At 47.5% G+C, this 72,089-nt stretch overlaps 1 protein-coding gene across 2 annotated transcripts; it reads left to right on the forward strand.

Annotated features, from left to right (window-relative positions):
- Positions 1-1,233: 1,233 nt before the first annotated feature.
- TSEN2 (tRNA splicing endonuclease subunit 2) lies at positions 1,234-57,829 on the forward strand. Of its 2 annotated transcripts, none has more exons than XM_063940779.1 (11): positions 1,234-1,506; positions 6,747-6,942; positions 8,238-8,319; positions 9,912-9,948; positions 41,786-42,263; positions 46,263-46,340; positions 46,462-46,512; positions 46,866-47,004; positions 47,190-47,226; positions 47,921-48,032; positions 56,352-57,829. In XM_063940779.1, the coding sequence occupies exons 2-11, from the start codon at positions 6,757-6,759 to the stop codon at positions 56,466-56,468; spliced, it is 1,317 nt and encodes a 438-aa protein (XP_063796849.1). In that variant the 5' UTR covers positions 1,234-1,506; positions 6,747-6,756; the 3' UTR covers positions 56,469-57,829. The 2 variants fall into 2 exon arrangements, with proteins under 2 accessions (XP_063796849.1, XP_063796848.1); XM_063940778.1 differs by having other exon boundaries at positions 1,237-1,506; positions 6,744-6,942.
- The last annotated feature ends 14,260 nt before the right edge of the window (positions 57,830-72,089 follow it).

Below are 72,089 nucleotides of genomic sequence, written 5' to 3' on the forward strand. Positions count from 1 at the left end.
ACACCCAGTCATTCATCTGTATTACACTGCACACTCCAGTCATACATCTGTATTACACTGCACACCCCTGTCATACATCTGTATTACACCGCACACCCCTGTCATACATCTGTATTACACCAAACTTAACTCTCATACATCTGTATTAAACCGCACACATCCCATTCACGCATCTGTATTACATTGCACACCCTACTCAAGCATCTGTATTATACCGCACACACCCCAGTCATACATCTTTATTACACCGCACACCTCAGTCACATCTGTATTTCACGGCACACCTCGCTTATACATGTTACACCTCACATCCCAGGCACACATCTGTATTATACCGCACACCTCAGACACACATCTGTATTACACCAAACACACAGTCACGCATCTGTATTACACCTCACACACCGCAGTCACACATCTGTATTACAGCACACATATACATCTGTATTACATCGCACACCCCACACATACATCTGTATTACATCGCACACCCCACACATACATCTGTATTACACCGCACACACCCCAGTCATACAACTGTATTACACTGCACAACCCAGTCATACATGGTATCCGGTCTTCAGGTCGACACGGACACTATGTCGACATGACAAAAGGTCAACAGGAGTTTTTCACAATTTTTTAAAAACTTTTTCATACTTTACGATCCACATGGACTACAGTTGGGAACGGTAACCTGTGCCGAGCGCAGCGGTAGCGGAGTGAGGCACCTTGCTCGAAGCATGGCAAGCGAAGCGAGCCATGCGAGGGGACACGGCGCACTAATTGGGGTTCCTGGTCACTCTACGGAGAAAACGACACAAGAAAAACTTAAAAAAAACCTCATGTAGACCTTTTGTCATGTTGACCTAATGCTTGTGTCGTCCCTTTTTTGGGTGTCGACCTAGTCACTGTCGACCGAAGTGTGGTCAATGCTATGAACCACACCCCTCATACATCTGTATTACACCACACACCCCAGCAAGGGAAGGGAAAGGGATGTCTAAGCTTTGCCTTCATGTTAGAAAGGAAAGCATTAACCCTATGGCACAAGTTCTGTGTTCTTAAATTGAAAACAATCTGCAGAAGTCACACACAGGAATTTGTGGCCCAAGACTCGTTAACTCTTGCAAAACTAAATTTTCGTAATAAGAATCTGGAGCTCGAATAAGAAGTGAATAAGAAGCTGGCCGAATAAGAAGCGAACTTCAGCATCGTCACACAGGAAACCTTATAGAAGCAGATAGCAAGGTAGTGTGTTCCTTTTAGAAAAGCCCTCCTCCTTCCCCTCTGGAAAGACTGGCAACACGATCTACCAATCAGAAAGGAGGAAATAGAAAGCACCAGCAAGGGGGAATTGTGGGAGTCAGGAAGTTTCTCATCTACCAAAGACTGTGGTGTGAGAAGAATACACAGCTAGATTCACTGGAGGGGTGATCAGCCGCTTTGTGTGCCCAGCTACAGCTGTCATTGCTGCCCAGGACTGGAAGAGATACAGAGCTGCTGGTAAGGACTTTTCTGAACTCTGAGTGACTTTATTAGTATAATCCTAATTGCTGTTCACTGGATTTCTGGGTCTCTCTGTATTACATCTGTATTACACCGCAGTCCCCAGTCACACATCTGTATTACACGGCTAACCCCACTTAAACACCTGTATGACACCTCACACAACACTCATAAATCTGTATTACACCGCACACCCCAGTTATACATCTGTATTTAATAGCACGCCCCAGTAATACATCTGTATTAAATTAGCACACTCCAGTTATATATCTGTATTACACCGCACACACCCCAGTCACACACCTGTATTACACCGCACACACCCCAGCCACACACCTGTATTACACCGCACACACCCCTAGTCACACATCGGTATTACACTGCACACCCCAGTCATACATCTGTATTACACCGCACATCCCTGTCATACATCTGTATTACACCGCACAGTCACACCCCTGTCATACATCTGTATTACACCGCACACCCCTAGTCACACATCAGTATTACACTGCACACCCCTGTCATACATCTGTATTACACTGTACACCCCTGTCATACATCTGTATTACACCGCACAGTCACACCCCTGTCATACATCTGTATTACACCGCACACCCCAGTCATACATCTGTATTACACCGCACACCCCTGTCACACATCTGTATTACACCGCACACCCCTGTCACACATCTGTATTACACCGCACACCCCTGTCACACATCTGTATTACACAGCACACCCCAGTCATACATCTATATTACACTGCACACCCCAATCAAACATCTATTTTGCATTGCATATCTCACTTATTTCTAAATGATGCCACATATGCACTTGAACATAAAATTGCATAGTACTAGCCCAATAACTTGTTGAAAAATTACTTTACAAGGTAGTGGATGAGTGGAATAGCCTTCCATCAGAGGGGGTAGAAGCAATGACAGTAGAGCAATTTAAACATGCTTGGGAGGGACATAAGAATATCCATACAAAGAAATAAGGATCAAATAGGGCTACCAAAAGGTAAAAAGGGGCAGACTAGATGGTTGAGTGGTTCTTATTTGCCATCAAATTCTATGGGGTAAATTTACTAAGGTCCCGATTTTGACCGAGATGCCGTTTTTTCATCAAAGTGTCATCTCGGTAATTTACTAAACTCAAATCACGGCAGTGATGAGGGCATTCGTAATATTTGGAAGTCCTAGGAAAAAAATCACGAATGAATACACCATCGGTCAAAATGCGGCTGTTTAAGTATGAATCTCGGTCATTTACTAAGAAGTGCAAAGAAAAAAAAACAAAACACTGCCGTGAAAAATTACAACTCGTAAAAAAGTGCTTAAAAAAAACAGACCTGCTTTTTTTATTCGTGATTGGATAGGCATGCACGGATCCATGAGATCCGTGCATGTATATCAGTGGGAAGGGGTGGGAAAGTGATTATTTTCTCAAAAAAAATTGCGTGGGGTCCCCCCTCCTAAGCATAACCAGCCTCGGGCTCTTTGAGCCGATCCTGGTTGCAGAAATATGGGAAAAAAATTGACAGGGGTTCCCCCATATTTAAGCAACCAGCATCGGGCTCTGCGCCTGGTCCTGGTTCCAAAAATACGGGGGACAAAAAGAGTAGGGGTCCCCCGTATTTTTAAAACCAGCACCGGGCTCCACTAGCTGGACAGATAATGCCACAGCCGGGGGTCACTTTTATATAGTGCCCTGCGGCCGTGGCATCAAAAATCCAACTAGTCACCCCTGGCCGGGGTACCCTGGGGGAGTGGGGACCCCTTCAATCAAGGTGTGTCCCCCCCCCCCCCCAGCCACCCAAGGGCCAGGGGTGAAGCCCGAGGCTGTCCCCCCCCCATCCAATGGGCTGCGGATGGGGGGGCTGATAGCCTTTTGTGATAATGAAAAGATATTGTTTTTAGTAGCAGTTCTACAAGGCCCAGCAAGCCTCCCCCGCATGCTGGTACTTGGAGAACCACAAGTACCAGCATGCGGCGGAAAAACGGGCCCGCTGGTACCTGTAGTACTATTACTAAAAAAATACCCAAAAAAAGACAAGACACACACACCGTGAAAGTAAAGATTTATTACATACATGCACACAAACATACATACATACTTACCTTATGTTCACACGCAGGTCGGTCCTCTTCTCCAGTAGAATCCAAGGGGTACCTGTTGAATAAATTCTACTCACCAGATCCAGGGTCCCAGGGTCCTCGGGGCAACCATTTGTAATCCAGGTACTTGAAAAAAATAACAAAACGGATACCCGAGCCACGAACTGAAAGGGGCCCCATGTTTTCACATGGGACTCCTTTCCCCGAATGCCAGAAACCCACTCTGACTTCTGTCTAAGTGGGTTTCTTCAGCCAATCAGGGAGCGCCACGTTGTAGCACTCTCCTGATCGGCTGTGTGCTCCTGTACTGAGTGACAGGCGGCACACGGCAGTGTTACATTGTAGCGCCTATGCGCTCCATTGTAACCAATGGTGGGAACTTTCTGCTCAGCGGTGACGTCACTTTAGGTCAACCGCAGGGCAGAAAGTTCCCACCATTGGTTACAATGGAGCGCATAGGCGCTACATTGTAACACTGCCGTGTGCCGCCTGTCACTCAGTACAGGAGCACACAGCCGATCAGGAGAGTGCTACAACGTGGCGCTCCCTGATTGGCTGAAGAAACCCACTTAGACAGAAGTCAGAGTGGGTTTCTGGCATTCGGGGAAAGGAGTCCCATGTGAAAACATGGGGCCCCTTTCAGTTCGTGGCTCGGGTATCCGTTTTGTTATTTTTTTCAAGTACCTGGATTACAAATGGTTGCCCCGAGGACCCTGGGACCCTGGATCTGGTGAGTAGAATTTATTCAACAGGTACCCCTTGGATTCTACTGGAGAAGAGGACCGACCTGCGTGTGAACATAAGGTAAGTATGTATGTATGTTTGTGTGCATGTATGTAATAAATCTTTACTTTCACTGTGTGTGTGTCTTGTCTTTTTTTGGGTATTTTTTTAGTAATAGTACTACAGGTACCAGCGGGCCCGTTTTTCCGCCGCATGCTTGTACTTGTGGTTCTCCAAGTACCAGCATGCGGGGGAGGCTTGCTGGGCCTTGTAGTACTGCTACTAAAAACAATATCTTTTCATTATCACAAAAGGCTATCAGCCCCCCCATCCGCAGCCCATTGGATGGGGGGGGACAGCCTCGGGCTTCACCCCTGGCCCTTGGGTGGCTGGGGGGGGGGGGACACCTTGATTGAAGGGGTCCCCACTCCCCCAGGGTACCCCGGCCAGGGGTGACTAGTTGGATTTTTGATGCCACGGCCGCAGGGCACTATATAAAAGTGACCCCCGGCTGTGGCATTATCTGTCCAGCTAGTGGAGCCCGGTGCTGGTTTTAAAAATACGGGGGACCCCTACTCTTTTTGTCCCCCGTATTTTTGGAACCAGGACCAGGCGCAGAGCCCGATGCTGGTTGCTTAAATATGGGGGAACCCCTGTCATTTTTCCCCCCATATTTCTGCAACCAGGATCGGCTCAAAGAGCCCGAGGCTGGTTATGCTTAGGAGGGGGGACCCCACGCAATTTTTTTTTTTTATTTTACACTGTTTAATTAAAAAAAAAAAAAAAAAAATTAACCCCAGCACGGATCACACAGATCCGGCCGAGATTCATTTTTAAAAAGTCGGCAGTGTTTTGCTAATCACTGCCGTTAAAAAAAAAAAAAAAAAAACACGAATGACATCGTCATCGGAACAAAAGAAAAACCCGAATACGACAGCTTAGTAAATTAGGCGTAATAAATTCAAAAAGTTGTAGTTTTACACTTTCGATGTCATTCGTGATTGAACTTTGACCTGAAACGGGAAAATACGAATGTTAGTAAATTTACCCCTATGTTTCTATGTAACTAATATAAGGAATTAGGCTCTGTTATGGCAGAATGTGTTGTGTTTGAGCTCCTTAGTACTGTTTTCCTGTTTTACTGTATTGTGTTTGAGCTTTAGTTCCTCATAGACGCAGAGCAGGTGAGACCCTTCTAGTGTTCACTCTAGGCTGTTTTAGCAGGGCGCCGCGCCCTGCCCGTTTTTTAACAGGCAAAACCCGCTCTGCCCCTTTTGCGGCGCCCTGCTAGAACAGCTGCCCGCTCCCTGCCCTCCCGGCGTGTATAGATGCCGTGCGCATGCGCGCGGCATCCATTCACGCAATGGGAGAGGGCTGGGGGAAGCCCAGCACCGACGGAGGTGCTGGGCACGCCCCCAACAGTGACGTCGCCGGCCACAGACGCTCTCTATAGTAGCGTCTGTGGGCCGCACCGCCCCCTAAAATGACGGCGGCATGGCCACGCCCCCTAATTTGCGTGGCCGCGCCCCCATTTCGGACGCGTGCCCCCAGAGTCCGGCGCCCTGCCTCTTTTCACTCCTAAAGTGAACACTACCTTCCATCAACTCCCACAGAATACAGCCTACTGCCTCCGTTGCTGATTTTTAGTCTACAGGTAAGCCATCTGGAGAATGCGTCTGCCTGACATAGCACCACATCTATTGGGAATGGGATGCATTACTCTGTATAATTCCTAGTTCAGTAACATGGCTAGATTAAGTAATTGATGCTAACCCCTCTCCTTAAGTATTAGTAACTAAAGTCAATCCTGGTGAAATCCTGAGAATAGCTACAGCAGGAGAATGTGGGAGACAGTGGGTCAATTTGACAAGTGTGATTGGTACTAATTTGATGAGACAGTGACAGGGGACCTCCCTGCTTGTCCAGCCTAGGCTCACCCCTTTGTGAATACTCCGACAGTTACATCTGTCTCATAGGACAGGCCTCTACTGTACGTTCTATGGGCCTTGAGGGCAAGGGTAACTGTATTGCAAAGTAACTCTGTTATCTAGTTGCTGAGTGCAAGATATTTTTAAATGGGTCTTTGCAGTGATCTATAGTAATAGGAAAAGAAAATCGTCTTGTAGAGGAAGAAATCTCAAATATTTTTCTTGCTGTTAACTTCTTGTAATTTGTTCAAGAGTCCCCCTTACTAATACAGTAGATAAGCTGCTAGTAGTTTTGTTTAAGGCGTGGCAGGAATAAATGAGAGCCCCACTTACAGTAACCCAACGTGGAAATGAGATGACGTGATTGATCATCAACCTATAATGTGTAGTAATTACTGATTTACCTCTGTATATTTTATAATGTATAAACCTAATTCTAAACCAGTTTTTCTCATCTCAGCAGTAAGAAGACCATGTCGCAGGCCACGTTCCACGCCCCGAGGAGGAAAAGAAAGGTCTACGAGACCTATGAATCGCCCTTTCCCATCCCCTTGTCTCATGATTGTCACATGAAGGATTTCAGGATCTGCCAGGCAGAGATTATTAATAATTATGTCATTGTGAGACGTCTGGAGGATATAGAGCTTCTCTATGGAAAGGTGATACACTTAGAGCTTTGATATATGTATGTTTCCACAAAGACATTAGCTGCTTACGCTACAGTAAATTCAACAGAGGCTTTTTTCTGTCCATATAAAGCTGATCATAACATAAAAGAACATTGGGCCTGATTTAGATATGTAAGCTATTGCACAGCTGCTGCATCTTTGTAAATAGCACCTTCTGCCAGCTTCTATGACCCTAGCACCTTCTGCCAGCTTCTATGACCCTCTGCTGCGTCTGAAGACGCAGCATCGGATCATCTGCGAGAACATCCATCATCAGGACTGCTGGTGCTTTCATGCTGCTGTGGCCAGTGAACTTGCATCCAAGGACGTAACCACTGGACTTGGCACGCCCAGAAAAGGGTCCGGACATTGGTTTTGCGTTCATCTATGGATTAGGCCCTTTGTTTAGAAATGGTAGAATTACTAGAAAGTGAGGCTGTATTACACTGAATTATTTTCCCGTAATACCAGAATTGTGGGTTCTACTGCAACCAGCACAGTTAGCTTTTGTCTGTCCACTTAGTAAATTAAAGCGTCTGGTTGCATGTAGTTAAAATTTTGCAATTTAGTAAATTACTAAATAATTTCTATTATGTGAGAAAAACCATACAGGAATTACCTGGTGTATTTTAAAGGATTAGTCATTGATATCTGAAGCATGAAGCCACAACTTATCCAACATTTGTCTTTTGGCTTATTCCTTTAAGCAATCATTACCATTTAGACCAGTTATGAGACGCATATCTGTCAGAGAAGAACACCATCCAAAATGGAGTTACTCCATTAGACTGTTCCTCCAGATAGAGGTATAGTCCCCAATTGTTGTTATCCAGTGTCGGACTGGGAAATGAAGGGCACACCGGGGGAATTCAATGGTAGGAGCCAATGCTTAGGGGTGTGGCCAGCCAACACAGAGGCTTGGCTACCCATTTGAGAGTGTATGGTCTTGGCCCCTTTATAAATATATTCCTTCCATGATAATTTACCAGATTAATGCACTGTAGAAAATACACCATAGTCCTGTGCAGGGTAATGCAACATATGTACAAGTCAAGTGCACACTCTTGAACCTGATCCCTAGAGGAGGAGGTGGGGCCCACTGAGGGGTTTACGCTGTACCCCTGTGGGCCAGTCCGAACCTGCTGTTGTCATCTGAGCCCCATGACAGTGTAGAGTTGAAGCCACCTAATAAATCAGACATATGCCATTTGACGCTATGAAAGTGGCACCAGAGTGGATAAATAAGTGATAGCCTCAGAGTTTGAACTTCCTTCCATTGTCTTTAGGGATATTTTGGGAAAGGAATTTTGTCAAGAAGCAGACCAGAGTATAGCATTGCACAGAATGAACTGAGGGTCCGGTGGAAAGGTAAGGTGGCTCTGTTCAAGATTATTAGTGAATATAATCGGCAACATGATAATGCATTAGTTTGGCACAAGTGCATCCAGAAGGTCTCTGAAACTTACTTCATGGTGTCCGCTTTCTCCCAGGACATGTCCTGGAGACTGGTAGGACAGGGTGCACTATGCAAATGTCACAACACAGTCTAGCCTCCAACCACTTTAGAGACATCACCTTTCATTAGAGTCAATGTTTCTGGTTTTTCATCAAATACTGTCTGTTTTAATTAAGTTCTGTTTATCATTTAGCAGCATCTGGACAGTATTTATTGGTTGGGCTCTTTTATGAGTTTTGAGCCTTGTATTTCACTGGGGAATGGGAGGGAAAGCCACCGATTACCCTACAGTAGTGTATGTACAGTGCAGGATACAATGGGGGAATTGTATCATGGTTTTAACAAATGGGCACCCTATGGCGCAATTCCATTGTTGCTCCGATCAGGTGCCCAAATTTGTGCTCGCACTCTCCTGAGGTGGCGAGCAGAAATATAGGCAAAGTCCATGGTTTGAGTGCTAAAACCAGTGGGAAAATGTAATAATGTAAAGTTTGCGGAGGTCCGGGATTTCAGCTGAGATTTCCCATATTTTTAAAGCAGCAATCATTTATATGGCAAAGCAAAGTTGGTTTTGCCTGGTAAATGATTGCCACTTTAAATATGCGGGCAATCTTGCCTGAAAATACTGGACCTCCGCAAACTCGGACCCTATAAAACTTCCCCACAGGACTTTAGATGCCCCTCTTCTTCTTCTTTTTTTTTTTTTCTTTTTTTTTCTTTCTCGTCCCAATTCCAAACTCCAAGCATGGCTCCTTATCCTATATAATAAAAGTCTAATGCTGCTTCTCTCCTCTATGAGGGCAATTCAAGTGTTTGTGCATCGGTGGCCACTAGATGGCGCGGGTGTGCTCAAGCATTGATATCACAAAAACCTGGACTGTTAGTGTGCCTTGAGGACTGAGGTAGGGCAGCACTGTAGTATGCAGTTCTTTCCAGCTGCGGCTCCTACCTTTTTTTAGATAGGGGTGCTGCCGCTATGCCGGGTGAGGACAGTCCGACTCCTGGGTCCTGCGCAATAGAGCTGAAAGGCGCCAGGACCTGGTGCATGCGCAAACCCCGGCTACTATGGACTGCATCAGCTGCAGTCCATAGAGGCCGGCTAGGCAGGGAGTGGCAGCCGGCTCCCTGCCAATCGCAGCCCGGTTTGGCAGTCCCGCAGGGAGGAAGCACCTCCCAGTGGGACTGCCTGTCCTGTGGGTTACTGGCAGGTAGGACTTCCAATAGGAAGTCACTTCCAGTCACAGTGAAGCCAGTGCAATCACGAAATGCAACTGGCTCACTTAGCTGAGGTGGCGGATTTTACTGGGGGCGCTGCAGTCGTACAGCCCATACGTAGAATCCACCAATGGTTCTTTCTGACATTAATTGCAGCGCTACTTTTGTTAGGAATCTCCATACAATGTTTTTCACAAATGATGTCCCCCATTTCCACAGTGGATGTTTTGGTGTTAGATATTAAAGGACTAAACAAACATATTTTTATTGATTTGTTTATTTTTTTCAGGTTGTAAAATGAATTTACCAATAATTTCATCCAAAAAGTAAGTATTCTGTCAGCTACGTGTTTTATTTATTTTATTCTAAAATATCTTAAGGACAAACAGATTCTTAAAAAAAAAAATGATGGCTCCTTTCATCTGTTTCTAAATATGTTCTTTATGTAGGAGATAGCATGTAAATACAATATAATAACATTTTGAATTGGTGACTGCATGTTACACTAATGTTTTAGAAGTCATTGAAGAGGCGAGCGGATGAAAGTGCTATGTAACAATTAAAAAAAAAAAAAAAAAATTTTATGGATGAAGATATGACCTAGGGATCATAGTAACTATGTTATTTTAAATGTTGGTAGTCTAGTCTATTATCTGATATATTTTGTGGATAAAAGTAGTATGTCCAATTCTTAAGTTCTAATCATCTATCTTTAACTCTAAATATCTCAGTTTCTTCTAAACGTAACATAACAACCTGCATCCACTCACCTCTTCAATTATACAGAAACAAAAAGTGTTATTTATACAATGTACTAATTTTACTTGTAGTACTGTTTAGTAAATACCCTTAGATATGAGAATTCTGACAGTGCAGATAGTGATCCCTGTGACTCCGCTAACAATATAATAATGTTGGGGTCTATTCAGACCTGGATGGAGCCGCACGTTTGCACGAAGCGAATGCATCTAGGCGGTATGCGCACGCGCAACATCTATAGTGGGTGTGTGCAACCCTTCACTATGCGGCCACATCTCGGAAGGATGCGGCTGCAAGGTGATTGACAGCGGCAGCTGTTGGGGGCCGACGATGCAGTGTTTAGTGGCCGGGATCCGGACAGCGCAGGTGTGTCCGGCCCGTTTTTTTGTGGCGGCACACGCAGCCGCTCGGAGAGAAAAATGACACTGGACCATCTGCCAGCGCAGGCAGGGGTCAACCTGTAATCGATGCGTTAGCAATTAAATTACAACCGCATTGCGGTGTGGCACCACACACATGCTGGGCGGCCTAGTCCTGTGCTGGGCGGCCCCCAGCATGTGAGTAGATGGATGCAGATCTTGCTGCGGGAAACAAGATCTGCATCCAATAATAACCCCCATACTCTGAACCTAGACTGTGTTCTTGTCATTGTACACATTTCTAAATACCTGTTATATTGACTTATCCGCCTGTCTATGCTTATGTAATCAATAAAAGCGATGGTAATGTGTTCTGTAAATGCAGTGCATAATTTTAAATGAGATTATCATCTCATAAATCCAACTATGGGCTGATTCAGAGATGGACGCTATTGCAAAGCTGCTGTGACTTTGTACGCAGCAGCTGTGCAATATTATGCGTGAACATAGGCAATCTTAGTAACTCAGAATTGTTGGGGTTTTCATGCCGCTGGTGCCAGTGCAGGGCCCTTTGGCACACCCAGAAAACCAGGCCGACACCCCCCCAATTTCTGAAACGCTGGCTGATGACACCCCCAAAGGCTTGCAGCATGTCAGTCATGCTGCGGCTTAGGGGGTACTGCGCCCATTGTCGCAGAAACAGATCAGTGGTGTACGTAATCCATCGGGTTTGCCTACATCTCTGAAATAGTCTCTGTGTTGGCATTACCACATTCACGGGCCAGCTCAATATAATTATCTTTTTCTTTCTTTGTGTGCTGATAATGGTTTCATAACTGAAAAGAAATGGTGCTCATCCACAGTCAGCAGACACAGGCACTTATATGCAGTGCTTTGTGTTGGTACTCAGAGTTACGCAGTACTGCCACCATTTTTAGCCTAATTTTTCATACTTAGCCCTAGTTCCAGAAACAGGGAGAAATCGGGGAAATAAGTGAATTTACAAAAAAAAGGATCTGCAGACTTATCTAGAGTGTGGATAAGTTACTATAAATCTTATATAAACCTGTAGCTTATTGAGTCCTGGCACCTTTTCACATAGAAATGGGCTCCTGGGACGTTTGTGATTAGGATACAGATTGTACTCCTTGCTGGGTAGGGACACAACGCAGAGGTTAATTATAGACCATTTTTTCTCTGACGTCCTAGTGGATGCTGGGGACTCCGAAAGCACAAAAAGCTTTAAGACTACCTGGTGTGCACTGGCTCCTCCCCCTATGACCCTCCTCCAAGCCTCAGTTAGATTTTTGTGCCCGAACGAGAAGGGTGCAGTCTAGGTGGCTCTCCTGAGCTGCTTAGAAAAAAGTTTAGTTTTAGGTTTTTTATTTTCAGTGAGACCTGCTGGCAACAGGCTCACTGCATCGAGGGACTAAGGGGAGAAGAAGCGAACTCACCTGCGTGCAGAGTGGATTGGGCTTCTTAGGCTACTGGACATTAGCTCCAGAGGGACGATCACAGGCCCAGCCATGGATGGGTCCCAGAGCCGCGCCGCCGTCCCCCTTACAGAGCCAGAAGAGCAGAAGAGGTCCGGAAAAATCGGCGGCAGAAGACGTCCTGTCTTCAATAAGGTAGCGCACAGCACCGCAGCTGTGCGCCATTGCTCTCAGCACACTTCACACTCCGGTCACTGAGGGTGCAGGGCGCTGGGTGGGGGCGCCCTGAGACGCAATATAAACACCTTAGGGGGCAAAAAATGCATCACATATAGCTCCTGGGCTATATGGATGCATTTAACTCATGCCTGTTTTTCCATAAAAAAGCGGGAGAACGGCCGCCGAGAAGGGGCGGAGCCTATCTCCTCAGCACACTGGCGCCATTTTTCCTCACAGCTCCGTTGGAGGGAAGCTCCCTGACTCTCCCCTGCAGTCCTGCACTACAGAAACAGGGTAAAACAAGAGAGGGGGGGCACTAAATTGGCAGATAAATCTATACAGCAGCTATATAAGGGAAAAACACTTATATAAGGTTATCCCTGTATATATATGGCGCTCTGGTGTGTGCTGGCAAACTCTCCCTCTGTCTCCCCAAAGGGCTAGTGGGGTCCTGTCCTCTATCAGAGCATTCCCTGTGTGTGTGCTGTGTGTCGGTACGTTGTGTCGACATGTATGAGGAGGAAAATGGTATGGAGGCGGAGCAATTGCCTGTATTAGTGATGTCACCCCCTAGGGAGTCGACACCTGACTGGATGGTCTTATGGAAGGAATTACGTGATAGTGTCAGCACTTTACAAAAGACTGTTGACGACATGAGACAGCCGGCAAATCAGTTAATACCTGTACAGGCGTCTCAAACACCGTCAGGGGCTCTAAAGCGCCCGTTACCTCAGGTGGTCGACACAGACCCAGACACGGACACTGACTCCAGTGTCGACGGTGAGGAAACAAACGTATTTTCCAGTAGGGCCACACGTTACATGATCACGGCAATGAAGGAGGTTTTGAACATTTCTGATACTACAAGTACCACAAAAAAGGGTATTATGTGGGGTGTGAAAAAACTACCCGTAGTTTTTCCTGAATCAGATGAATTAAATGAGGTGTGTGATGAAGCGTGGGTTTCCCCCGATAAAAAACTGCTAATTTCTAAAAAATTATTGGCATTATACCCTTTCCCGCCAGAGGTTAGGGCGCGTTGGGAAACACCCCCTAGGGTGGATAAGGCGCTCACACGCTTATTAAAACAAGTGGCGTTACCGTCTCCTGATACGGCCGCCCTCAAGGAACCAGCTGATAGGAAGCTGGAAAATATCCTAAAAAGTATATACACACATACTGGTATTATACTGCGACCAGCAATCGCCTCAGCCTGGATGTGCAGTGCTGGGGTGGCTTGGTCGGATTCCCTGACTGAAAATATTGATACCCTGGACAGGGACAATATATTATTGACTATAGAGCATTTAAAGGATGCATTTCTATATATGAGAGATGCACAGAGGGATATTTGCACTCTGGCATCAAGAGTAAGTGCGCTGTCCATTTCTGCCAGAAGAGGGTTATGGACGCGACAGTGGTCAGGTGATGCGGATTCCAAACGGCATATGGAAGTATTGCCGTATAAAGGGGAGGAGTTATTTGGGGTCGGTCTATCGGACCTGGTGGCCACGGCAACGGCTGGGAAATCCACCTTTTTACCCCAGGTCACCTCTCAGCAGAAAAAGACACCGTCTTTTCAGGCTCAGTCCTTTCGTCCCCATAAGGGCAAGCGGGCAAAAGGCCACTCGTATCTGCCCCGGGGCAGAGGAAGGGGAAAAAGACTGCAGCAGACAGCCTCTTCCCAGGAACAGAAGCCCTCCCCCGCTTCTGCCAAGTCCTCAGCATGACGCTGGGGCCTTACAAGTGGACTCAGGCACGGTGGGGGCCCGTCTCAAGAATTTCAGCGCGCAGTGGGCTCACTCGCAAGTGGACCCCTGGATCCTGCAGGTAGTATCTCAGGGGTACAAATTGGAATTCGAGACGTCTCCCCCCGACAGGGAGGCGGTATTGGAAGCCATTCACAAGCTGTATTCCCAGCAGGTGATAATCAAGGTACCCCTCCTACAACAGGGAAAGGGGTATTATTCCACGCTGTTTGTGGTACCGAAGCCGGACGGCTCGGTGAGACCTATTTTAAATCTGAAACCCTTGAACACTTACATACAAAGGTTCAAATTCAAGATGGAATCACTCAGAGCAGTGATAGCGAACCTGGAAGAAGGGGACTATATGGTGTCTCTGGACATCAAGGATGCTTACCTCCATGTCCCAATTTGCCCTTCTCACCAAGGGTACCTCAGGTTTGTGGTACAGAACTGTCACTATCAGTTTCAGACGCTGCCGTTTGGATTGTCCACGGCACCCCGGGTCTTTACCAAGGTAATGGCCGAAATGATGATTCTTCTTCGAAGAAAAGGCGTCTTAATTATCCCTTACTTGGACGATCTCCTGATAAGGGCAAGGTCCAGAGAACAGTTAGAGGTCGGAGTAGCACTATCTCAAGTAGTACTACGACAGCACGGATGGATTCTAAATATTCCAAAATCGCAGCTGATTCCGACGACACGTCTGCTGTTCCTAGGGATGATTCTGGACACAGTACAGAAAAAGGTGTTTCTCCCGGAGGAGAAAGCCAAGGAGTTATCCGACCTAGTCAGGAACCTCCTAAAACCAGGCCAAGTGTCAGTGCATCAATGCACAAGGGTCCTGGGAAAAATGGTGGCTTCTTACGAAGCGATTCCATTCGGCAGATTCCACGCAAGAACTTTTCAGTGGGATCTGCTGGACAAATGGTCCGGATCGCATCTTCAAATGCATCAGCGAATAACCCTGTCTCCAAGGACAAGGGTGTCTCTCCTGTGGTGGTTGCAGAGTGCTCATCTTCTAGAGGGCCGCAGATTCGGCATTCAGGACTGGGTCCTGGTGACCACGGATGCCAGCCTGAGAGGCTGGGGAGCAGTCACACAGGGAAGAAATTTCCAGGGCTTGTGGTCAAGCATGGAAACGTCGCTTCACATAAATATCCTGGAACTGAGGGCCATTTACAATGCCCTAAGTCAGGCAAGGCCTCTGCTTCAGGGTCAGCCGGTGCTGATCCAGTCGGACAACATCACGGCAGTCGCCCACGTAAACAGACAGGGCGGCACAAGAAGCAGGAGGGCAATGACGGAAGTGGCAAGGATTCTTCGCTGGGCGGAAAATCATGTGATAGCACTGTCAGCAGTGTTCATTCCGGGAGTGGACAACTGGGAAGCAGACTTCCTCAGCAGACACGATCTCCACCCGGGGGAGTGGGGACTTCACCCAGAAGTCTTCCACATGATTGTGAACCGTTGGGAAAAACCAAAGGTGGACATGATGGCGTCCCACCTCAACAAAAAACTGGACAGATATTGCGCCAGGTCAAGGGACCCTCAGGCAATAGCTGTGGACGCTCTGGTAACACCGTGGGTGTACCAGTCAGTGTATGTGTTCCCTCCTCTGCCTCTCATACCCAAGGTACTGAGAATCATAAGAAGGAGAGGAGTAAGGACTATACTCGTGGCTCCGGATGGCCAAGAAGGACTTGGTACCCGGAACTTCAAGAGATGCTCACGGAAGACCCGTGGCCTCTACCTCTAAGAAAGGACCTGCTCCAGCAGGGACCATGTCTGTTCCAAGACTTACCGCGGCTGCGTTTGACGGCATGGCGGTTGAACGCCGGATCCTGAAGGAAAAAGGCATTCCGGATGAAGTCATCCCTACCCTGATCAAAGCCAGGAAGGATGTAACTGTGCAACATTATCACCGTATTTGGCGTAAATATGTTGCGTGGTGTGAGGCCAGGAAGGCCCCTACAGAGGAATTTCAACTGGGTCGTTTCCTGCATTTCCTGCAAACAGGACTGTCTATGGGCCTAAAATTAGGGTCCATTAAGGTTCAAATTTCGGCCCCGTCAATATTTTTCCAAAAAGAACTAGCTTCAGTTCCTGAAGTCCAGACGTTTGTCAAGGGGGTACTGCATATACAGCCTCCTTTTGTGCCTCCAGTGGCACCTTGGGATCTCAATGTAGTTTTGGGGTTCCTAAAATCACATTGGTTTGAACCACTGTGGACTTAAAATATCTCACATGGAAAGTGGTAATGCTGTTAGCCCTGGCCTCAGCCAGGCGTGTCTCAGAATTGGCGGCTTTATCCTGTAAAAGCCCTTACCTAATTTTTCATACGGACAAGGCAGAATTGAGGACTCGTCCTCAATTTCTCCCTAAGGTGGTTTCAGCATTTCACTTAAACCAGCCTATTGTGGTGCCTGCGGCTACTAGGGACTTGGAGGATTCCAAGTTGCTGGACGTAGTCAGGGCCCTGAAAATATATGTTTCCAGGACGGCTGGAGTCAGAAAATCTGACTCGCTGTTTATCCTGTATGCACCCAACAAGCTGGGTGCTCCTGCTTCTAAGCAGACTATTGCTCGTTGGATTTGTAGTACAATTCAGCTTGCACATTCTGTGGCAGGCCTGCCACAGCCAAAATCTGTAAAAGCCCATTCCACACGGAAAGTGGGCTCATCTTGGGCGGCTGCCCGAGGGGTCTCGGCTTTACAACTTTGCCGAGCAGCTACTTGGTCAGGGGCAAACACGTTTGCTAAATTCTACAAATTTGATACCCTGGCTGAGGAGGACCTGGAGTTCTCTCATTCGGTGCTGCAGAGTCATCCGCACTCTCCCGCCCGTTTGGGAGCTTTGGTATTATCCCCATGGTCCTTTCGGAGTCCCCAGCATCCACTAGGACGTCAGAGAAAATAAGAATTTACTTACCGATAATTCTATTTCTCATAGTCCGTAGTGGATGCTGGGCGCCCATCCCAAGTGCGGATTGTCTGCAATACTTGTACATAGTTATTGTTACAAAAAATCGGGTTATTATTGTTGTGAGCCATCTTTTCAGAGGCTCCTCTGTTATCATGCTGTTAACTGGGTTCAGATCACAAGTTGTACGGTGTGATTGGTGTGGCTGGTATGAGTCTTACCCGGGATTCAAAATCCTTCCTTATTGTGTACGCTCGTCCGGGCACAGTATCCTAACTGAGGCTTGGAGGAGGGTCATAGGGGGAGGAGCCAGTGCACACCAGGTAGTCTTAAAGCTTTTACTTTTGTGCCCAGTCTCCTGCGGAGCCGCTATTCCCCATGGTCCTTTCGGAGTCCCCAGCATCCACTACGGACTATGAGAAATAGAATTATCGGTAAGTAAATTCTTATTATTTACTGTATTATTCAGCAATTTTATATTTCTCCTGCAGGGTCCACAGGTTATCAACACTGGGATATGAGGTAGTGTCAGCGGATTGGCACCAACGATCAAAGCTTTCGGCCTCACAGAATGCAACGGGCCAGTCCCTATATCCCCGCCTCCTGGCTCAGGCAATTCAGTTTTTTTGTTGGTGCGGCAGGAGCCGAACCACGATTTCTCCTACGTCTTAGAGGATGCTGGGGACTCCGTAAGGACCATGGGGTATAGACGGGATCCGCAGGAGACATGGGCACACTATAAGACTTTGAATGGGTGTGAACTGGCTCCTCCCTCTATGCCCCTCCTCCAGACCTCAGTTAGACTCTGTGCCCAGGAGTGACTGGACACACACTAGGGGAGCTCTACAGAGTTTCTCTAAAGACTTTATTGTTAGGTTTTTTATTTTCAGAGAGACCTGCTGGCTACAGGCTTCCTGCATCGTGGGACTGAGGGGAGAGAAGTCAGACCTACTTCTTCTTAGTTCAAGGGCTCTGCTTCTTAGGCTACTGGACACCATTAGCTCCAGAGGGTTCGATCACTTGGTGCGCCTAGCTGCTTGTTCCCGGAGCCGCGCCGTCACCCCCCTCACAGAAGCCAGAAGAAAGAAGCCGGGTGAGTATGAGGAGAACGGAAGGCTTCAGACGGCAAAAGACTTCAGTAACGGAGGGCGCTGGGGGGCAGCGCTCTGGGCAGCAGTTACTGAGGGTCGATTTTACACTGGCAAGAACGCATACTCGGGCCCCGGGCACCGTGTACGATACCCCCGCCAGTATACAGCAGCGGTCGCGCTGCGGGCCATTGCTCCCACACACCAATGGGTTTACATGGGTGCAGGGCGCAGGGGATGTGCCCTGGACAGCAATATAGTCTCCTTCCTGCATATAAAAACTATATTATAATGGGGCTGAAGCTCGCCGAAAAGGGGCAGGGCTTAGCCCCCACAACAGTGTTCAGCGCCATTTTCTCTCTGTCCCTGCCAATAATGTGTACAGTGCAAACGAGGGGGGACACAGTGTTTTAAGTGTTATATTGAGGGAAATATAGCACTATTTTTAGATAATGGGCATGTAATCATTGTTGTGCATATTCATCTGTGTGTTCCCTGTCAGATATACCCACTATAGTCCACATGTGTCGTCATGTGTGAGTGCTCTGTCACAAACAGCTATGGGAATCACTGTCTGCATCGCCGATGCCTGTTGGTACTTGGTACAGTAGATGCAGATTCAACAGGTCGGTAGTTGTATGCTTGTCAAAAGTAAACACTGTAGGGGAGACACAGTAGTATGTGGGTGACCCTGTCGGCACCAACTGTTATTACTGGGTGTAATTTAACATGCTATAACTGCCTAATACCTGTATATATATTTATATGTATATTACGGTTCCATGGGCGTGTAGCTCGAGCACAGACATGGTAGTATGTGTGGGGGAGTGTTATTAAAATTATTTATGTATACTTCCCTCGGACCCCTCGGGTCGCAAGACTGTTATTTTGCCTGGTTACTACTCCCTGCTGTCGACGTATACTAGATTTTCTGTCGACCATAAGGTTTCCTGTTAGATCCACAACTGGGGCATTCAGTACATGGTCATACACATTCAGAACACATTAATGTCACTAGGGACCCGACGGTTCCGGGACAATCCGCTTATATGTATGAGATATATATATATATATATATATTGTGTATTACGTTATGTATATTCATATTATAATTTATAATGAATGCTGAAGTAATAGTATTCCTTCTCATGTGCTGGTCGCTCTGTTGATAAAGCTCTAGGTCGGCCGTGACGAGTTGGTCTCAGATCCTCACATGGAGTCAAAATGTTTATTCTTTTCCCGACGTGGATAGAATACTGTGAAAGTCAATTCCTGGTCGACACAGGGCCCTGTCACAAAGGATCGTACACAGGAAGCTAAGTGATCTTTTATTTCTATGCTTTGTAGTTTTCTCTGACGTCCTAAGTGGATGCTGGGACTCCGTAAGGACCATGGGGAATAGCGGCTCCGCAGGAGACTGGGCACAACTAAAGAAAGCTTTAGGACTACCTGGTGTGCACTGGCTCCTCCCTCTATGACCCTCCTCCAGACCTCAGTTAGAATCTTGTGCCCGGCTGAGCTGGATGCACACTAGGGGCTCTCCTGAGCTCCTAGAAAAACAAAGTTTATTTTAGGTTTTTTTATTTTCAGTGAGATCTGCTGGCAACAGACTCACTGCTACGAGGGACTAAGGGGAGAAGAAGCGAACCTACCTGCTTGCAGCTAGCTTGGGCTACTTAGGCTACTGGACACCATTAGCTCCAGAGGGATCGAACACAGGGCCCGACCTCGATCGTCCGGTCCCGGAGCTGCGCCGCCATCCCCCTTACAGAGCCAGAAGCAAGAAGATGGTCCTGAAAATCGGCAGCAGAAGACTTCGGTCTTCAACAAGGTAGCGCACAGCACTGCAGCTGTGTGCCATTGCTCCTCATGCACACCTCACACTCCGGTCACTGATGGGTGCAGGGCGCTGGGGGGGGGCGCCCTGAGCAGCAATATTAACACCTTGTCTGGCAAAATAATCACAATATATAGTCCTAGAGGCTATATATGTGTAAAATACCCCTGCCAGGATCCATAAAAAAGCAGGAGAAAGTCCGCCGAAAAAGGGGCGGGGCTATCTCCCTCAGCACACTGACGCCATTTTCTCTTCACAGTGCAGCTGGAAGACAGCTCCCCAGGCTCTCCCCTGTAGTTTTCAGGCTCAAAGGGTTAAAAAGAGAGGGGGGGCACTAAATTTAGGCGCAGATCTGTGTATTATAGCAGCTATAAGGGAAAAATCACTTTGGGTAGTGTGAATCCCTGCATTATATAGCGCTCTGGTGTGTGCTGGCATACTCTCTCTCTGTCTCCCCAAAGGACTTTGTGGGGTCCTGTCCTCAGTCAGAGCATTCCCTGTGTGTGCGGTGTGTCAGTACGGCTGTGTCGACATGGTTGATGAGGAGGCTTATGTGGAGGCGGAGCAGATGCCGATAAATGTGGTGTCGCCCCCTGTGGGGCCGACACCAGAGTGGATGGATAGGTGGAAGGTATTAACCGACAGTGTCAACTCCTTACATAAAAGGCTGGATGACGTAACAGCTGTGGGACAGCTGGCTTCTCAGCCCAGGCGTCTCAAAGGCCATCAGGGGCTCAAAAACGCCCGCTACCTCAGATGGCAGACACAGATGTCGACACGGAGTCTGACTCCAGTGTCGACGAGGTTGAGACATATACACAATCCACTAGGAACATCCGTTGCATGATCTCGGCAATGAAAAATGTGTTACACATTTCTGACATTAACCCAGGTACCACATAAAAAGGGGTTTTATGTTTGGGGAGAAAAAGCAGACAGTGTTTTGTTCCCCCATCAGATGAGTGAATGAAGTGTGTGAAGAAGCGTGGGTTCCCCCGATAAGAAACTGGTAATTTCTAAAAAGTTACTGATGGCGTACCCTTTCCCGCCAGAGGATAGGTCACGTTGGGAGATATCCCCTAGTGTGGATAAGGCGCTCACACGTTTGTCAAAAAGGTGGCACTGCCGTCTTAGAATACGGCCACTTTGAAGGAGCCTGCTGATAAAAAGCAGGAGGCTATCCTGAAGTCTGTATATACACACTCAGGTACTATACTGAGACCTGCAATTGCCTTCAGCATGGATAGTGCTGCTGCAGCGTGGTCTATTACCCTGTCAGGACAGGGATACTATTTGCTAACCATAGAGCATATTAAAGACGTCGTCTTATATATGAGGGATGCACAGAGGGATATTTGCCGGCTGGCATCCAGAATTAATGCAATGTCCATTCTGCCAGGAGGGTATTAGGGACCCGGCAGTGGACAGGCGATGCTGACTTTAGAAGGCACATGAAGATTCTGCCTTATAAGGGTGAGGAATTGTTTGGGAATGGTCTCTGGGACCTCGTATCCCCAGCAACAGCTGGGAAGGAAAATATTTACCCCAAGTTTCCTCACAGCCTGAGAAAGCACCGTATTATAAGGTACAGTCCTTTCGGCTTCAGAAAAGCAAGCGGGTCAAAGGCGCTTCCTTTCTGCACAGAGACAAGGGAAGAGGGAAAAAGCTGCACCAGACAGCCAGTTCCCAGGATCAAAAATCTTCCCCCGCTTCCTCTGAGTCCACCGCATGACGCTGGGGCTCCACAGGTGGAGCCAGGTGCGGTGGGGGCGCGTCTCAGGATCTTCAGCGACCAGTGGGCTCGCTCACAGGTGTATCCCTGGGTTCTGCAAGTAGTATCACAGGGATACAAGCCTGAGTTCGAGGCGACTCCCCCTCGCCGTTACCTCAAATCAGCCTTGCCTGCTGCCCTCGAGGAGAGGTAGTACTGGCGGCAATTCACAAGCTGTACTTCCAGCAGGTGATAATCAAGGTACCCCTCCTTCAACAAGGACGGGGTTACTATTCCACAATGTTTGTGGTACCGAAACCAGACGGTTCGGTGAGACCCATTCTAAAATTGAAATCCTTGAACACTTATATACGAAGGTTCAAGTTCAAAATGGAATCGCTCAGGGCGGTTATTGCAAGCCTGGACGAAGGGGATTACATGGTATCACTGGACATCAAGGATGCTTACCTGCATGTCCCCATTTACCCTCCTCACCAGGAGTACCTCAAAATTGTGGTACAGGACTGTCATTACCAATTCCAGACGTTGCCGTTGGTCTGTCCCCGGCACCGAGGGTATTTACCAAGGTAATGGCCGAAATGATGATACTCCTTCGAAAAAAAGGGAGTTATAATTATCCCGTACTTGGACGATCTCCTTATAAAGGCGAGGTCCAGGGAGCAGTTGTTCGTCGGAGTAGCACTATCTCGGGAAGTGCTACAACAGCACGGCTGGATTCTGAATAGTCCAAAGTCGCAGCTGGTTCCTACGACGCGTCTACTGTTCCTGGGTATGGTTCTGGACACAGAACAGGAAATAGGGTTCTCCTGGAGGAGAAGGCCAAGGAGTTGTCATCTCTAGTCAGAGACCTCCTAATACAAATACAGGTGTCGGTGCATCAATGCACGCGAGTCCTGGGAAAGATGGTAGCTTCTTACGAAGAAATTCCATTCGGCAGGTTCCATGCAAGGATCTTCCAGTGGGATCTGTTGGACAAGTGGTCCGGGTCGCATCTTCAGATGCATCGGCTGATAACCCTGTCTCAAAGGGCCAGGGTGTCGCTGTTGTGGTGGCTGCAGAGTGCTCATCTTCTAGAGGGCCGCAGATTCGGCATACAGGACTGGGCCCTGGTGACCACGGATGCCAGCCTTCGAGGCTGGGGGGCAGTCACACAGGGAAGAAACTTCCAAGGACTATGGTCAAGTCAGGAGACTTCCCTTCACATAAATATTCTGGGACTAAGGGCCATTCACAATGCCCTAAGTCAGGCTAGACCCCTGCTTCAACACCAGCCGGTGCTGATCCAGTCAGACAACATCACGGCGGTCGCCCATGTAAACCAGCAGGGTGGCACAAGAAGCAGGATGGAGATGGCAGAAGCCACAAGGATTTTCCGATGGGCGGAAAATCATGTGCTAGCACTGTCAGCAGTGTTCATTCCCGGAGTGGACAACTGGGAAGCAGACTTTCTCAGCAGGCACGACCTCCACCCGGGAGAGTGGGGACTTCATCCAGAAGTCTTCAAATTGATTGTACACCATTGGGAAAGGCCACAGGTGGACCTGATGGCGTCCCGCCTCAACAAAAAGCTAAAAAGATATTGCGCCAGGTCAAGGGACCCTCAGGCGATAGCTGTGGACGCTCTGGTAACACCGTGGGTGTACCAGTCGGTGTATGTGTTCCTTCCTTTGCCTCTCATACCCAAGGTACTGAGAATACTAAGAAGGAGAGGAGTAAGAACTATACTCGTGGTTCCGGATTGGCCAAGAAGAGCTTGGTACCCAGAACTTCAAGAAATGATCTCAGAGAAATGACCTGCTGCAGAAGGGGCCCTGCCTGTTCCAAGACTTACCACGGCTGTGTTTGACGGCATGGCGGTTGAACACCGGATCCTAAAGGAAAAAGGCATTCCGGAGGAAGTCATTCCTACGCTGATTAAGGCTAGGAAAGATGTGATCGCAAAATATTATCACCGCATATGGCAAAAATATGTTGCTTGGTGTGAGGCCAGGAAGGCCCCAACGGAGGAATTTAAACTGGGTCGATTTCTGCACTTCCTACAGTCAGGAGTGACTACGGGCCTAAAATTGGGTTCCATTAAGGTCCAGATTTCGGCTCTGTACATTTTCTTCCAAAAAGAACTGGCTTCACTGCCTGAAGTTCAGACTTTTGTTAAGGGAGTGCTGCATATTCAGCCCCGTTTGTGCCTCTAGTGGCACCGTGGGATCTCAACGTGGTGTTGGATTTCCTGAAGTCGCATTGGTTTGAGCCACTAAAAACCGTGGATTTGAATTATCTCACGTGGAAAGTGGTCATGCTGTTGGCCTTGGCTTCGGCCAGGCGTGTGTCAGAATTGGCGGCTTTGTCATATAAAAGCCTTATCTGATTTTCCATATGGATAGGGCAGAATTGAGGACTCGTCCCCAGTTTCTCCCTAAGGTGGTATCAGCTTTTCATTTGAACCAACCTATGTAGTGCCTGCGGCTACTAAGGACTTGGAGGATTCCAAGTTGTTGGACGTAGTCAGGGCCCTGAAAATTTATGTTTCCAGGACAGCTAGTGTCAAGAAAACTGACTCGCTATTTATCCTGTATGCACCCAACAAGCTGGGTGCTCCTGCTTCAAAGCAGACTATTGCTCGCTGGTTTTGTAGTACGATTCAGCTTGCACATTCTGCGGCTGGACTGCCGCATTCTAGATCAGTGAAAGCCCATTCCACGAGGAAGGTGGGCTCTTCTTGGGCGGCTGCCCGAGGGGTCTCGGCTTTACAACTTTGCCGAGCAGCTACTTGGTCGGGGTCAAACACATTGCTATATTTTACAAGTTTGATACCCTGGCTGAGGAGGACCTAGAGTTTGCTCATTCGGTGCTGCAGAGTCATCCGCACTCTCCCGCCCGTTTGGGAGCTTTGGTATAATCCCCATGGTCCTTACGGAGTCCCAGCATCCACTTAGGACGTCAGAGAAAATAAGATTTTACTCACCGGTAAATCTATTTCTCGTAGTCCGTAGTGGATGCTGGGCGCCCATCCCAAGTGCGGATTGTCTGCAATACTTGTATATAGTTATTGTTAACTAAAGGGTTATTGTTGAGCCATCCGTTGAGAGGCTCAGTTATATTTCATACTGTTAACTGGGTATAGTATCACGAGTTATACGGTGTGATTGGTGTGGCTGGTATGAGTCTTACCCGGGATTCAAAATCCTTCCTTATTGTGTCAGCTCTTCCGGGCACAGTATCCTAACTGAGGTCTGGAGGAGGGTCATAGAGGGAGGAGCCAGTGCACACCAGGTAGTCCTAAAGCTTTCTTTAGTTGTGCCCAGTCTCCTGCGGAGCCGCTATTCCCCATGGTCCTTACGGAGTCCCAGCATCCACTACGGACTACGAGAAATAGATTTACCGGTGAGTAAAATCTTATTATTTGCATTACATGCACATGGGGGAGTGTTTATATTCGGAAAGGCATCCGATAGTATTACCCTAAAAAGAGAGGGGATGTTTCTTATGTTGATTCTTCTCTATAACATTGCGGCAGGCTACCGTGCGAACGCAGGAGATGTGGCCGGGGGAATGCTGAGGCTGACTCCGAGAGATATGCCTCAGTTCAGTCAGTCTCGGCTGATACTACTGGTAAATCTAACTTCGTGAGTTAGACTCCTTTACAACGGTTGGTGACACATTCTGTTGTGGGCTACAATCATTTTAACCGGTTCGATACCGTTCTTTTTTTTTTTCCCTTTCGGTGCAGATAGTGGAAGGTGAAAAGGTAAGAGTTCTGCAGCCTTGTTAGGTTCGCAGAAGTGGATGTCGTTTTCTGTTTCTACCACATCCACCGCATGTCGCTGGGTCTATCTGGCTGGAGCCTACTCCGGTGGGAGCTCGTCTACTACTTTTCAGTCAGTCCGGGAATGGACTAGGACCTGTGAGTTAAGTATAGAATACAAAGGGGGACATTCTGGCGTTTACGGATGTTTCCCCTCACTGATTTTTCAAATAGATCTTGCCGTTTCCCCTCTGGAAGGCGAGGTAGTACGCGACGCCATACCAGAGTTGCGTCAGGTTCAGGGCGTTGTCCTGCTGTCCCTGTGTAAAAAAATAAATAAAAATAAATAAAGATTTCCCTTTACGTGGTTGACCTACAGGATGGATTCAGACCAGAGAGCTCCAGCACGTAAAGGTAGAAAAGGGGTTAAATGCGTGTTTCTCCGCATTCGGCCTACCTGGGTTGATATCCAGGATTGTCTTTGCCATTTCACCGGAGTGATGGCAGTCTGATGGGTTCTTTCAATAATAAGAGCTATTGTCATTCTGTACTGAGACGCTCTCCTGATTAAGGCGAGGTCAAGAAACAAGTGGTGCAAATCGTTGTTTCTCTCTGACTGTTCTTCAATACAGGGAATGGCTGTTGTTCCCAACGACGCAGATGTCAGAGGTGGGTATCAGAGTAGTTACTGAACAGTTGAAGTTCTGGGTTTTCCTGTGGAAAGAGGTCTGAGGATCCAGAGTTGGATCAGATTTGCAGTGACAATCCATCACTATGTTCTATTGATGAAGAAGATGGTGCAGCCTAAGAGGCTTTTCAGTGAGCAGGTCAAATGCCAGAGTGGTTTTCACGGGACCAGTTGGAAATGTGGTACGGGTTTCACCTGCACATGCGCCGGAATATAATCCTAAGGGCCAGGATATCGCCCCTGTGGTGTCTGCTCAGTTCTCACCTCCTAGAGGGAAGTAGGTTCGAATCCAGGATGTGATCCTGGTGTCCGTGCATGCAGATCTCCGAGACTGGGTAGCAGTCCTTGCAAGGGAAGTATTTCCAGAGGAAAAGGTCAAGCTGGGAAGCTTGTCTGCAATATGCTTTCTTGAATTAAGAGCTATTTTCAATGAACATATGCTTTGTGATCTGCCGTGTTAATTCTGTCGGACGACTTGACAGCTGTGGTGTAAGTAAGCCGCTAGGGCGTAACATTTAATTTTCTTTCAAGAAAGAATTAGCGACCTTTCCGGAAGTTCGCACATTCGTGGAAGGAGTACTGCACATCCAACCTCCATTTGTGCCCCCATTGGCACCGTGGGACCTTGACGTGGTGTTGAGTTTTCTTGTGTCACAATGATTGGAACCTTTCTGAAAGGTGGTGTTAAATTTTCTCTCTTGGAGAGTGGTCATGCTTTTGGCTTTGGCGTCCGCAAGGCGGGTGTCGGATGTGGCGGCTGGGTCTCGCAGGAGCCCCTGTTTGATCTTCCAGGTGGATAGAGCGAAATTGAGAACTCGGATAATAGCTCTGCCAACAGTGGTTTCGCAGAAACCAGCCTATTTGATGCCTGTGGTTACTTGAGCCGATTCAAGGTCTCTCGATGTAGTCAGAGCTTTGAATTTTTATGTCGCCAATTTGGCTCAGATTGCGGAAACAGAGGCTCTGTTCATAAATGAACGAGAACTCGTTCATATCTTTCAGTGTGGAGGCTCCAGCGATGAACGATGCGCGGCCCCGCGCTCGTTCATCGCTGGTCCCCCGTCGGCTGTGCATGCAGGCCAATATGGACGATCTCGTCCATATTTGCCTGCACGTCTATGGAGCCGGGTGACGGGGGGAGTGAAGAAACTTCACTCCCCCCGTCACTGCCCCCCCCCCCCCCCCCCGCCGCCGGGTCGCCCGTCGGCCGTATCGGCCGTCGGGCACCTCGGCGGCACATCGCCATATGTGTAGAGCCCTTTAGTCCGTAGAGGATGCTGGGCGCCCGTCCCTGTGCGTACTGTGTCTGCAGTAATTGGTTATGGTTACACTCTTGTGGTGGTTCTTTTCTGTCAGGCTGTTGCTGATGTTGTGCATGCCATGGTAGGCGGTGTCTTTTTATTGGTTGGGTTGACACACTGGCTGTGTTACATATTATCTCAGCATGTGGCTGTGTATTTTTCATGCCGTTGGCTGGTATTCTTTTGAATGCCACGTTCTGCGGTATATTGTGGTGTGAGCTGGTATAACACTCACCGTGTTTAAACAATAAATTCTTTCCTCGAAATGTCCGTCTCCCTATGCACAGTTTTCTAACTGAGGTCTGGAGGAGGGGCATAGAGGGAGGAGCCAGTTCACACCCATTCAAAGTCTTATAGTGTGCCCATGTCTCCTGCGGATCCCGTCTATACCCCATGGTCCTTATGGAGTCCCCAGCATCCTCTACGGACTAAGAGAAAAGGATTTACCGGTAGGTATTAAAATCCTATTTTTTGGCAGCCATAAGCTTATTTTCTCTTACGTCCTAGAGGATGCTGGGGACTCCGTAAGGACCATGGGATAGACGGCTCCGCAGCAGACATGGGCACTGTAAAGCTTTAGAATGGGTGTGCACTGGCTCCTCCCTCTATGCCCCTCCTCCAGACCTCAGTTAATTCCTGTGCCCAGTGGAGACTGGATGCACTGCAGGGGAGCTCTCCTGAGTTTCTCTGAAAAAGCTTTTGTTAGGTTTATTATTTTCAGGGAACACTGCTGGCAACAGGCTCCCTGCTTCGTGGGACTGAGGGGAGAGAAGCAGACCTACTTAAATGATAGGCTCTGCTTCTTAGGCTACTGGACACCATTAGCTCCAGAGGGAGTCGGAACACAGGTCTCACCCTGTAGTTCGTCCCAGAGCCGCGCCGCCGTCCTCCTCACAGAGCCGGAAGATAGAAGCCGGGTGAGTATAAGAAGAAAGAAGACTTCAAAGGCGGCAGAAGACTTCAGATCTTCATGAGGTAACGCGCAGTGGTAACGCTGCGCGCCATTGCTCCCAGCTTACACACACAGGCACCACAGTAAGGGTGCAGGGCGCAGGGGGAGCGCCCTGGGCAGCATAAATATACCTCAGATAACACTGGCAAAGTACTTATATATACTGTAGAGGCTATATAAATCCAAATCCCCCTCCAGTATAAAGATTTAGAGCGGGACCGAAGCCCGCCGTCGGGGGGCGGAGCTTGATCCTCCAGCACTAACCAGCACCATTTTCTCCTCAGCATGCTGCAGAGAAGCGGCCCCGGACTCTCCCCTGCTGTTACCTAGTACAGAGGGTCAAAATGAGGGGGGCACGTTATTTGGCGCAAAAATTTGTGAAAAAGAGTGTTTTACACATGTATATAAAAAGCGCTGACAGACTGGGATTTTTGTCTCCGTGTACAGCGGCGCTGGGTGTGTGCTGGCATACTCTCTCTCTGTCTCTCCTAAGGGCCTTATTGTGGGTCAGTCCCCATAATATTAGGTATCCCAGTGTGTGTGGGGGTGTCAGTACATGTGTGTCGACATGTCTGAGGTGGAAAACTCATCTAGGGAGAAGGCAGAGCAGGTGATTGTGGTGTCTAGGTCGGCGCCGCCGACACCTGATTGGATGGATATGTGGAATGTTTTAAACACAAAAGATTGGACAAAGCTGAGTCCAAGGAAAAAGCAGGGAGTCAATCCATAGCTTTGACTGTGTCACAGGGCCCTTCGGGGTCTCAGAAACGTCCCCTTTCACAGGTAGTAGACACTGATACCGACACGGATTCCGACTCCAGTGTCGACGATGATGATGCTAAGTTGCACCCAAGGGTGGCCAAGAGTATTCAATATATGTTTGCTGCAATAAAATATGTTTTGCGTATCACTAAGGACTCCTCTGTCCCTGACATACGGGTCTGCATGTTTAAGGAAATAAAACCTGAGGTAAATTTTCCCCCATCTCACGAGCTGAACGCCCAGTTTGAAAAGTTTGGGAAACTCCAGATAAGAAACTGCAGATTCCCAAGAAAATTATTATGGCGTAACCTTTCCACTCCCAGGACAGGTTACGGTAGGATTCCCCACCCACGGTAAACAAGGCTTTAACGCGCTTGTCAAAAGATACGGCAACCCTCAAGGATCCTGCTCATCGCAGACAGGAAACTACCTTAAAATCGATTTATACACATACGGGTGCCCTACTAAGGCCGGCAGTAGCGTCGGCATGGGTGGGTAGCGCAGCTGCAGCGTGGGCAGATACCTTGTCATCTGACATTGACATCCTAGATAAAGATACCTTTTTGTTGATCTTGGGTCACATTAAAGACGCAGCATTATATATGAGAAAAGCTGCGAGAGATATTGGGCTGTTGGGTGCAAGAGCCAATACCATGGCAATTTCTGTTGGACGGTCCCTGTGGACCCGCCAATGGTCAGGTGATGCAGATAAAAAAAAAAAAAAAAACATTTGGAGGCTTTGCCTTACAAAGGTGAAGTTTTATTTGGGGAGGGCCTCGCGGATCTGGTTACCACAGCTACCGCGGGTAAATCTTCTTTTTTGCCTTATGTTACCCCACAGCAAAGGAAAACACCTCAATATCAGAGGCAGTCCTTTAGGTCGGGACTCTTCCTTCCTCGCCAGAGGTGAAGGTAGAGGGAAAACAGCGCCTCCTACGGCTAGTTCCCAGGGACAAAAAGCCTCCCGTCCTCTGGAAAATCCACTGCATGACGCTGGGGCTCCGCGCCGGTGGGGGCACGTCTTCGACTCTTCAGCCGAGTCTGGGTTCAGTCGGACTTGGATCCTTGGGTGGTAGAAATTGTATCCCAGGGATGCAAACTAGAATTCGAAGATGTGTCTCCTCACCGATTTTTCAAATCGGTCTTGCCAATTTCCTTCCCAGAGAGGAAAACAGTGGCAGCTGCCATACAGAAACTGTATCATCAGTAAGTGATTATCAAGGTTCCCCTGATAACAACGGGGGAAGGGGTTTTATTCAAGCTTTTTGTGGTCCCAAAACCGGATAGCTCGGTCAGGCCCATTCTGAATCTAAAAATCCCTGAACCTATATCTGAAAGGGTTCAAATTCAAGATGGAATCTCTCCGGGCAGTGATCTCCAGCCTGGAAGGGGGAGTTTTTATGGTGTCACTAGACATAAAGGATGCATACCTTCATGTCCCCATATATCCTCCTCATCAGGCGTACCTGAGATTCGCTGTACAGGATTGTTCTTACCAATTTCAGGCGTTGCCATTTGGGCGTTCCACGGCCCCGACGAGGTAATGGCGGAATTGATGGTGCTCCTGCGCAAGCAAGGCGTCGCAATTATCCCGTACTTGGACGATCTCCTAATAAAGGCGAGTTCAAGGGAAAAATTGTTACAAAGCGTATCTCTCTCCCTGAGAATACTACAACAACACGGCTGGATCCTAAATCTACCAAAGTCGCAGTTGGTTCCAACAACTCGACTGTCGTTTCTGGGCATGATTCTGGACACAGAAAAACAAAAGGTCTTTCTCCCAGAGAAAAAAGCCCAAGTACTCCAGAACATGGTCAGAGACCTGTTAAAGCCAAAAAGAGTGTCAGTTCATCAATGCACTCATGTATTAGGAAAGATGGTGGCGGCCTACGAGGCCATTCCACATGGACTTTTCAGTGGGACCTTCTGGACAAGTGGTCAGGGTCCCACCTGCGCATGCATTGGAAGATTGCCCTGTCCCCCCGGGCCAGGGTCTCTCTCTCTCTCCTGTGGTGGCTCCAGTGTACTCACCTTCTAGAGGGTCGCAGGTTCGGCACTAGGATTGGGTTCATGTGACCACGGACACGAGCCTTCGAGGATGGGGAGCAGTCACACAGGGAATTTTTTTTTAGGGAATACGGTCAAGCCAAGAGGCTTGCCTACACATCAATGTGCTGGAATTAAGGGCCATTTACAACGGCCTCAAACAAGCGGAGAATTTTCTTCGCAACCTACCTGTTCTGATCCAATCAGACAACGTCACGGCAGTGGCGCATGTGAACCGCCAGGGCGGGACAAAAAGCAGAGCAGTAATGGCAGAAGCCAACAGGATTTTTCGCTGAGAGGAAAATCATGTAAGCAAACTGTCAGCGGTCTTCATTCCAGACAACTGGGAAGCAGACTTCCACAGCAGACACGATCTCCATCCAGGAGAGTGGAAACTTCATCAGGAAGGCTTTACAGAAGTGACAAGTCGTTGGGGACTTCCTCAAATAGACATGATGGCATCACGCCTCAACAGGAAGATTCGGATGTATTGTCGAGGGACCCTCAGGCAGCGGCGGTGGACGCCCTGGTGACACCGTGGGTGTTTCAGTCGGTCTAGGTGTTCCCTCCACTTCCTCTCATCTCAAAAATATTGAGAATTTTAAGACGAACAAGAGTGCAGACGATACTCATTGTTCCAGATTGGCCTCGAAGGGCCTGGTATGCAGATCTTCAGGGGCACCTTCCTCTCAGGGTGGACCTGCTACTACAGAGGCCGTGCGTGTTCCAAGACTTACCGTGGTTACGTTGGACGGCATGGCGGTTGAACACCAAATCCTAGCTAAAAGGGTATTCCAGATCATTCCTACTCTTATTAAAGCTAGAAAAGATGTTACGGCGAATCACTATCACCGTTTCGGGAGAAAATACGTGTCTTGGTGTGAAGCCAAGAATGCTCCTACTGAGGATGTCCAACTAGGACGTTTTATCCATTTTCTACAGACAGGAGTGGATATGGGCCGAAAGTTAGGCTCCGTTAAGGTGCAGATTTCTGCCTTATCCATATTCTTTCAGAAGGTATTGGCTTCTCTCACAGAAGTCCAGTTTTTTGTAAAAGGAGTGTTGCGCATCCAACCTCTTTTGGTGCCCCCAGTGGCACCATGGTACCTTAACGTGATGTTAAGTTTCCTTGAGTCACACTGGTTTGAACCGCTTCAAACAGTTGAATCGAAGTTTCTCACTTGGAAAGTGGTCATGTTATTGGCCTTGGCATCTGCGAGGCGGGTGTCCGAATTGGCGGCCTTGTCTTTCAAGAGCCCCTATCTGGTTTTCCATGCGGATAGGGCAGAGTTGAGGACTCGTCCTCAATTTCTGCCTAAAGTGGTTTCGTCATTTCATATGAACCAACCTATTGTGGGCCTGTGGCTACGGGGCCTTGGAGAATTCCAAGTCCCTGGATGTAGTCGGGGCCTTAAAGATTATTGAGCCAGAACGGCTACGGTTAGGAAAACAGAGGCACTGTTTGTCCTGTATGCAGCCAACAAGGTTGGCACTCCTGCTTCTAAGCAGACTTTTGCTCGCTGGATCTGTAACACGATTCAGCAGGCTCATTCTACGGCTGGATTGCCGGTACCAAATTCGGTAAAGGCCCATTCCACTAGGAAGGTGGGCTCTTCTTGGACGGCTGCCCGAGGCGTCTCGGCATTACAGCTTGCCGAGCAGCTACTTGGTCTGGGTCAAACACTTTTTGCCAAATTCTACAAGTTTGATACCCTGGCTGATGAGGGCCTCATGTTTGCTCAATCGGTGCTGCAGAGTCATCCGCACTCTCCCGCCCATTTTGGAGCTTTGGTATAATCCCCATGGTCCTTACGGAGTCCCCAGCATACTCTAGGACGTAAGAGAAAATAAGATTTTAAACCTACCGGTAAGTCTTTTTCTCCTAGTCCGTAGAGGATGCTGGGCGCACGTCCCAGTGCGGAAACGTTCTGCAAGACTTGTATATAGTTATTGCTTACTTAAGGGTTAAGTTACAGTTGAGATCGGCCTTTGGCTGATGCTGTTTTGTTCATACTGTTAACTGGTTATTGTATACCATGTTGTACGGTGTGTATGGTGTGGGCTGGTGTGTATCTCGCCCTTAGATAACAAAATCCTTTTCCTCGTACTGTCAGTCTCCTCTGGGCACAGTCATAACTGAGGTCTGGAGGAGGGGCATAGAGGGAGGAGCCAGTGCACACCCATTCTAAAGCTTTACAGTGCCCATGTCTCCTGCGGAGCCGTCTATCCCATGGTCCTTACGGAGTCCCCAGCATCCTCTACGGACTAGGAGAAAAAGATTTACCGGTAGGTTTAAAATCTTATTATTTTTATGCTGCGGGATACACTGGGCTCCACAGGGAATGACATTGAGTGTAGAGTAGGATCTTGATCCGAGGCACCAACAGGCTCAAAGCTTTGACCTTCTTCCCAGAATGCATAGCGCTGCCTCCTCAATAACCCCGCCTCGGTGCACAGGAGCTCCGTTTTGTAGTTGGTGCCATGCAGCAAGCAGGCATACAACAGGGGGCTGCTCCAGCAGCCCTGAGAAGAAGCTTTTAAAGAAAATTGAAGACTTCAAGGGCTGCAGCAGAGACACTGACTGTGTTGTACACACGGTGAGATCCCTGCTATGTTCGATTTTGACTATGCGATTTCCCTTGAACTCCCCCAGAGCCCAGATAGTCAAAATCTGTACAATCTGTGCTTAAGATTTTGTCTATGTACGATTTTGACTAAGTTCCAAATTTGACTATACTTTGTACTAGATTGTACACTAGATAGTCAAGATTGACTTGCCTGCACAGTCTATCTAGCCTTACGATACCTACCCCACGGGAGCGCGCATCGGGATCGAATCTGTATCGCAAGCTGCCTAGCACCATGAGATATGCACTAACTTTTCATAAGATTTTGACTATATAGTCAAAATCTCCCAGATTTATCTCACCGTGTGTACACAGCCTTAGATGTCAGTCAGACATCTCCTGCTGCAGCTCCATCATCTCCCCCAGCGGCGCTGTACACTCCCGCGCCCTGGTTGCTGGGTACCTACAGCGGAGGCTCCGGTTTTCTTCCAAATTAGTCACACACCCGACCACTGTTCTCCTGGATCGCGTGGCCGCACTCAATGAGGAGGTAAGTGGGTCCCCCCGGCGGGACCCGCTGTAAATCGCTATCCCGCGCGGCCAGTGTGGACACTGTGGCAGTACAGGGACCCCACTAGACCACCAGGGCATGGGCACAGGTCGGTTTTCTCATAAAATCGTTTATTTAAGCTCCCAGTATTCGGTGGTGAAGTCCACAAGGGGGATAAGGCTTTGACCTGTAGACCCTCCCTCAGCCCCAGGGCGCTATTTAGAGTACATGTTCCCGCCCTGGAGCTGCATATCTCTCTCTCTCCCTCACTCCCTGTCAGCGTTTGGGCGCCATTAGGACAAGCTGAGCTGATGCTGGGACTGTTTGGGCAAATCCTCCTCTGTAAAGCCGCCTGCCTATCTGCGCTGTGCATTTTACAGGACACTTAAGTGTTCTACATGTCTGCTGACAGTGTTAGTTAAGAAAAAGTGCATTTAGTCAGGGTTATTTAGTACAAGTACCCTGTGATATACATCCAGTGTTTACTGTGCATTGTTGTATCTATTGAGTGTATAGCTATACTTAGTACTTCTATGTATTGCTAGTCCAGTGCAGTTTTATTGCATGTCATAATTTCTGCATTGTACAATGTGACTATGTGTGTGTGCATATAGCTGCTGTGTGACCTCCATTTCGTGTATCTCACTCAGATTGCTATCCCTATATTCTATAACCTGAGGAGGCTAAGTGTGTCAGGTTTATCATTTAATATAGGTAGTTCACAGGATATACTCAGTGTGTATTTTTCTCTGTGATTTTTAGTCACCATATACCTCTAGAATTCCCTGTTTGTGCTGAAATACACTGCACAGGGGGTTCTTATCAGGTACTGTGCTGCTGATATTGTACAGTGTTGCCTTGCATTGAGCTTTTGTCTATGTCAGCTACAAAGGGCAACGCGTTGGGGCTGATCCCACATTGCATGGTGTTGACGCTGCAGACACATTTGAGGATAACATAGCAGCTGAGGGTTCAGGTTCTGGGGGTTCCTTGCCCCCCAGTGGGACTGTAGCAATGGGGGTACAAAATGACCCACCTTGGGCTACCTTCTATACACTATTGAATACGCTGGTAACTAGACTAAAGCCCCCTATGGGACCTCCTGTGCCGGTACAACTGCTTATGGTCCCCGCGGTTAACCCGCCGTGGGCAGATCATCTGTCCAATCAGTTACAGCAACTGAACCAATCACTGACTACTCAGAAGTCTAACCCTCGCCCGCCTTAGACCAAGGGGTCCTCTAAGCGGGCAATTACTTCCTCACAACCCACCAACATCCCAGACACCTCGTCTGATGAAGATGGCGTGTATACTGACCCCACAGATTCTGATCCCGATACTTCTGATGGGGAAGCTGTTTCACAGGTGGATTTTCCTCACTTGTTGGAGGCTATTAGGCTCATTCTTCAAGTTGATGATGACCCGGATCCTGATGCTGCCCCTAAGAAACCGGACAGGTTTAAACGTCAGAAATTGGTTAAACAAGTTTTACCTCACTCTGACCATTTAGTCGACATACGTCAGGAGTCCTGGGGAAATCCAGGAAAGAAATTCACAACTCACAAGAAGATGCTGGCTCGCTAGTCCACCCCGCCCCCCTCCCCCGCTGCGGAGCTAAGTAAAAATTGGGAAACACCCCTGCCAGTGGATTCGCAGGTGGCGCGGCTGGTGGTATACTCGGCTCTGCCTGTAACTACCGTCACGTCCCTGAGAGAGCTGACTGATGGCAATTCCATGGAACTTTCGGCTGCCATACGTGTTCCCTCCGGTGTCACTCCTGCCCAGAGTGATAAGGAAGTTCAAGCAAGAAGGAGGAATCCTACTTCTGATCGCTCCAGCGTGGCCCAGACGGCATTGGTTCTCAGACCTTCAGGGTCTCTTGATAGAGCGTCCCCTTCTACTTCCGCAGCGCCCAGATCTCCTCGTTCAGGGCCCCTGTGCATATCAGGATTTAGCCCGATTGGCTTTGGCGGCGTGGCTCTTGAAGCTTCCGTCTTAAGGGCCAAAGGATTTTCTGAGGCGGTCATTTAAACCATGTTGAAGGCCCGAAACCGGCTTCTGCTCGGATTCACCATAGGGTCTGGAATTCTTACTTTGCTTGGTGCACATCTAACAATCATGACGCTTACAAGTTTAGTACGGCCTTGTCGGTTTAGTTCCAGGGAAAAATTGCAACTTTACCTGATGTTCATACATTTACTCAGGGTGTGTTGCGGATTCAACCTCCTTGCGAGACACCTGTGGCTCCTTGGGACTTGTCGTGGTTCTGGAGGCATTGCAAGGGTCTCCGTTTGAGCCTCTTGAATTGGCAGACCTTAAGTGGCTTTCTCTTAAGGTGGTGTTTCTGCTGGCTATTGCCTCTGCCAGCCGGGTGTCGGATTTGAGTGCTTTGTCCTGTAAGTCACCATACCTGATTTTTCACCGTGACCGGACAGTTCTTAGAACACGTCCCGGGTACCTACCTAAGGTGGTGTCTTCTTTCCACCTTAATAAGGAGATTGTGGTTCCGGCCTTTGCCTCTCCTGAATTGTCTTCCAAAGAGCGGTCTTTGGATGTGGTACGGGCTCTCTGTATCTATATGAAGAGGACAGCTCCTATCTGGAAGTCTGATTCTCTCTTTGTACTGTTTGGTTTTCACAAACGTGGCTGGCCTGCTCACAAGCAGACCTTGGCCAGATGGATTAGAATGGTGATTGCACATGCTTATGTACAGGCTGGTCGTCCAGCTCCTGCTACTATTAAGGCTCATTCTACTCTGTCTGTTGGACCTTCTTGGGCGGCCCGCCGTGGTGCGACCCTTGAACAATTGTGCAAGGCGGCTACGTGGTCCTCAGTGAACACGTTCATAAGGTTCTATGCCTTCGATACATCCGCCTCCCAGGATGCTTCTTGTGCCCGCTACAGTGCGTCCCCTCCCATAAGGAACTGCTTTAGGACATCCCCAATGTCATTCCCTGTGGAGCCCAGTGTACCCCGCAGCAGAAAACAAGATTTCTGGTAAGATCTTACCGTTGTTAAATTTCTTTCTGCGAGGTACACTGGGCTCCACAGGGCGTCCACCCTGACGCACTTAGCTTCTTTGGGTTTGTATGGCATTAGCCGCTGGCACTTTCTCCTGTTGTGAGAATGTGGTGTATGTGGCTACTAACAGTTGGCGTCTCTTTTGCCTGCTACTGCATTGGACTGGTTAACAAAAACTGAGCTCCTGTGCACGGTGGTGGGGTTATAGAGGAGGCGGCGCTATGCATTCTGGCAACAGTCAAAGCTTTGAGCCTGTTGGTGCCTCGGATCAAGATCCTACTCTACACCCAATGTCATTCCCTTTGGAGCCCAGTGTACCTCGCAGAAAGAGATATAACAACGGTAAGTTCTTACCATAAATCTCGTTTTATAGTCTTACGTTTTTTGAGCAAGATTTCTAAAAAAGCGTCTTACACGCACCTTAGAAAGGGTCGCTCCAACAACTCTCCACCGGGTCGCGACAACACTTACCCATGTGTACAGTGCTGTTTCGGCGGGCGTCTGTGTTGGATGTACTAGCAAGTATAGCGGACGTTACCAGGCTGTGGCCGAAGCACGGGGAGAAGGTGAGGCGTCGTTTCCGCTTAGTGGGGGAGACGCATGACACAGCCGCACTGTTTTCGGGAGGAGACTACCGAACAGTAGCTGACACCTCGGGTACACCAGCACTAGGCCCCAGGGATCACTGGCTCCAGGGATTAGTGTGAGGCCGTGATCCCGGGGTTGATGCCAGCAGTGGGGAGTAAGACGCTCCCCTAGTCGCCCCTCCCCCTGGTTCATGACCAGTTTCCTCAGAGTTTCCCGCCATGAACTGATTTCCCGCTTCCATCTGAGACGCTGTGTATATAAAGGACCCAGTCGCAGCTTAGGTGGCTTTGTGACTGGTGCGTCGGTGTTCACTTGGGCGTCTGTGTTCACTGGGCGTTTGTGTACACTATTAGCGTCTGGATCCACTCAGCGTTCACTAACGTATTGATCGATCCTGGAAGCGGGGTGAAGTCTCCCTGTATCCCACTCTCCTGAGCCAGGTGATACAGCATTAAGTCTCTACCTACCATTAAGTATGAGTAGTTGGATAAGTGCCTGATGCATATGAGTCTGTAAACTATTGCTGCTGTTTCTTTCGCTGTGCGACTGAATATGTTTAAAGTCCTGTATAAGGTAATGCAGTAATATGTTTCTCCTACATACTTGAAATGTATCTAGTTGAATATGTGCTCAGATTGCGTATTATATTAATGTATAACCTGTGACTGATTGCTAGTGTGATTGCTGACCTTACTATTTCTGTCAGTTTCTGTGTATTCCGATCCTCAATGCTGGTACAAAGCGGGGGGGGGGGGGGGGGGGGGTCGGATTGTATGTATCAAGTTTTAAAGTGATTTCAGTCACAATTTTGTAGTTAACACTGTACAGGTGTGTGATTTGTTTATCATGTCTAAGAGAGGCAAGGGTGAGGAGGATACACTCTCCACAGCAGCACTAGCACTCCTTTCATGTTTGTCTTGCAAAGCTGGGTTAACCTCTCAGTATCTGGTTCAAAATAGATTATGTGCAAACTGTTTTAGCTTTCACCAAAGCCTCCTGAATAATCCAAAGCAGGCCCAGAAATTAATGGCGGCTTATCTCCGTCAGCAGGGGATAAGGATTTTTCCATACCTCGACGATTTATTAATCCTGGCACAATCTCAGGAATTGCTTCAGTGTCATCTGCAACAGACAATAGCTTGTTTACAGAGACACGGTTGTCTCATAAATTGGGCAAAGTCGCCCCTGGTTCTATCACAAACTCATTTGGGGGCTGTGTTGGATTTGGGCCTTCAGAGAGTAATTTTACCTCTGAACAAAATATCCCAAATTCAGTCAAGGATCCAGGAGCTGCTACACACTCAGAGTGTATCCATTCATGCAGCAATGCGTGTGATGGGATCTATGGTGTCGGTATTCAACATGGTGGAGTATGCTCAGTTCCACTTGAGGCCTCTACAACGTCTGATCCTTTCCAAATGGAATGGGTTACATCAGAAAATAAAAACGCAGACTATGGTCCTTCCTCTGGAAGTAAGGAGGTCATTAGCCTGGTGGCTACAGACATCCCATCAGGACAAAGGGAGACCCTTTTGGATATCAGATTGGGAAGTTCTGACAACGGATGCCAGTCTTCAGGGCTGGGGAGCAGTGTCAGGAAGAAGTTGCTTCCAAGGGCAGTGGACCAAGGAAGAAATTTGTCCAATAAATATATTGGAACTTCAGGCCATATATACTGTATGGCACTCATTCAGGCAAAGGACATCTTTCAGGGGAAACCAGTTCAAATTTGCTCGGACGCTGCAACAGCTGTAGCGTAACTCAATCATCAGGGAGGAACTCGCAGCCAAAAAGCAACGATGGAGGTAAGCCACACGTTAAGGTGGGCAGAACTTCATCATCCAGCTTTGTCCGTAGTGTTCATTCCGGGAGTCCTAAACTGGGAAGCGGATTTTCTCAGTCGACAAGCCATTCATACAAAAGAATGGGCTTTACACCCTGAGGTCTTCCAGACTCTGGTAGACAAGTGGGGGTTACTGGAGATTAGATCTCATGGCGTCTCGTCAGAACAACAAAGTTCCCGCATACGGGTCAAGAACAAAGGATCCCAAAGCAACCTTTGTGGATGCCCTGTCAGTAAGATGGGACTTTCGTCTGGCCTATGTGTTTCCACCAATCGCCCTGTTGCTCAGGGTGATGCGAAAGATAAAACAAGGAAAGAGCGCCCTGATACTAATAGCTCCGGCTTGGCCCCGAAGACATTGGTACACAGATCTGCAGAGGCTGTCGATGGATGCTCCATTCCTACTCACTCAACGTCCAGATCTACTGTCTCAGGGTACTTGCTATTACAAGCACCTGGATCGGCTGTCTTTGACAGCGTGGCTCTTAAGACTTCCATCCTGAAAGCAAGAGGATTCTCACAACAGGTAATTCAAACAGTGCTCAGTGCAAGGAAACCATCCTCAGCTCGCATTTATGACCGAATATGGCAAGCCTATATTCAATGGTGCAGTGACCGGAAATTTGACCCTAGGTCTGTCAGAGTTTCCAGAGTCCTAGCATTCCTTCAGGCAGGAATGGACAAAGGTCTACGGGTGGCTTCCTTGAGAGTTGAAGTGTCAGCATTGACTGTATGGTTCCAAAAGAAAATTGCTAACCTTCAGGATGTTCGCACTTTTTTTTCTCCAGGTAATGCTTCACATCCAACTTCCTTTTGTTCCTCCTACAGTGCCTTGAGATTTAAGTTTAGTCCTAAAGGCGCTTCAAGTTGCTCCATTTGAACCACTAAAGCAAGTGGATCTTAAATGGTTGACAGCTAAAGTTCTCTTTCTACTGGCTATGGCTTCAGCTAGAGGAGTTTCAGATTTAGGAGCATTGTTATGTCGCCCTCCTTTTCTGATTTTTCATCCAGATAGAGCGGTTCTCAGAACCAAATCTGGTTATCTTCCTAAGGTGTTGTCTAAATTCCAACTTAATGTAGAAATTGTAGTCCCTGCCTTCCAAGGGCCGGACCTTTCTGCGGGAGATGCATCACTGGATGTAGTCCGTGCCTTAAGGATCTACGTGGATCGTACCAGTACCATCAGACCCTCTCTTCGTTCTCTACGGATTTCACATGAGCGGATGGCCTGCTGACAAGCAGACACTGGCGAGGTGGATTCGACTGATGATTTCAGAAGCATATTCTCAAGCTGATCTCCCTATTCCGGTTAATGTCTCTGCTCACTTTACTCCGTAAGGTAGGTCCGTCATGGGCAGCACAACGTGATGCTTCAGCTGAGCAGATATGTAAGGCAGCCAAATGATCTTCCATTAACACATTCATTAGACATTATGCCTTTGATACCTTTGCCTCTCAGGACACTGAATTCGGGCGAAGGATTATCCTGTCCAATCAGGAGCGTCCCCACCACTAAATTTGCTTTGGGACATCCCAATGTTTATCCTGTGGATAACCTGTGGACCCTGCAGGAGAAATACGTAGTTATGGTAGACTTACTGTCAATAATTCCACAGGGATTCCACCCTGCCGCACCTGATTTGAGGATCCTTTCACCTACTAACCTTTTCCTTCTTGTACGGAAGGGTTTGCATGTGTATTCTTCTTGCCTGATTAGGGCTGTCTATGATGCTCATGCCTTGAGCTTTGCAAAACAACTGAATTGCCTGAGCCAGGAGGCGGGGATATAGGGAACTGTCCCGTAGCATTCTGGGAGGCCAAAAGCTTTGATCGTTGGTGCCAATCCACTGACGCTACCTTATATCCCAATGTTTATCCTGTGGATACTGTGGACTTAGGAGAAATAGAGTTATCGAAGATAAATCTACCAAAACTACGTATTTTGTCCATTATATTGTCTGTTTTTGTCGTAAATGTAGTAATGTGGAAAATACTAAAATATTTTCAGGTATCAGCATCACGTTGAATGGGCCAAGGGTCTTTTAGAAGCACAGGGACTGGACACGTGTTCAATTAACAAGATACTTGGAGATTATACTAAGCCTATTAATCTTCCAGAGGATAAAGATGAGACCACAGATTCAAGAGACCACAAACCTGATCTAGAAAGTGATTCGGCAGATGCTGCAGGTGAAGAAAATAAGGTTTTAGAAGGAGATCCTGTTTATGACCCTTTGGCAAAATATGACTCTGAGGAGATGGAAACCCAGGATAAGTGCATAGAACCAGACCAAGAAGTTCTGGAAAAGATGCACTGTCACATACATGATGACTTGATCATACATTGTGGCTGTAAACCGGAAAGACAGACTGTTAAAACAGAAGCCACAGTCACAAGTGTGAATGACGGGGGAGAATATGAATACGTCTTAGTAGAAGAGCTGGACTCTGGCCCAGAGGCTGAAGACCTTGAAGAAGAGAGAGGTGTACGATAGTTTCTATTAATGAACATAAGAGCTAATACTCTGGCTATCACCTTTCTGTGACATCTCCCTGTCTCCTAAACACAGGGAAATGCCCAGTGATGGAGAATGCAGCATATTACTACACTAGTCATACACCTAGAATTTGAATGTTAAAATATCTCTATCTTGGATCAGCTTGCATGGCTGTGGATAGAAATGTGTAAAATAACCCAGTGCAATTGTTATAATAAATCCAAGAGTAGATCTGTTTTGTACTGTTGAGATAGGCACAGAGGGGTAAATTTACTAAGATGGGAGTTCTATTTAAGATGGTATGTTGCCCATAGCAACCAATTAGACTCTACTTCTCATTTATCTAGCACCTTCTAAAAGATAATACCTGGAATCTGGTTGCTATGGGAGCATCCCATCTTAATTAGAACTCCCATCTTAGTAAATTTACCCCAGAGGGTGCAATGCAGAGTTGAGTGCAAATCGCATCTGTCCACAGCAGTAAAATTAGCTCCAACAACACTGCATTTTTACTACCGATGCAGAGCTGCCCACATATCAAGCAAATTGCACTTCCTTACTCCAGAAGATTACAGGTGCAGTTGCGCCATAATACAATAGGAGGTGTAGCTTCACAGCAATGGTAAAATATGCCTTCAATCACTATGCAATGCATACCCTTTACAGTACATGGCCAGACAGTATATTTCATAGGCATTAAAGTCACAGGGCAAATGTAAAATTAAAAGTCAGAAACAATTATTAAAATATTATTAACCTTCCACATTACAATCTGACTAGGAAACCTTTTATTACTGCAAACCAATAGCTAATTTTGCTATTATCATGCTAAAATATTGCAGCAGCATTATTATAAGAATACTAGCTTTTTGCTCGCGGCTTCGCCCACGTGGAAATCTTAACGCAATAAGACTATTTTCATTGCGCCCATCTTCAAGTTTAAGTTCACTACCCAACCCCTAAAAGAATTAGGGCGGGATGTACTAAGCTGTTCCGCTGCACTATTAGCCCTCTTACTGATCCATTCTCATCTCCACTGTTAGAGTCCTCCTCACCTCCCGGTGCTGTCATTCAGTCGTGATATTTTCCGCATCATGTGATCTTTTCGTATCGTTACCTGCCCCAATAGTCCGCCCACTGGCCCTTTGCAGGCCCCGCATGTAATAACTACAGGACCTGTAACCTCCCCTCGTTCAGTAACTGCACTTTTGCCCGGCTCATAACAGCTCCCATCCACAATGGCGAGCCCTGAGTGACCGCAACGGAGGAGCAGCGCAGCATCAGTTAGGTCATCCCGGCGACTGCCGCGGAAAACAGTGGGACAGAATGGCAGCGCCGGAAGGTGAGGAGGAATGTAAAAGTGGAGATGAGAACAGCGCGGTAAGAGGGCTAATAGCACAGCGGAATAGCTCGGTACATCCTGCCCTTAGCATGAAGATACATAGCCTATATGTTAACGGACAGTCTAAGGAACATATCCATTTTCAAAATGCGATCAGCTTAGCGACCCCGAAAACTATGGATTTGACACTAATGTCGGTCATTTTGGACATTTTATTTTTCACCCCTTCTCACCCCCAATGCTGATGGGGGCTGAACTTGGACTTAAACAGCATCGGGAGTGTCACTATTCATCACCGGAAAACTATGGATTTTTATATGTCACCCCCTTCCCATTCCCACCCCTAGGGGTGCTAGGAGTGTCTTACCCCCACAGTATTTTTTTCCAGGTTGTAAGTCATATGTGTACAAAGTTTGGTGTTAAACTCTCCAGGCATTATATATATATACAAACAGCGGCAGGTGCGGCACTCCAAGCGGCGGGGATAAAGTTACTCTTACGTCCTTGTAGTAGACAAGGACGTAAGAGTAACTTTATCCCCGCCGCTTGGAGTGCCGCACCTGCCGCTGTTTGTATACTACTATTGTGGAGGCACCCAGTGCTATTGCATGGAGTAATGGGAGAGCCGGACCTGCTTGTTGTATATATATATATATATAATAACTGAAAGGGATTTACAAATATTCAACCAAATAGATGCAGTTGCGACATTGCCAATGATGGCTACAGAGGTGGAGCTGTCCAAAATTCAAAATAGGGGAGTCCCAGACGGCGATGTTTGGTGGGGCAGTTGGTGTAGCTCCCCTATTTTGAATTTTGGACTGTGCTGCAGCCCCACCTCTGGAACCATCCCTGCTCATCACCATCATTAGTTTGCAACTTGTACCAAGGGTTAAGCACACACAGGTGGTCCACCTCTTAACTGATGCTTGTGTGTCTACTTGGTATTCAGGATGGGTTGCATTTTGCATAAACAGAGCATTATTCTACACTCCCCCGCTAGCCCCTGTCTCAGTCTCCTTTGCTCAAGGATCCATAAGTGGTAAATTGAGCTTGGCACATGCACAGTACAAAGAAAAAAGCCACAAAATGCGTTTATGTCCAACTCTGCATGACCCCATAATGTAGATGTTATGTGGCCACAGAATGTAGAATTACATCATCAGCCAGGAAAAACTTTTAAGAAGTACATCAATTGATACCAATTTAAATGGTTGCCTACTTGGCTTCTGAGATTTGTCCATGCCTTCAGTCCCAGTGGAGAAAGGGCGCTGTATAAAAAATGATTATTATAATATGTTGCAGTCATATCTATAGCTTTGCTTTAGCAAGCAAAGCGGAAGAGCGTATCAAATGCTTGTCACACCTTTCCTCATTCACCAATATCTCTACACAATGTATAACTTGGCTGGGAAGTTACACAGCACTCCACTGGGAAGATCGTCACATTACACTAAAAAAACTCTAAATTGTTCTAAGCTTAATAGTGTATAGGACGGGAATTTATATACTTAATATTGGTTTATGTTATCCTTCTCTTTGAGCTATGACGAAATATAGGGACTTGTTCCTACATCTGTTCTGATGTCTTTGCAGGATGCAGTTAATTTGCCGGCTGTCGGGATCCCAACAGTCAGGATACCGGCAATGCCGACAGCTGTAATCCCGGCACGCAGGGTCTGTTCCCACTCGTGGGTGTCCGTGACACCCATAGAGCGGGAATAGAACCTGTGGTGAGCGCAGCAAGCCACCAAGCCCGCAGCGTGACCAGTGCAGCAAGCCCACAAGGGGACTCTTTGCGCTCGCCCCACTGCCGGCATACTGGCGGTCGGGATGCTGCTGACGATATGCTGATGGGTGGCATCCGGCCGCCGGTAAATCATACTGATCCCATCTTTGCACCTGACCATGCCCCCTATGATGTCCTATATATCCCATGCGATAAGGTCAGAATTATCTCACCTTTATTAATACAGAGGGAGACCAATGGGAGAAGTAATTGTAGAGAAGAGAATGCACATAATGGAACTGTAGTAAATGGTTAGTTCTGAAAGCAAACTTCCTAGCACTGTCATAGAAAATGGGTAAAGCCAAGAAGGGATCCGGTCATTTTACCGCTGCTCGGGATTCTGGTGGTCACCATGCCGACGCTGGGATCCCGAGTTTTCAAACGCCTGACAGTTGGCATGCAGACTAACCGGGACTATTCCCACTCTGGCCGAGCTTGCTGTGTGGTGAGCGCAGTGAGCCTGCAAGGGGCTCTGTTGCGCTCTACTACACCCCCTCCTTCCCCCACCTGCATTCCATTTTAGACAAATATAGTCTAAAACATATAGGTTAGGTTTGTTTTACTGTACAATCATTCTAGCTTCAGAGACCACCAGTCTGTATTTTCATTATAGACCACTAAAGGGATCACCAGTAAGGTTCTTGATGTTTTGACACACACACAGAATAGTACAGGCAAATTATTATTATTGGGGAGTGTGACTGGGATGGTACACCTGTGAAACTGTAACATAAGTGTCCTGTGGAGCAGATGATGTTATCAGTTTATAGAGATTAGAAATGTCATTCTTATAAAGTCCTTATTATCTATTTCCCTTTGTATATTCTGTTTTTGTGTTTGCTGTTTACAACTGTAGGAGATGCAGAAAAAAAGACTGGTTTGTCGGATGAATCCATTCAGAATATTTGAGTACTTACAGCTCAGCCATGAAGAGGTAAGTAAGCTGTGATGTTTCACATTGATACCTGCAATCACAGCTATAGCAGAAATAGTCTTGTGAATGAAAGCTCTATTTCATGATTTTTGTGTAGTAAATTATTTTAATTTCCCCCCAGGCTTTCTTCCTAGTCTACGCCTTAGGCTGTCTGTCTGTCACTTACAAAAAGGTAAGCAATTCTATTAATCCAGAGAAATGACATCACACCGGAGTCTGTCAGAGCAGTGTAAAAGCTCGGCTACTAGCTCTTCTGACATCAACAATAGGCGTATAATGGTAGAACACTTGAATTGCTTTGTCAGGCGCCATCTAGTGGCCACCGGCAAGCAAAACCCTTAAATTCCACCAAAAAGGTTAGGAGCTGCGTCAGCCTTTTATTATATAGGATATCTAGTAGCAGAGCATAACCTACTTGCCATTTTTTGTTGTTGTTGAAAATAACAGTTTTCATTGAAATTTTTTTTATTTATTTTTGTAAATGTCTTGCTTTTGTAGTACATATGTTTCTGTTCGTCCTCTTAGGAACCTTTACCGATCCAGAAACTCTGGGATTTGCTCAGGGCAGCGCAGCAGAATTTCCCAACAAGTTACATGGCATATCAGCACTTCCGAAGCAAAGGCTGGGTGCCCAAAGTGGGACTGAAGTATGGAACAGACCTGTGTAAGTATCAAACCGACTTGTCGAGAACCTGTTCTCTACAGTTACTTTCCCCTGAACCCTCAGCCTGTAATAAGTGATAAAGAGGAGAGGAATTTGAAGATGCTTTTATATTGAAGGGACCCTTCATTATTTTTATATGTTATTTATGAGAGCGGACTAATTAAAATATTGTGCATTTTTTTTAGTGCTGTATCGTAAAGGCCCACCCTTCTATCATGCAAGGTTGGTAAATATCCCTGCGTTTATTCTTTTATTATCTGTATGCATTGCAATTCTTATAGTACACTTTTGTAGAATTTTTGTGTTTTAGAAAGTTGCCTTTTGTGAAAATGTACATTATTTTATAACTGTAACATTATATTTAGCTATAAATTTGCAATAAACTATAGTAACCAAACGGATATATTTTTTCTTTGTCTAAATGGCACCCTGGGAGCGATTCAATTGTTTTGCATGTCCAATTGAATCGCCCTCTTAATTACCATGATGGCCCCTTTCTTGCGCTCTAATGAACGGGATTAGCAGCATTAAGAGCTTTTTCCATGCCAAGTGCCAGGCACACTACAGTTATGGTGCACCCCGCATTACGACCAGCCCCGAAGCACTACTTTATGTGGATTCTTGCTCGCACTTCAGGAGGGTGTGAGCAGAAATGTGGGATAAGTGCAGCCTCACAAAACAAAACAATTTGTCTCACAAAACTATTGAATCGTTTCTGGGCTCATTAGACAGGAGCTTGCAAGCAGTTGAATTGTTCCCATACAATCTAAATGCTGATTAGTTGCAGTGGTTTGCACCAAAATGTAGGGATAGTAAATTACCTTCTACGTCCTGTGGAAAGGACCAATAGGTGAGGACTTTACTTGGTCTTGTATAAAAGACAGTCTAGCCTCTCATTGCTCTCTCATACTTTCAGCTATTCTGTCATTGTGGAGCTTGTTGATGAGTATTTTGAAGGTTCTCCTCTGCGACCTCTAACGTGGAGGTCCTTATCTGGCCTCAACAGGACTACTATGAATGTTTCCAAGGTAAACACGTTGAACATGTTAATGTGAGATTTACATTAAATGTTTTTATTTTATTTTTTTTACATATTTTTATTGAGGGCGGAAAAAAAAGGGCACATTACAATAATAGAAACATAGCAATAGATGGTGATGTACAAAGAAAGCTTGATATTCGAGAATATAAATCCGTACAAAGTAATGATTGACTGGCATACAGATGAGAGACGTATCAATGGGACGGAGTATAACAATGTGTAGTAGGCATGGAAAACGAGAAAAGACGATATGAAGGTTTCCAAGCATTTACAGTTATGGGGTATATTCAATTGAAGTCGAAAACTGCCGTCTGTCGAAAAGACGCCAGTTTTCGACTTTTTAAGGTTGAATCGTAATTCGACCTATTCGGTATTTTCGACAAGACGATGAATTCGACTTGTCGAAAAGCACGTGGATCGGCGGAATAGCTGCCGATCCACGTGCTTGTGCCGAAAACGGGGCCAAAACCGACCGGTTTTGGCCCCCTTTTCGACCATCTCAGTCCAACATCAAAAGATGTCGGACTGAGATGCAAACCAGAGGAGGAGAAGGGGGAGAGCCGCAGGGAGACGGGGGACAGCCGCCGGCAGCCAGAGGAGATCAGCGCTACAGTAGCACTGCAGCAGGATGTCACACAGACTTCAATTGAATATACCCCTATGTGTCTTGGTGCCAGGCTGGATGTGCCACAACAGTTTAAGGGTACTAAGAAATTAAAAATGAATGGGGATTAATGTGATCTATTACAATTTAAAGTCTTGGTTTAATATATTATAGGTTTGCGACATAATAGTGTATCTGTCGTGCCTAGAAAAAGTGTATGAAATGGCATCTGTGCTTTTAGTGTGTCACAAGACCATAAAGGTTGAGAACCACAGTCTTATCTATTGAGATCCCAGATTGTTTACCCAAGCTTGCAAATCCTATAGTACTGGTTCAGTGGTTCCCAAACTTTCTTGAAACACAGCGCCCTAGAGAATCAGCATTTTCTCTAACGTCCTAGTGGATGCTGGGGACTCCGAAAGGACCATGGGGATTAGCGGCTCCGCAGGAGACTGGGCACAAAGTAAAAGCTTTAGGACTAGCTGGTGTGCACTGGCTCCTCCCCCTATGACCCTCCTCCAAGCCTCAGTTAAGATTTTGTGCCCGAACGAGAAGGGTGCAATCTAGGTGGCTCTCCTGAGCTGCTTAGAGTAAAAGTTTAAATAGGTTTTTTATTTTCAGTGAGACCTGCTGGCAACAGGCTCACTGCATCGAGGGACTAAGGGGAGAAGAAGCGAACTCACCTGCGTGCAGAGTGGATTGGGCTTCTTAGGCTACTGGACATTAGCTCCAGAGGGACGATCACAGGCCCAGCCATGGATGGGTCCCGGAGCCGCGCCGCCGGCCCCCTTACAGATGCTGAAGCAAGAAGAGGTCCATAAATCGGCGGCAGAAGACTTTCCTGTCTTCATAAGGTAGCGCACAGCACTGCAGCTGTGCGCCATTGCTCTCAGCACACTTCGGTCACTGAGGGTGCAGGGCGCTGGGGGGGGGCGCCCTGGGAAGCAATAAATTTACCTTATTTGGCAAAAAATACATCACATATAGCTCCTGGGCTATATGGATGTATTTAACCCCTGCCAGTTTTCCAGAAAAAAGCGGGAGAAGAGCCCGCCGTGAAGGGGGCGGGACCTATCTCCTCAGCACACAGCGCCATTTTTCCCACACAGCTTTGCTGGTAGGAAGGCTCCCAGAATCTCCCCTGCATCCTGCAACTACAGAAACAGGGTAAAAAAGAGAGGGGGGCACTTATTTGGCAAAATAACAGATATAAGCAGCTATAAGGGATAGACACTTATTGTAAGGTTGTCCCTATACATATATAGCGCTCTGGTGTGTGCTGGCAAACTCTCCCTCTGTCTCCCCAAGGGGCTAAGTGGGTCCTGTCCTCTATCAGAGCATTCCCTGTGTGTGTGCTGGGTGTCGGTACGTGTGTGTCGACATGTATGAGGAGGAAAATGATGTGGAGGCGGAGCAATTGCCTATAATGGTGATGTCACCCCCTAGGGAGTCGACACCTGAATGGATGGCCGTAATTAAGGAATTACGTGACAGTGTCGGCACGTTACAGAAAACTGTTGACGACATGAGACAGCCGGCAGCTCAGTTAGTGCCTGTCCAGGCGTCTCAAACACCGTCAGGGGCTATTAAACGCCCGTTACCTCAGTGGGTCGACACGGACACAGACACTGACTCCAGTGTCGACGGTGAAGAAACAAACGTATTTTCCAGTAGGGCCACACGTTACATGATCACGGCAATGAAGGAGGTTTTGCACATCTCTGATACTGCAAGTACCACAAAAAGGGGTATTATGTGAGGTGTGAAAAAACTACCCGTAGTTTTTCCTGAATCAGATGAATTGAATGAAGTGTGTGATGAAGCGTGGGTTACCCCCGACAAAAAACTGCTAATTTCTAAAAAATTATTGGCACTATATCCCTTCCCACCAGAGGTTAGGGCTCGTTGGGAAACACCCCCTAGGGTGGATAAGGCGCTCACACGCTTATCAAAACAAGTGGCGTTACCGTCTCCAGAAACGGCCGCCCTTAAGGAGCCAGCAGATAGGAGGCTGGAAAATATCCTTAAAAGTATATACACACATACTGGTGTTATACTGCGACCAGCAATCGCCTCAGCCTGGATGTGCAGTGCTGGGGTGGCTTGGTCGGATTCCCTGACTGAAAATATTGATACCCTGGACAGGGACAATATATTATTGACTATAGAGCATTTAAAGGATGCATTCCTATATATGCGAGATGCACAGAGAGACATTTGCACTCTGGCATCAAGAGTAAGTGCGATGTCCATTTCTGCCAGAAGAGGATTATGGACGCGACAGTGGTCAGGGGATGCGGATTCCAAACGGCATATGGAAGTATTGCCGTATAAAGGGGAGGAGTTATTTGGGGGAGGTCTATCGGACCTGGTGGCCACGGCAACGGCTGGGAAATCCACCTTTTTACCCCAAGTCACCTCGCAGCAGAAAAAGATACCGTCTTTTCAGGCTCAGTCCTTTCGTCCCCATAAGGGCAAGCGGGCAAAAGGCCACTCATATCTGCCCCGGGGCAGAGGAAGGGGAAAAAGACTGCAACAGACAGCTTCTTCCCACGAACAGAAGCCTTCCCCCGCTTCTGCCAAGTCCTCAGCATGACGCTGGGGCCTTACAAGCGGACTCAGGCACGGTGGGGGCCCGTCTCAAGAATTTCAGCGCGCAGTGGGCTCACTCGCAAGTGGACCCCTGGATCCTGCAGGTAGTATCTCAGGGGTACAAATTGGAATTCGAGACGTCTCCCCCTCGCCGGTTCCTGAAGTCTGCTTTACCAACGTCTACCCCCGACAGGGAGGCGGTATTGGAAGCCATTCACAAGCTGTATTCCCAGCAAGTGATAATCAAGGTACCCCTCCTACAACAGGGAAAGGGGTATTACTCCACGCTGTTTGTGGTACCGAAGCCGGACGGCTCGGTGAGACCCATTTTAAATCTGAAAGCCTTGAACACTTACATAAAAAGGTTCAAGTTCAAGATGGAGTCACTCAGAGCAGTGATAGCGAACCTGGAAGAAGGGGACTACATGGTGTCTCTGGACATCAAGGATGCTTACCTCCATGTCCCAATTTGCCCTTCTCACCAAGGGTACCTCAGGTTTGTGGTACAGAACTGTCACTATCAGTTTCAGACGCTGCCGTTTGGATTGTCCACGGCACCCCGGGTCTTTACCAAGGTAATGGCCGAAATGATGATTCTTCTTCGAAGAAAAGGCGTCTTAATTATCCCTTACTTGGACGATCTCCTGATAAGGGCACGGTCCAGAGAACAGTTAGAGGTCGGAGTAGCACTATCTCAAATAGTACTACGACAGCACGGATGGATTCTAAATATTCCAAAATCGCAGCTGATTCCGACGACACGTCTGCTGTTCCTAGGGATGATTCTGGACACAGTACAGAAAAAGGTGTTTCTCCCGGAAGAGAAAGCCAGGGAGTTATCCGACCTAGTCAGGAAACTCCTAAGACCAGGCCAGGTGTCCTGGGAAAGATGGTGGCTTCTTACGAAGCGATTCCATTCGGCAGATTCCACGCAAGAACTTTTCAGTTGGATCTGCTAGACAAATGGTCCGGATCGCATCTTCAAATGCATCAGCGGATAACCCTGTCTCCAAGGACAAGGGTGTCTCTCCTGTGGTGGTTACAGAGTGCTCATCTCCTAGAGGGCCGCAGATTCGGCATTCAGGATTGGGTCCTGGTGACCACGGATGCCAGCCTGAGAGGCTGGGGAGCAGTCACACAGGGAAAAAATTTCCAGGGCTTGTGGTCAAGCATGGAAACGTCACTTCAGGCAAGGCCTCTGCTTCAGGGTCAGCCTGTATTGATCCAGTCGGACAACATCACGGCAGTCGCCCACGTAAACAGACAGGGCGGCACAAGAAGCAGGAGGGCAATGACGGAAGTGGCAAGGATTCTTCGCTGGGCGGAAAATCATGTGATAGCACTGTCAGCAGTGTTCATTCCGGGAGTGGACAACTGGGAAGCAGACTTCCTCAGCAGACACGATCTTCACCCGGGGGAGTGGGGACTTCACCCAGAAGTCTTCCACATGATTGTAAACCGTTGGGAAAAACCAAAGGTGGACATGATGGCGTCTCGCCTCAACAAAAAACTGGACAGATATTGCTCCAGGTCAAGGGACCCTCAGGCAATAGCTGTGGACGCTCTGGTAACACCGTGGGTGTACCGGTCAGTGTATGTGTTCCCTCCGCTTCCTCTCATACCAAAAGTACTGAGAATCATAAGAAGGAGAGGAGTAAAGACTATACTCGTGGCTCCGGATTTGCCAAGAAGGACTTGGTACCCGGAAATTCAAGAGATGCTCACGGAAGACCCGTGGCCTCTACCTCTAAGACAGGACCTGCTCCAGCAGGGACCATGTCTGTTCCAAGACTTACCACGGCTGCGTTTGACGGCATGGCGGTTGAACGCCGGATCCTGAAGCAAAAAGGCATTCCGGATGAAGTCATCCCTACCCTGATCAAAGCCAGGAAGGATGTAACCGTACAACATTATCACCGTATTTGGCGTAAATATGTTGCGTGGTGCGAGGCCAGGAAGGCCCCTACGGAGGAATTTCAACTGGGTCGATTCCTGCATTTCCTGCAAACAGGACTGTCTATGGGCCTCAAAGTAGGGTCCATTAAGGTTCAAATTTCGGCCCTGTCGATATTCTTCCAAAAAGAACTAGCTTCTGTTCCTGAAGTTCAGACGTTTGTCAAGGGAGTACTGCATATACAGCCTCCTTTTGTGCCTCCAGTGGCACCTTGCGATCTCAATGTAGTGTTGGGATTCCTAAAATCACATTGGTTTGAACCACTCACCACTGTGGACTTGAAATATCTCACATGGAAAGTGGTAATGCTGTTAGCCCTGGCTTCAGCCAGGCGTGTATCAGAATTGGCGGCTTTATCCTATAAAAGCCCTTACCTAATTTTTCATACGGACAGGGCAGAATTGAGGACTCGTCCTCAATTTCTCCCTAAGGTGGTTTCAGCATTTCACTTAAACCAACCTATTGTGGTGCCTGCGGCTACTAGGGACTTGGAGGATTCCAAGTTGCTGGACGTAGTCAGGGCCCTGAAAATATATGTTTCCAGGACGGCTGGAGTCAGAAAATCTGACTCGCTGTTTATCCTGTATGCACCCAACAAGCTGGGTGCTCCTGCTTCTAAGCAGACGATTGCTCGTTGGATTTGTAGTACAATTCAGCTTGCACATTCTGTGGCAGGCCTGCCACAGCCAAAATCTGTAAAAGCCCATTCCACACGGAAAGTGGGCTCATCTTGGGCGGCTGCCCGAGGGGTCTCGGCTTTACAACTTTGCCGAGCAGCTACTTGGTCAGGGGCAAACACGTTTGCTAAATTCTACAAATTTGATACCCTGGCTGAGGAGGACCTGGAGTTCTCTCATTCGGTGCTGCAGAGTCATCCGCACTCTCCCGCCCGTTTGGGAGCTTTGGTATAATCCCCATGGTCCTTTCGGAGTCCTCAGCATCCACTAGGACGTTAGAGAAAATAAGAATTTACTTACCGATAATTCTATTTCTCATAGTCCGTAGTGGATGCTGGGCGCCCATCCCAAGTGCGGATTGTCTGCATTACTTGTACATAGTTATTGTTACAAAAATCGGGTTATTGTTGTTGTGAGCCATCTTTTCAGAGGCTCCTTCTGTTATCATGCTGTTAACTGGGTTCAGATCACAAGTTGTACGGTGTGATTGGTGTGGCTGGTATGAGTCTTACCCGGGATTCAAAATCCTTCCTTATTGTGTACGCTCGTCCGGGCACAGTATCCTAACTGAGGCTTGGAGGAGGGTCATAGGGGGAGGAGCCAGTGCACACCAGCTAGTCCTAAAGCTTTTACTTTGTGCCCAGTCTCCTGCGGAGCCGCTAATCCCCATGGTCCTTTCGGAGTCCCCAGCATCCACTACGGACTATGAGAAATAGAATTATCGGTAAGTAAATTCTTATTTTTTCAAGGCACCCCTAGGTCAAATGTTTCTTACTGATAAATGTAAAAAAAAAATATTTTTCATTACGTAAATTGTGCTTACCTGTCACCCGTAGGTTCAGTTATGTGGTGGTGGACATAGTTGTGGTTCTAATTGTCCACATATTTTAGGATTGACAGTAATCCACACTGGTCTGTCACTTTGATCATAAATAATTTGTTTTGGTCATGGACCACAAACTCTGGGCACCCCTGCAAGTGTCCCACGGCACCCCAGGGTGCCTAAGCACACAGTTTGGGAACCACTGTATTAGTTAGATCTGTGCTGCCTGGTTGCATGCACAGAGTTGCTAAGATGGCATGTAGCATGTAAGCCATACAGGGGCCGATTCACAGTTGCATGCAAGTCTCTTTTGCAGACATATGACAAATGGGATCCGGTCTGAAGATCGACAGTGACTAGGTCGACCACTATAGGTCGACAGTCACTAGGTCGACATGGATGGAAGGTCGACAGGGTTTCTAGGTCGACATTTGCTAGGTCGACAGGTCTAAAGGTTGACATGAGTTTTTCACATTTTTTTTCTTTTTTTGAATTTTTTCATACTTAACGATCCACGTGGACTACGATTGGAACGGTAAAGTGTGCCGAGCGAAGCGGTAGCGGAGCGAAGGCACCATGCCCGAAGCATGGCGAGCGAAGCGAGGGGACGCGGTGCACTAATTTGGGATCCCGGTCACTCTACGAAGAAAACGACACAAAAAAATAAATAAATCCTCATGTCGACCTTTAGACCTGTCGACCTAGCACATGTCGACCTAGAAACCCTGTCGACCTTCCATCCATGTCGACCTAGTGACTGTCGACCTATAGTGGTCGACCTAAACATTGTCGACCTAGACACTGTCGATTTGATGAACCACACCCATGACAAATGTATCACTGTGTATGACCACATGTGGCTGATTGTGTGGCAGTGGGATGAAGCATGTATGCTGAGTCATGGCATGTAGGCAGAATTGTGGGCTATACAGAGTTATATGCCGCTGATTTCTGACCGATCGCTAACAGCAAGGATAAGGCTATTTGATCCAGGGAAAGAGTTGTCTCGGTACAGCAGGGTAGATGTGCGCAGCTCAGTGTATGGGTGAATATCTGTGTTTAGTTTTGTGCGCACATTGGGCCTATTTCAGATCCCGTCTGATCTGAGGCACATTGTGCAAAGTACCGATGTTCAGTACTGTGCATGTGTAGTACAGGTCCTGCATCATTGGACGCACTACGGCTGCCGACGTCACTAGATTGACAGTCTGCAGACATTTGGGGGCGGGTAGAGGGCAGAAACGGCCTCCGTTCCCCAAAATGGAGGTGTGTCACGCTCTGTCCTGTTTGTAGGAACTGCGGCATGCAGGCAGCCGATGGTGATGCGGGTGATCCAATACTACGAAGCAGCGCGGATCACGAATACAAGCAGGAGGAGTCTCCATATACCAGACGCCTCCTGCTGCATTACCATACCAATAAGCAGCAGCGATGCTCACTCCAATCACATCTGAATTAGGCCCAATGTGAATGTAATGTTGGCTGCCTTACAGGCAGCTCTGAATCGGCCCTACAGTAAGAATTTTGCCCAGCTATTTTCTCCCAATACTTGGCACCTAAGAAAATAATCTTAATTTGTTTTAATAATGGCCATATTCTTACCAGCTGGACTCCCATGTACATGTTAACTGAAATGCACATCAATTTGTCAACAGGAGCTGCTGATCTGTTATTTAATTAAGCCTTCGGGATTCACAGAAATGGACATGAAGAGTCCCGTCTGCATCAGAAAGTTCAAAGTTCAGGCAAGTGTTTGTGCACAGTGCAGATAAAAAGCTGATGGTTCATTTAGAACTGTATTGTTTGTATAAGTACAACATCACCCTGCACCTACATACCATGCAGGCAGCCATTTTTGTGGGTTAAACATCTGTTTACGAGAATACAGGGTAACCCGTCATTAGGATCCAGTGACATCACTGAGACTTTTTAATACCTCAGCGCTGTCTTTGGTTCCTAGGAAACTGATGGGCTGCATTTAGTGGTTGCAGTTCTTTACCCACAATGGTGGTATTGTAAAAGCAGTATATAATTACAGTGTTTTTGTATAGGAGAGACCTCAGCACTCCATGTATAGCTAAATGAGACCTACAGTATATAATGTTATTCATGTTAATATTGTTTTGTACTGTATCTCATGTTCCAGCTGACATGCAGCTTTATCAAAAATCAAATAACCTCCTTATATTTAAATGGAAAGTTGTCATGAATGGATAAATTGTAGAATATTACAGTACTGTATATATTCTGAACCATTAAAAACTGAAGCCATAAAATGACTCTTGCAACACACAGCGACACATGGGTGGGGTTCATGTGACTGTCACCATACCGATGCCGGAATCCCGGCTTTTAGATGCCTGGCGGGGGAAACGGGGGACATCTTAATCGCAATGTACTGAGACAGAACTGCTTTGAGACTGCAGTGTTTAATTGATACGCGACACTTGTATTTCTATGTGCGACTGAATCTGTATACGCAACACAACTTGGCGTGAACAAAAGCCACAGCCGCTGCATCGTGGTTTGTAGACAGATTTGTAGCCATTTTTAGCGGTCGCAGAATCCATCCGCTTCCATTTTATTTTTGTTTAAACATTAATACCAGGAGGTTTTACATTTTAAACAAAAATCTTTTTAATATGTTTTCTGTAGGATTTTGGTGGATGTCCTTCCTTACCCAGCCATTAGTTTAATTGAGCAGGGTTCAGCTGACGTTTATTTCCAGCCATTGGGGCAAATTTAGTAACGCACAGTGCAGGTAATTACAGAAAGGGAAACCTTCGTTGTTTTTGCTCTCAGCTCTGTGGCATGTGCGCAAATCCAAATAATCCACGTTTTTATGGGACTTCTCCGCTAACTGAATCTGCCCTATTGTGTCGGAGCTAATGCACCAGAGAGATCAAACGATGACTGAAGGTGGGAAATAGAACTCTCCGCTATATTTAAATGATATGTATCATAATGGACGTATTTATAAAACAAACATTTTCTTAACCCCATGCAGATTTCCTTTCTAACTCTAAACATCACTTTTCTAGGAAGTCATTGTGAGTCGCTGGATTTCTTCCCGAGAGAGAATGGAGCATGATGAGTTGTGATTATCATTTTCATAATAAAATATTGGTCAGTAGTGCTTGGTGTTTTATTTTGACAAAAAATGTAATTCCTCTGGTAAATATTACTGTGCATTAATTGAAATAACGTAAATAACATTGCACATGTAGGTCATTGAGTTGATGAAAACATTACGTATATTGTTTTTGTCTCCTTTGTGTCTATCCACTCTGATCTGTGTTTGCCTGTTACAAAACGGTTTAGCTAAAACACCCACGTGTAACATAAGCACTATCCGTGTACGGAGAGATTTACAGAACATGTTCTCAAAGAAGTAGTATTTTGCTCCGTTATATTTGTTTATTAATGAAATTACTTAGTTGAGTAAAGCCATGATTCTGCCATATCTAGGACATTTCTTACATTAGAGCTATGTAGTACTATTATTTTATTACTATTATATACATTTATTTATATAGCACCAGCATATTCCCTTGTGCTTTACAGTGGAAAACAAAACAATATTAAAATGGGACTTGGTAATAACTAACAGAGAGAGAGGTAAGAGGGCCCTGCTCACAAGCTTACACTCTTAATAGAAATAGGAATTTGATATATGGAGAAAAGTGATAGGTACTGAAAATAGACCAACCAGATTGCAGGGGCTTATGGTTCATAGTGGTTTATATGATCCAGTAACAATGTTTGTCAGCGGGATGTATGAGCTTAGAACAAGAACCAAATGTAAAGTTATGTGTAGACTGTGTAGAGGGTAGGTAATTGGGTAGACTGAGGTTATGGGAGTGGCTCTGGAATTAGTTCAGCTTGCCTGAAAGGTGTGCTTTCAGGGAACGCTTGGATACTATGAGAAGGTCTTGTGCAGGGGAAAGGCACTCCCCAGAATGAGTGCAGCACAGAAAAGTTCTGTAACTATGAATGGATGCAGGTAATGAGTGTGGATGAGACACAGACCTTGCCTTGGAGGGGTCCACTTGGGAAATACACCGCTCAAAAAAATAAAGGGAACACTAAAATAACACATACTAGATCTGAATGAATGAATTATTCTTATTAAATACTTTGTTCTTTACATAGTTGAATGTGCTGACAACAAAATCACACAAAAATTATCAATGGAAATCAAATGTATTAACCCATGGAGGTCTGGATTTGGAGTCACACTCAAAATTAAAGTGGAAAAACACACTACAGGCTGATCCAACTTTGATGTAATGTCCTTAAAACAAGTCATAATGAGGCTCAGTAGTGTGTGTGGCAACCACGAGCCTGTATGACCTCCCTACAACCCACACGAGTGGCTCAGGTAGTGCAGCTCATCCAGGATGGCACATCAATGCGAGCTGTGGCAAGAAGGTTTGCTGTGTCTGTCAGCGTAGTGTCCAGAGCATGGAGGCGCTACCAGGAGACAGGCCAGTACATCAGGAGACGTGGAGGAGGCCATAGGAGGGCAACAACCCAGCAGCAGGACCGCTACCTCCGCCTTTGTGCAAGGAGGAACAGGAGGAGCACTGCCAGAGCCCTGCAAAATGACTTCCAGCAAGCCACAAATGTGCATGTGTCTACTCAAACGATCAGAAACAGACTCCATGAGGGTGATATGAGGGCCCGACGTCCACAGGTGGGGGTTGTGCTTACAGCCCAACACCGTGCAGGACGTTTGGCATTTGCCAGAGAACACCAAGATTGGCAAATTCGCCCCTGGCGCCCTGTGCCCTTCACAGATGAAAGCAGGTTCTTACTGAGCACATGTGACAGAGTCCGGAGACGCCAAGGAGAACGTTCTGCTGCCTGCAACATCCTCCAGCATGACCGGTTTGGCAGTGGGTCAGTAATGCTGTGGGGTGGCATTTCTTTGGGGGGCCGCACAGCCCTCCATGTGCTCGCCAGAGGTAGCCTGACTGCCATTGGGTACCGAGATGAGATCCTCAGACCCCTTGTGAGACCATATGCTGGTGCGGTTGGCCCTGGGTTCCTCCTAATGCAAGACAATGCTAGACCTCATGTGGCTGGAGTGTGTCAGCAGTTCCTGCAAGACGAAGGCATTGATGCTATGGACTGGCCCGCCCGTTCCCCAGACCTGAATCCAATTGAGCACATCTGGGACATCATGTCTCGCTCCATCCACCAACGCCACATTGCACCACAAACTGTCCAGGAGTTGGCGGATGCTTTAGTCCAGGTCTGGGAGGAGATCCCTCAGGAGACCATCCGCCACCTCATCAGGAGCATGCCCAGGCATTGTAGGGAGGTCATATAGGCACGTGGAGGCCACACACACTACTGAGCCTCATTTTGACTTGTTTTAAGGCCATTACATCAAAGTTGGATCGGCCTGTAGTGTGTTTTTCCACTTTAATTTTGAGTGTGACTCCAAATCCAGACCTCCCATGGGTTAATAAATTTGATTTCCATTGATAATTTTTGTGTGATTTTGTTGTCGGCACATTCAACTATGTAAAGAACAAAGTATTTCTCTGACGTCCTAGTGGATGCTGGGTACTCCGTAAGGACCATGGGGAATCTGTGCCCGGCCAGAGCTGGATGCACTTAGTGGGCTCTCCTAAGTTCACTAAAAAGAAAGTATTTGTTAGGTTTTTTATTTTCAGTGAGATCTGCTGGCAACAGACTCACTGCTACGTGGGACTTAGGGGAGAGAAGCAAACCTACCTGCTTGCAGCTAGCTTGTGCTTCTAAGGCGACTGGACACCATTAGCTTCAGAGGGATGGAACACAGGGCCCGACCTCGATCGTCCGTTCCCGGAGCCGCGCCGCCGTCCCCCTTGCAGAGCCAGAAGACGGAAGATTCCAGAGAAAATCGGCGGCTGAAGACTCCGGTCTTCAATAAGGTAGCGCACAGCACTGCAGCTGTGTGCCATTGCTCCCATAGCACACCACACGCTCCAGTCACTGGTGGGTGCAGGGCGCTGGGGGGGGGGGGGGGGCGCCTTGGGCTGCAATTAGTATACCTTACTTGGCAAAATGCACATAATACAGTTCTAAACTGTATATGTGCCTAATCCCCCGCCATAAATATTATTAAAAAAGCGGGAGAAGCCCGCCGCTGAAGGGGCGGGGCTATCTTCCTCAGCACAGCCAGCGCCATTTTCTCTTCACAGCTCCGCTGGAAGGATGCTCCCCAGGCTCTCCCCTGCAGTATACACTACGGAAAGGGTAAAAAAGAGAGGGGGGGCACATAAATTTAGGCGCAAATTGTGATAATAAGCAAACAAAAACAAGAGTGGTATAACTTACAAAAATATGGAGTAGTTCACAAGCGCTACAATATAACAAAATAATCCTCCTGCATTTCTTTAATGTTCAGATAGTGACTTCTTCCAACAGGCTCGCACCTTTGGACTGACCTCCTCTTAAGGGGAACGTGCATCAAAACGTATCTTTCACACCAGTGCAGACGCTCCCCTTAATAAGGAGCCCTATGTGTCTTGAAAGGTTTCTTTATTCTGATCTTCTCATATCACTTTATATTCATACAGCAAGGGATTACCCTCCCCCTTCAATGTGACGCTCACCTTATAGTTGGGCCCTATGTTCCTTGAAAGGTTTCTTTCCAACGTATCCTTCCTTGGACCCCTCTTATATACAGGTCACGTCCTTCCTCAGAACCAAGGATCCTCAGGTGCTTATGAGGTGGAATTTATAAAATCCATCAAGAAATGGTAGTGTATAAAAATGAATTTTTTTATTCCAGATAAAACACCTTAACCATATAGCAGCACACAAAAAAACAAAAAGTAAAAACAAATGGAATCCCACAAAAAGGCAGTCTGGGTTTTTCCTCCAATACCCCCCTAGGGGACAACTCTGGGCAATGCTTCCCAATAGTGCAAAAAGACAGGGGAATATTTAAAATCCCTCCAAAAAATAATCCTTAAAAACAAGATAAAATATGAGGTGTAGGAAAACCTTACCACCCAAAATAAAAACACTGGTGCCAACGCGTTTCGGATAAGTCAATCCTTCCCCTTAAGAGGAGGTCAGTCCAAAGGTGCGAGCCTGTTGGAAGAAGTCACTATCTGAACATTAAAGAAATACATGAGGATTATTTTGTTATATTGTAGCGCTTGTGAATTACTCCATATTTTTGTATTATATGTGATAATAAGCAGCTATTGGGGGAAAATTCACTTTGTAATAGTGTAAATCCCTCTGTTATATAGCGCTCTGGTGTGTGCTGGCATACTCTCTCTCTGTCTTCCCAAAGGACTTTGTGGGGTCCTGTCCTCAGTCAGAGCATTCCCTGTGTGTGTGTGTGTGTGTGTGTGTGTGTGTGTGTGTGGTGTGTCGGTACGGCTGTGTCGACATGTTTGATGAGGGCGCTTACGTGGAGGCGGAGCAGGAGCCGATGAGTGTGATGTCGCCCCCTGCGGGGCCGACACCAGAGTGGATGGATATGTGGAAGGTATTAACCGACAGTGTCAACTCTTTGCATAAAAGGTTCGATGACGTAACAGCTTTGGGACAGCCGGCATCTCAGCCCGCGCCTGCCCAAGCGTCTCAGAGGCCATCAGGGGCTCAAAAACGCCCGCTACCTCAGATGGCAGACACATATGTCGACACGGAGTCTGACTCCAGTGTCGACGAGGATGAGACAAATGTACAATCCACAAGGGCCATCCGATGCATGATTACGGCAATGAAAAATGTGTTGCACATTTCTGACATTAACCCGGTTACCACAAAAAAGGGTATTATGTTTGGGGAGAAAAAGCAGCCAGTGACTTTTCCCCCATCTGATGAGTTAAATGAATTGTGTGAAGAAGCGTGGTGTTCCCCAGATAAGAAACTAGTAATTTCTAAGCGGTTACTAATGGCGTACCCTTTCCCGCCAACGGATAGGTTACGCTGGGAGACATCCCCTAGGGTGGACAAGGCGCTCACACGCTTATCAAAAAAGGTGGCACTGCCGTCTCAGGATACGGCCGCCTTAAAGGAGCCTGCAGATAGAAAGCAGGAGGCTATCCTGAAGTCTGTGTATACACACTCAGGTACTATACTGCGACCTGCTATTGCTTCAGCATGGATGTGTAGTGCTGCAGCAGCATGGTCTGATTCCCTGTCAGATAACATTGATTCCCTTGACAGGGATACTATTTTGCTAACCATAGAGCATATTAAAGACGTAGTCTTATATATGAGGGATGCACAGAGGGACATTTGCCGGCTGGCATCTAGAATTAATGCAATGTCCATTTCTGCCAGGAGAGTATTATGGACTCGGCAGTGGACAGGTGATGCTGATTCTAAAAGGCACATGGAAGTTTTGCCTTATAAGGGTGAGGAATTGTTTGGGGACGGTCTCTCGGACCTCGTGTCCACAGCAACAGCTGGGAAGTCGACCTTTTTACCTCAGGTTCCCTCACAGCCTAAGAAAGCACCGTATTATCAAGTACAGTCCTTTCGGCCCCAGAAAGGCAAGCGGGTCAGAGGCGCGTACTTTCTGCCCAGAGGCAGGGGTAGAGGGAAAAAGCTGCACCAGACAGCCAGTTCCCAGGAACAAAAATCCTCCCCTGCTTCCACTAAGTCCACCGCATGACGCTGGGGCTCCACAGGTGGAGCCAGGTGCGGTGGGGGCCCGTCTCCGGAACTTCAGCGAGCAGTGGGTTCGCTCACAGGTGGATCTCTGGGTTCTACAAGTGGTATCTCAGGGATACAAGCTGGAGTTCGAGACGTCTCCCCCTCGCCGTTACCTCAAATCAGCCTTGCCAGCTACTCCCAAGGAAAGGGAGGTAGTACTGGCGGCAATTCACAAGCTGTACCTCCAGCAGGTGATAATCAAAGTTCCCCTCCTTCAACAGGGACGGGGTTACTATTCCACAATGTTTGTGGTACCGAAACCAGACGGTTCGGTAAGACCCATTCTAAATTTGAAATCCTTGAACACTTATATAAGGAAGTTCAAGTTCAAAATGGAATCGCTAAGGGCGGTTATTGCAAGCCTGGAAGAGGGGGATTTTTTGGTATCACTGGACATCAAGGATGCTTACCTACATGTCCCCATTTACCCACCTCACCAGGAGTACCTCCGATTTGTGGTACAGGACTGCCATTACCAATTCCAGACGTTGCCGTTTGGTCTGTCCATGGCACCGAGGGTATTTACCAAGGTAATGGCCGAAATGATGATACTCCTTCGAAAGAAGGGAGTTATAATTATCCCGTACTTGGACGATCTCCTTATAAAGGCGAGGTTCATGGAGCAGTTGTTGGTCGGAGTAGCACTATCTCAGGAAATGCTACAACAGCACGGCTGGATTCTGAATATCCCAAAGTCGCAGCTGGTTCCTACGACGCGTCTGCTGTTCTTGGGTATGATTCTGGACACAGAACAGAAGAAGGTGTTTCTCCCGGAGGAGAAGGCCAAGGAGTTGTCATCTCTGGTCAGAGACCTCCTGAAACCAAAACAGGTATCGGTGCATCACTGCACGCGAGTCCTGGGAAAGATGGTAGCTTCTTACGAAGCAATTCCCTTTGGCAGGTTCCATGCAAGGATCTTTCAGTGGGATCTGTTAGACAAGTGGTCCGAATCGCATCTTCAGATGCATCGGTTGATCACCCTGTCCCCGAGGGCCAGGGTGTCTCTGCTGTGGTGGCTGCAGAGTGCTCATCTTCTCGAGGGCCGCAGATTCGGCATTCAGGACTGGGTCCTGGTGACCACGGATGCAAGCCTCCGAGGTTGGGGGGCAGTCACTCAGGGAAGAAATTTCCAAGGACAATGGTCGAGTCAGGAGACTTCCCTACACATAAATATTCTGGAACTAAGGGCCATTTACAATGCCCTAAGTCAAGCAAAACCCCTGCTTCAAAACCAGCCGGTGCTGATTCAGTCAGACAACATCACGGCGGTCGCCCATGTAAACAGACAGGGTGGCACAAGAAGCAGGATGGCAATGGCAGAAGCCACAAGGATTCTCCGATGGGCGGAGAATCACGTGATAGCACTGTCAGCAGTGTTCATTCCGGGAGTGGACAACTGGGAAGCAGACTTCCTCAGCAGGCACGACCTCCACCCGGGAGAGTGGGGACTTCATCCAGAAGTCTTTCAGCTGCTTGTAAATCGTTGGGAAAGGCCACAGGTGGACATGATGGCGTCCCGCCTCAACAAAAAGCTAAAAAGATATTGCGCCAGGTCAAGGGACCCTCAGGCGATAGCTGTGGACGCTCTAGTGACACCGTGGGTGTACCAGTCGGTTTATGTGTTCCCTCCTCTTCCTCTCATACCAAAGGTACTGAGGATAATAAGAAAGAGAGGAGTAAGAACTATACTCATCGTTCCGGATTGGCCAAGAAGGACTTGGTACCCGGAACTACAAGAAATGATCTCAGAGGACCCTTGGCCTCTGCAGCTCCGACAGGACCTGCTGCAGCAGGGGCCCTGTCTGTTCCAAGACTTACCGCGGCTGCGTTTGACGGCATGGCGGTTGAACGCCGGATCCTGATGGAAAAGGGCATTCCGGTTGAAGTCATTCCTACGCTGATAAAAGCTAGGAAGGATGTGACAGCAAAACATTATCACCGCATATGGCGAAAATATGTTGCTTGGTGTGAGGCTATGAAGGCCCCAACAGAGGAATTTCAGCTGGGTCGATTTCTGCACTTCCTACAGTCAGGAGTGACTATGGGCCTAAAATTGGGATCCATAAAAGTCCAGATTTCGGCCCTGTCTATTTTCTTTCAAAAAGAACTGGCTTCACTGCCTGAAGTTCAGACGTTTGTTAAGGGAGTGCTGCATATTCAGCCCCCTTTTGTGCCTCCAGTGGCACCTTGGGATCTCAACGTAGTGTTGGATTTCCTAAAATCACTGGTTTGAGCCACTTCAAACCGTGGAGTTGAAGTATCTCACGTGGAAAGTGGTCATGCTTTTGGCCTTGGCTTCGGCGAGGCGTGTGTCAGAATTGGCGGCTTTGTCATGTAAAAGCCCTTATCTGATTTTCCATATGGACAGGGCAGAATTGAGGACTCGTCCCCAATTTCTCCCCAAGGTGGTATCAGCGTTTCATTTGAACCAACCTATTGTGGTGCCTGCGGCTACTCGGGACTTGGAGGATTCCAAGTTGCTGGACGTAGTCCGGGCCCTGAAAATCTATGTTTCCAGGACGGTTTCGCTGTTTATCCTGCATGCACCCAACAAGCTGGGTGCTCCTGCTTCTAAGCAGACTATTGCTCGCTGGATCTGTAGCACGATTCAACTTGCACATTCTGCGGCTGGACTGCCGCATCCTAAATCAGTAAAAGCCCATTCCACGAGGAAGGTGGGCTCTTCTTGGGCGGCTGCCCGAGGGGTCTCGGCTTTACAACTTTGCCGAGCTGCTACCTGGTCGGGATCAAACACGTTTGCAAAATTCTACAAGTTTGATACCCTGGCTGAGGAGGACCTTGAGTTTGCTCATTCGGTGCTGCAGAGTCATCCGCACTCTCCCGCCCGTTTGGGAGCTTTGGTATAATCCCCATGGTCCTTACGGAGTACCCAGCATCCACTAGGACGTCAGAGAAAATAAGAATTTACTCACCGGTAATTCTATTTCTCGTAGTCCGTAGTGGATGCTGGAAGCCCGTCCCAAGTGCGGACTTCTGCAATACTTGTATATAGTTATTGCTTAACTATAGGGTTATTGTTCTGAGCCATCTGTTGAATGAGGCTCAGCTATTGTTCATACTGTTAACTGGGTATAGTTATCACAAGTTGTACGGTGTGATTGGTGTGGCTGGTATGAGTCTTACCCTGGATTCCAAATCCTTTCCTAGTAATGTCAGCTCTTCCGGGCACAGGGGGTCATTCCGAGTTGTTCGCTCTGTATTTTTTTTCCGCAACGGAGCGATTAGTCGCTAATGCGCATGCGCAATGTCCGCAGTGCGACTGCGCCAAGTAAATTTGCTATGCAGTTAGGAATTTTACTCACGGCATTACAAGGTTTTTTCTTCGTTCTGGTGATCGGAGTGTGATTGACTGGAAGTGGGTGTTTCTGGGCGGAAACAGGCCGTTTTATGGGAGTGTGCGAAAAAACGCTACCGTTTCCGGGAGTGGCTGGAGAAACGGGGGAGTGTCTGGGCGAACGCTGGGTGTGTTTGTGACGTCAAACCAGGAACGACAAGCACTGAACTGATCGCAGATGCCGAGTAAGTTTGAAGCTACTCCGAAACTGCTAAGAAGTGTCTATTCGCAATTCTGCTAATCTTTCGTTCGCAATTTTGATATGCTAAGATTCACTCCCAGTAGGCGGCGGCTTAGCGTGTGCAAAGCTGCTAAAAGCAGCTTGCGAGCGAACAACTCGGAATGACCCCCACAGTTTTCCTAACTGAGGTCTGGAGGAGGGGCATAGAGGGAGGAGCCAGTGCACACCAGATGTAGTACCTAATCTTTCTTTAAAGAGTGCCCAGTCTCCTGCGGAGCACGTCTATTCCCCATGGTCCTTACGGAGTACCCAGCATCCACTACGGACTACGAGCAGTAGAATTACCGGTAAGTAAATTCTTATTTTCATAAGAATATTTCATTCATTCAGATCTAGGATGTGTTGTTTTAGTGTTCCCTTTATTTTTTTGAGCAGTGTATATTGAGATAAGTGAAGAGATGTACGTTTGTGTAGTCTTGTTGATAAACGTATATGCAAGGCAAACAGAGGTATTTTATATTGAATTCAGTAAAATGCAAACAACCAATGTACGAGGATAACCGGCAGAAGGGATGCCGACTGCCACTATACCGACAGCGGCATCCCGTCTGTCGGAATCCTGGCAGCGAGTCTCCTCATGGGTTCACTGCGTTTTGGGCCCAGTGGCTCGCTTCGCTCGCCACAGGTTCTGTTCCCACTCTGTTGGTGGTGTGGACCCACAGACCAGGTGGGAAAACCCTGCGTTTGTCGGGATTCCGTCTGGTGGTATTTCACTGGCTGTCTGGATTCCGGCATCTGTCTCCCGGTATATTAACTGCAGCCCAATGTAAGGGCTAACAAAGCTGAGCAGCAGAACGTTTCACAAGGAAAATCAGTCTAGCCTCTGCATGCAAAATAAATTGTAGATGTAAAAGTCTGTTTAGGGGAAGAACAGTGAAGATTTGTATGGATTTGATAGCTGGGGGCTCGATCATTATATGTATGAGATCTTCTATCTTTTATTGTGTTGTCAACAAAAATAGACAGCTGTCATGTTGGCAGCTACTGCTGGCCGGTTGGGAATATTATTACCTTTTCTTTGAAAGATTGAGTGTGAGGCTGCGATATAATAATATAGCGGCAGTAGATAATAACACAAGAAAGTTGTTAACCAGATCTCTGGCAAGTACACACATGAACTATGGACAATTCTGGATTAAGGGCCTGATTCTGAATGGGCGATAAAGTAATAAAGAACAAGTAGCTGGGGAGATGTAACATGTGCAGAGAGAGTTAGATGTGAAAGGGACATGCCCAAACTCAAATCTAAATTGCAGTATAAAAGTAAGCTATACAGTATTTGTGGGCTCCATGCAAAAGCAACTGGTATTTCCCTGCATGTAAAAACAATTGCTCCCGTTGTATTGCAACATGGCTTGCACAGGTACACAGTTATTGCTCTTTCTATATTCCCAACTCAGAATCAGGCCCTAAGGGTGGGTACACATCAGGCCGATACAGGCACGATTTTCCATATCCGTGCCTGTAGTCTGATGTGTACGCTCAATTGCTTGCTCTTGCGAGTTGCATGAAATATTTTCTGGTTGGCTGTGCTGGATGGCCAACTGGATGATATTGCATGCTGCGCGTTAATATTAATGAATGACGGAGCAACATATTGTTCTGTCGTTTTATTAAATCATCTGATGTATACAGCCATTCGGGGATGGTCCGGGATGAAGGGAAATTGTCCCGACCATCGGCCCGATTGCCCGTCGTTCTGATGTGTACCCATGTGATCACAACCCAGTTCCACCTCTTCCGTGGTGAATGTACATACTCACTGTAATGCCCATACTGTTGTATGCTCCGCACGGCGCAGGCTCAGTGTGAATACACACAAGACACACTCTGCAAACATGGTGTTGTTTCAGTTCTGCATCAGCCTCAAAGTCTCCCCAACAAGAAGCGTTGGTAAATGAATAACAAAACCCTCAACATTTACAACACGGCCTGATTCAGAGCTGGATACAAATTCTGCCAAGACTGTGATCCAATACGCAGCGGTTCTGGAAAAGTATGGTAATGCCGCATCAGCTGGGATTTGTACAGAGATGCCACTAGCAGCGTCTCAATTCCACCACTTACGTACAAAGGACACCGTTGGCAACATTGAACTTTTGTCCGGCCTTATGGCTGAGCTAAGATGCCAGAGCCAGTAAAACTGCCAACGACACTGGCTGGGACACGTCCAGAAAACACTCTCAACATGCCCGCATTTGACAAGCCACCCCTCGTTACCTCTCATAAATGCATACTGTCAATCACTTGGCCTCCTAACCCTCATTGCGACCGCTGCATGTGATCAGTGTGACTGTGACGCATGCGCTGGCCAAAAAATGCTTTCAAATTTGCAAACATCAGCTTTGTGTACACCTCTGAGTCACGCCCACAGTCATAGTACTGTAACGTTACTACGTTCTTTCATTTTCTTATTTAATATTAAAACACCTAAAACTAGTATTCTGCCAGAGGCACTACTTCCATGGGGTTGGGACTGAAATGCTGGCAGATGGGATGCTGGCAGTCAGAATACCGATCGCGGCATCCGGTGATCAGAATCCCGACAGGGAAAGGTAGCGTAGCCTAACCCTCCCAATGGTGCCTAAACCTAACCCCCCCCCCCCCCCGGCCGCATCCTAACTCTCTCCCCACAGCCTAAACCTAACTTCTACAGACTACCCCACCCCCCGCGGCTTACCTGTCAGACGGTCCGGTGGATGATCGCTCTGTATCTTGGCGGTCAGTATTCCAGTGCTGGGCTTGTGAGCCTATTTGGGTTGCCTGTGTCGGCATTCTTAGTCGTGTCAGGATTTCAGCATCAGTATTTTGAGTGCTGGGATCCTGGCCGGATCCCCTTTCATGGGGAACTGGATATTAAGCCACCTAAAAGGCAGACTAGATGGGCCAAGTGGTTCTTATCTGCTTTCAAATTCTGTTTCTAAGCTTATTTTAGAGGTAAGTGCTATAGTTTCAGTTATTTCTCATACGTCCTAGAGGATGCTGGGGACTCCAAAACGACCATGGTGTATAGATGGGATCCGCAGGAGACATGGGCACTTTAAGACTTTAAATGGGTGTGAACTGGCTCCTCCCTCTATGCCCCTCCTCCAGACCTCAGTTAGATTCTGTGCCCAGAGAGACTGGACACACACAGGGGAGCTCTCCTGAGTTTCTCTGTAGAAAATACTTTTGTTAGGTTTTTTTTATGCTCAGGGAGACCTGCTGGCTACAGGCTCCCTGCATCGTGGGACTGAGGGGAGAGAAGCAGACCTACTTCTGTGAGTTCAAAGGCTCTGCTTCTTAGGGTTCTGGACACCATTAGCTCCAGAGGGTTCGATCACTTGGTGCGCCTAGCTGCTTGTTCCCGGAGCCGCGCCGTCACCTCCCTCACAGAGCCAGAAGATTGAAGCCGGGTGAGTATTACGAAGAAAAGAAGACTTCAGTGACGGCAGAAGACTTCAGTAGTGAGGTACCGCACAGCGGTCGCGCTGCGCGCCATGCTCCCACACACACATACAGCGGCACTAGCAGGGCGCAGGGGGGGCGCCCTGGGCAGCATGATTACTGAAGTTAAGCACTGGCAAAGTTATATATTAGAAGTGCCTAAGCACTAAATATAGCCCCCGCCAGTATAAAAATGTTGAATATGAGCGGGACTGAAGCGCGCCGCTGAGGGGGCATGGCTTAGCCCTCACAGCTAACCAGCGCCATTTTCACTTCACATGGAGCTGCAGAGACGCTGGCCCGGACCTGCGCACTTCTGTACAAGTAACAGGGTGCAAAACGGGGGGGGGGGGGGGCACAGTAATTTGGTGCTATTATCATTTGATATAAAAGCGCTAACAGGTCTGAGGCAGTGTGTATAAAGTCTCAATACCGGGATAGGCGCTGGGTTGTGAGCTGGTAAACTCTCTCTGTGTTTCTCTAACAGGCTTTCCTGTGGGTCTGTTCCCTATAGCCCAGTGTGATTGTGCGTGTCGGTACGTGTGTGTCGACATGTCTGAGGCTGAGTGCTCCTCCCCGGAGGAAGTTGCTGTGGGAGCAGATAAGGCGCTGGGAGTGGCCCTGTCGGCACCGCCGACAGCTGATTGGGTAGAAATGTTGAGTACGTTGAATGCTAATGTGGCGTTATTGACTAAAAGGCTGGATAAATCTGATTCTCAGACACAAACATGGAGACAATCCATGGAGGACGCCTTGTCTCAGGTTCAGACCCCCTCGGGTCACAAAAGCGTTCATTTACCCAGATAGCAAATACTGATACCGACACGGACTCTGACTCCAGTGTCGACTATAGTAATGGCAGTTTGAATCCTAAACTTGTTAAGAGTATTCAGTACATGATTGTGGCAATTAAAGACGTATTGCATATCACAGAAGTCCCTACTATTCCTGATACAAGGGTCTGTTTGTATAAAGGTAAAAAACCTGAGGTGACGTTTCCCCCCTCTCATGAGCTACACTCTTTTTGAGAAAGCTTGGGAATCTCCTGACAAAAGGTTACAGATTCCCAAAAGAATTCTGATGGCCTATCCATTCCCCTCTGAGGACAGGGAAAAGTGGGAGTCAACCCCCAATGTGGACAAAGCTCTGTCACGGCTGTCCAAAAGGTGGCACTTCCGTCTCCTGACACGGCTGCCCTAAAGGACCCTGCGGATCGTAAGCAGGAAATTACCTTAAAATCCATTTATGTCACTACAGGTACGTTGCTCAGACCTGCCGTTGCGTCGGCATGGGTGAGTAGCTCTATTGGTAAGTGGGCAGATAACTTGGCATCTGACATAGATACCCTGGATAGTTATGGCATTCTTTTGACTCCCGGTTATATCAGGGACGCTGCAGCATACCTAAAGGATGCAGCGAGGGATATTGGCCTGTTGGGATCAAGGGCCAATGCCATGGCAGTCTCGGCCAGGAGAGCACTGTGGATTCATCAATGGAATGCTGATGCCGACTCTAAGAAAGCTATGGAGGCTCTCCCTTATAAAGGTGGTGTCTTATTTGGTGACGGCCTTGCTGATCTGGTATCTACGGCTACCGTGGGTAAGTCATCATTTCTACCTTATGTCCCTGCACAACAGAAAAAGACGCCTCACTATCAGATGCAGTCCTTTCGGCCCAATAAATACAAAAAAGGACGAG

Source organism: Pseudophryne corroboree, chromosome 9 (assembly GCF_028390025.1).
Source record: "Pseudophryne corroboree isolate aPseCor3 chromosome 9, aPseCor3.hap2, whole genome shotgun sequence".
Classification (NCBI taxonomy): domain Eukaryota; kingdom Metazoa; phylum Chordata; class Amphibia; order Anura; family Myobatrachidae; genus Pseudophryne; species Pseudophryne corroboree.

Coding starts and splice junctions, on each gene's coding strand:
- TSEN2 (XM_063940779.1), top strand. CDS start 6,757: ATGTCGCAGGCCACGTTCCACGCCCCGAGGAGGAAAAGAAAGGTCTAC. Junction 42,264..46,262: donor ACCTTGAAGAAGAGAGAGGT/GTACGATAGTTT, acceptor TTACAACTGTAG/GAGATGCAGAAAAAAAGACT. Junction 46,513..46,865: donor TGTCTGTCACTTACAAAAAG/GTAAGCAATTCT, acceptor TCGTCCTCTTAG/GAACCTTTACCGATCCAGAA.